The following is a 72,089-nucleotide window of genomic DNA, read 5'->3' as shown; positions in this document are numbered from 1 at the left end:
TAATATATTTAACAACCAATACAGATTATGAGAAGAGTGATTTATTAAATAAAGGGTTTTTATTACAAATAGTTTCTGAAATTGACTTATCCCATCAAAATGGTTCCTAAATTTAAATCGATCAATGTAGTCCTTAAAGCAAATCATTGTGGTCTTTTTGTTAGAATTCCATTAAAAATTCTATTAAGTGCTGATGTGGTATATAAATAGGTTCCACAAATCTACTACATATTACCATGTGAATTAATATTTGAATAATAATAAAAAAAACCTTTTATTTTTACAAAAAAAAAAAAAAAAGAAAGAAAAAGAAAAAAAAAAAAAAGACTGTTCACCATCTTATTTCCTCTCCCACCAAGCAACCACTACAGGCCCACACCACCATGTTGATTGCACCTTTGGGTCTAGCAATACAGGAGAGGTTTCAGTTTGATTATCAGTGCCGGAGAGCATGAGGACCGCAAGAACAAGGGTGCGACCGATTGGACTAGCTAGAGCCGACTATGCCGATATGGTTGCGGGACGAGAGATGTATGTTGGGGAGGGCATGTGATTGGGCTTGGAGTGATCAGACAGGTGAGGGTGGAGGTAGTGGTGGTTTCATTGGATGGCGGGGAAAGGTTGGGAGAGGAGGAGGAGGAGGAAGAGGAAGAGGAAGAGGAAGACATTGGTGGTGAGAGGGTGGTGGGTTTGGTGGTCAATGCTAGGTGGATGTGGGGTATATGCATATGGCAATTGCAGTGTGGGTTTTTACAAGGCTTGGATTAATGACTGTGTCACTGTAGGAGTCGGGGTTGGGTTTTTGGGAAGGGGAAGAAGATGATGAACAATCATCATCTTCTTTTTATTTTTAATTTTTTAATTATAAAAAAAATCTTATTTAAATATTTTCTAATTTACATGGCAATATTTAATTAGATTTGTGGAATTCAATTATATGTCACATCAGTACATAACAGAATTTTTGACACAACTGTGACAGAAGGATCACATTGATTTGTCACACACATTGTCAAGAATTACATTAATCGATTTTCAATTTTAGAAATCATCTTGATGTGATAAGTCAATTTCAAGAATTATTTATGATAAAAACCCTTAAATAAATGAAACATAGGTGGCACCAAAGAAACTCATACGTGTAAGAGAAAAAACAATAAGAATTAAATTGCACATGATTTGTAATGAATGTCCCCTGAATTATCTCCATTGATTATTACGATTCTTATTACTTGAGTACTACTGTCACATCCCGGTCCGGGGGGATCATTTCTCGGGTCCGCTCCACCACCGTAGCACGATATTGTCCGCTTTGGGCCCCGATCACGCCCTCACGGTTTTGTTTCTGGGAACTCACACGAGAACTTCCCGATGGGTCACCCATCCTGGGAATGCTCTCACGCGCTACTCGCTTAACTTCGGAGTTCCGATGGAACCCGAAACCAGTGAGCTCCCAAAAGGCCTCGTGCTAGATAGGGATGGGAATATACATTTAAGGATCACTTCCCTGGGCGATGTGGGATGTTACAACTACTTCCTGCATGCTCAAATTAATTAGGCCACCTCCTTATGTTATGTTAATTAGGAGACCTCTTAATTATGATTTGTTAAGAGGCAACCTGTTGCTCCCTCCCAAATTAATTTTCTCAGTTAGAAGGGACATTAACCATGGGATTGGGTAATTGAGCTTATATAATTCCAAAGGTGCCAGGAAAGTAAGCTTCTCTTGTTGCAAGCAACATGCATCCTTCATTTCATCAACTAAAATTATTTCGTGGCGTTTTAGTCAAAATGATCCATGAAATGTGCATAACTCCTTATTTTGGTCATTGAGATTTGAAATCAATAGATGTGGTTCCTGAGTTTATCCACCGTCAATCATTTTGGTCATTTTGTGAAAAAAAATTATGAAATAAGGACCATAATGACAAATATACCCTTAATTTAATAAACAATGGGCCAAAATTATTTGGCAAAAATAAGGGTATTTTTGTTATTTTATCCTTGTATAATGGAGAATTTTCATGAAATGACCAAAATGATTGATGGTGGACAACTCAAGGACCACTTCTAGCAATTTCAAATCTCAGGGACCAAAGTGAGTAGTTATGTTAATCTCAGAGACCATTTTAGTTAAAAAGCTTTCTTAAAACTATTTATGTTTTTAATATATAACAAGTTTGATGAGAAGATACAGGACACTTATCCGTTTGTATTTTAGTAAGAGTCGAGTTGGATTTTCAAGTGGTTACATTTTGTCGATCGCACACTCACGTCCCGTAATTATTTTGTAATATTCGTTCTACATTAAATAATTCATATTTAATAAGACAATTTATGTTTTAATAAAACAGCTTAAGCTTGTATCGAGTTTAGCTTTTGCTTGGCTTGTCGAAACTTGGTTTATGAAAGAAACGAGCCAAGCTTATATTTGGCTCAATAAGAAAGAAGATAACTTAAACATAGGATATATTTGACTCGTAAAGTTTGTACGCATCTTGTATTTTTCACAAGATTGTTGAATGAAAATTAAATGATTTAATACGGAACAAATTTCATTCACTTATATGTGCCCTAAACTTTTAATTTTCTTCTTATTGTTAAAGCTCTAAACTCATAATTTATTAATTGTTGAATTTTCATTTGATTAATTTAAAATAAATAGACATATTTAAAATATTGACTATGTCTTCCTCTTATTTCAACCATAATTTTCCTAATAAGATTAATAATAGTAATAGAATAACCAAATCAAGATCAACCTAATTAATAAGACTAATTTAAAGTTTTAAATTGTATCCTGATTTAGAACAAAACTTGTGGCACTTCGAGTCGGTGCCCAAATTTTTCTAATACAATACCGTACTTAGTCCCCAAAAGTCGTTAGCCGGTGCGACCGAGTGAGTTGGTGCCTTCCGTAACCCTGTGTTCCGTATGCTTACGCAGTCGCTTTCTGTGATTCCCGCGTTCTCAGCGTTTTGAGGGGCCAATGCTATTTAATTTGCAACCGACTTTCTTCTTTTCCTCTATTGTTTTTCAGCTAATTGCAATGACTTTAAGAAGTATGTCTTGAAGCTCGTTCTTTACGACTGCCTTTGAATCTTTGGAAGAAAAGGACAAAAGTAGGAGTAGACTAGTGTCATCTTTTTTTTTCCTCAAAAACAGGTTAGGTGGTAATTTTTTCACGGCAGTCCACCATATTGGGAGTGGAAAAGACTTACTAGGGCGTTTTAGCCTTCCGCTAGCCATTATTATATGATTCACTAGTGCTAGGAATTGAACTCAAGACGTGTCATGTGAAATACAGACTTGGAATTCGTTTCTAACCACTGAACAATCCCATGATGGTTTAGTGTCATCTTTTGACACAGACAATTGTGTCATTTACCAGTGTGCTTAAACAAATTTGGTTCCCAAATTCCATTAACTACTATAAATGTATCCATTTATCTTATAAAGTGATATTTTAAACTATTATTATTCACGTACGGGTAAGGAGATTGAAATTTGAATTTCAACTAGGCGAGCATATTGTCTCAACCAACAGGTATAACTTATATTTATGAGTGTAATTGTATACAACATAAACAATACTCTCTAATCTGAAGGTCAAAACTTTGCAAATTTTAAATTGGAATAGCAAATAGAAATACAAGTTAGTGCTCACTGCTCACCTTTCAAATTAGGAAGATTATATTTATACATCCCAAATTACTTCTCCCACACCTTTTTTTTTTTTAATATTTTTCTATCAAGGGTTAGTGGTGTGTAGAAAATATTGAAAAATTAAAAAGGTGTGGAATAAGTAATTTGGGGTGTATGAATATAATCTCTTCAAATTAATGCATTTAATTGAGAAATGTTATTAGTGGCACTTTCGAAAACCCCAAATCATATTTGTACCACCTCTCTAATAGAGATGAGGCCCACATGTGTTGAAGATATTTTTTAATATGACCGGCACACAAGGTGGTACACCACGTGTCACTATACAAATGGTGGGATTTGTGTGTTAAAAAGTTAATAACTTAAAAAATAAAATTTCTCACCACTTATATAAAAACACATGGTGTACCACCTGTGTACCCGTCATAATGAAAATTTTCTCCATGTGTTGGTAGGCTCTATTTTTATTAGAGAGATGGTAGAAATGTGGTATGAAAAATATGGTAAGTGTAGCATTACCCAAACAAAAATGCATAAAGTAGAGCCAACGTTTTTCCAAAGTTCGAAAGTTTTTAATATGCCTGTAACACTGTTATATGATAATAGCAATCCACTAGTCTTATAACACATTGTTTTTATTGTAACTATTTTCTTAAATATTAAAAAAAAAAAGATTAAATGGAGGCAAAAAATGACTTTCATATAACAAGTAAGGTACCCTTATTATAGCATTTGAGGTAATAACACAAAGTTACGATGTACAAGTGTAAATCTGTATCACTTATATTATAACATGTAAAATAATACCACAATGTCACGTTATCATCTATAAAAGAAAAACAAGAGGAAATAAAATAATTCATAAGATAAAGAAAAGGGAGGGGTCCGATGTGACAATTATGTCCATGCAATAACGAATGGAGAAGTGAGAAAATATCCCAAGACTTTACGGTATGGCCTGTTGTCCATGGAAGGGACAGAAAGAGGAGGCAACGGGATATTGTATTGGTGGTTTGCAGTGGCCTGTGGGTGGTGGCTCTCTGGCTGGTGAAGGGAGTTCTGGGTCAAATTTCAAATAAACAAAGTCTCACATAAAGCCTTCAATTTACATCAATCTCAATGTGACCCCATCTCACGTGTACGGTCAAGACCATCCGTCGGTTTTCCCCATGATTTGCGGATTCTAATTAAGTAATACTAATCAAAGCTGTCGAAACTTTTAACCGCTGAAAAATTCTTGTTTGCGTAACGAGAGATGCTAATAATACTCTCAAAGTCAGACTCTTCGTAGATTTTTCATCACATCATAGTTTCAGCATAAGATTTTATGATGTCGTTTTAGAAATTATGTAAAAACGTGAGATGGTAGAAAATCATAGAGAATTCAATTTTTATAAAACTCTCTTTAGCATTTTCCTCGTGTAATAGGATAAGGCACCAATTAATTAATTTTCTTTGCCTCCTAATTGTTTTTTGGGGTTTTTGAACTTTAATCCTCCAAGAAGATTAAAATTTAATAAAAACATAGTGTTAAATTTGTGACATCTCACATCGTCCAGAAGAGTGATCCTTATATGTATATTCTCATCCCTACTTAGCACGAGGCTTTTTGGAAGCTCACTGGCTTCGGATTCCATGGGAACTTCGAAATTAAGCGAGTAGTGCACGAGAGCACTCCTATGATGGGTGACCCGTTGGGAAGTTCTCTTGTGAGTTTCCAGAAACAAAACCGTGAGGGTGTGGTCGGGGCCCAAAGCAGACAATATCGTGCTACGGTGATGGAGCGGGCTCGGGAAGTGATCCACCCCGGGCCGGATGTGACAAAATTGGATATTGATTTTAGTTCTTTAATGTGTACTTAAAATTTAATACACATTTTAATTCATTAATTTTATTTAACTTCCTCTAATTAGTGTACCTAAACGTCTGTATCATAATTATTTTACTAATTCAATGTACCGAAATTCCGTACCTAAATATATTGTAGTAAATTAGTGTACCGAAATGTCCGTACCTAAATACATTGTAGTAAATTAGTGTACCTAAACGTCTGTATCATAATATATTTTACTAATTTAGTGTCAATAAATTAGTGGCACATAAGAAAATATGCAAAAATATAAGTGTACCGAAAATTATGTACCTAACTATATGATACTAAACTAGTGTACCGAAATGTCGATACCTAAATATATTATACTAAACTAGTGTACCTAAATGTCCGTACCTATACATATTATACTAACCTAGTGTACCGAAATATTCGTACCCAAATATATTGTAATAAATTAGTGGCACATAAGAAAATTTGCAAAAACATAAGTGTACCGTAAAATCTCTACAAAAGTATTTTCTTATATGAGATACTCACCATAATGAGAAATAAAATTTAATTTATGAACACCATAAAATTATAAATAAAAAAGAGAGACATTGAATACATATGCTGGCATTTAATAGAGTCTAAGGACTAAAATCAAATTTTAATCTTGTATAAGACATTTTTCAAAACATCATCTTATTTAGGGATTAAAATCTAATTTTCTATTGTTTTTATATCTCAACTAGCCAAAGTTTAGGCATTGGTTTTGGCTTCAACGATCCAAGCAAAGGAATTTAATTGGCGGAATCCGTCGTCAATTGAATTTGCACTTGCACCAAAGAGACAAATCCAATTAGGTTGCCGGAGTTTGAAGAAACAAGTTGCCGGATTCAATCACCAAAGAGTATATTTCCTAGGTATATATGAGAGGCCTCATAAATACAGAGTATGTGGTGACTCTCATGTACAAAACTCATAAATGATAAATGGAGCTCGTAACTAGGGTTAAAAGTTTTAACGCGGACTTAACTATACACAATGGTAATGGTTTTAGAGATGGTATTCATGTGTGTGTGAATTATGTAAGTATGTCTCACATTGCATCAATGACTAACAGTTACTCGATAATGGTTTCCTTTTGTTTGTTTACAATACCTTCCATGTGAAATAGGAAGTTTACATGCGAAGAGATGTTTTGAATTTGAAGCTTTCTAAAAAGTATGTGTCTTTTATTTTTATTTTTTAGTAATTTGTGGTTCCTTTTACTATAAGGAATTGGTTTTGAATCCTAGGAAATCAAATAGTATTTCCTTTTGTGAATTAAGTTTTTAATTCCTTGTAGAAAAAGGTTTAGATGCTTATTCTATAAAGGAGAAATGTTAAGGAGACTCTCTACGAACTATCTACCGTCTCACAATTTAACGTTAATTTTCGTACCAACATTATAAAATATTATACTAAAAACATAAGGTGACTAAAAATTCATGAGGAGTTCCAAAGTCCCTTTAGCATTTCTCTCTATAAAGTATGTAAACCAAATTACAATGTTGTTTTATCGCTAGATGGTGATTAAGAGGAAGACTAAAATATTTCTATGAGTCTTCCTGACCTCCAAACGGTGAATTATCATGGCCAAGCTACCCTCTAATCCTTTTTAAAGTTTAAAAGTTAAAATTAAAATGTTGTTTTGTTTTGTAAGCACAAGATAGAAACATCACTAAAAGTGAAAGATCCTCAAGTAACCTGCTAAGCCGGTTTGCCGGCAAAAAATGACCCTATATCTACTTTTTCCCACTTTCATAATCTCCCCAAAGTAATCAAACGCCTCCCTCTCTCTCTCTCTCTCTCTCTCTCTCTCTCTCTCTAAATCCATAATACAAGTTCACACCAACACCCACTCAATTCTATAGAACCAGAGTAAGAATTTTCAGTGAAGCTTTTTCTTCTCTCTTGCTTTTTTTCCCTTTCTTTTAAATTTTGAAAAATACAGACACAGAGTGGCAGAAGCCGACGAAATCAAAAGCGCGTTACAACGTACACCCTCATCATCCTCCATTTATATTCCTCTTTGTTCTTTTTCCAACTTCCCCGATCTCACTCCCCCCGATTGCTTGCGACGAATGACGCCATCACCCACTGCTGATTATTTGTTCACCATCTCTACTGTTGGGATCGTCGCAAAATCTCTTTGCGCATCAGATCCTTTTGAGAAGGTCTTACAGCTCGCCACCATTGTTGGTTTCTGAGAAGAAGAAGAAGCAGCAAAACTTTCGATACTTGACGCTACTCGGCTCCAGATCGAATAAGCTCTACTGGTTTTTTCCCCCTTTCTGTGATCTGCTACTTTCTCGGTAGCCAAACGCTGGGAAAGTTGCTGCTGCCATTTCTGTAGTGTTTGAAGTTCTCAGAGATTTGATGCCTTCTGGAAGCATGTTCAGAGAGAGGAAGATGGGGAAATCATCAGGTGCGGCGCCAGGCAGCAGAGACTGGACTCAGATCTATGCAATCTACGGTCTCGAGCAGTGGCAGACCATTCTTTTCCTCCTCTTCAACGCTGTCCTATTTACCATTATGTCCCTCCTCTACCTCACTTACTTCCACCCCATCACCCTCTTCTTCCACCGCCTCCTCCCCATCGACTCCGCCCGCTTCGCCGCCGGCTTCACCGGCTCCGTCACCGCCCTCTCCGCCCTCTGCCTCTTCTTCGCCTCCGGACACTTCCTATACTCCTCACTCCCCCTCCACTATGACGTCGTGCAGCGCATGGTCGGCTCCGTCAACGACTGGTCAACCGTGAAGCACGCCCTTGACCTCGGATGCGGCCGCGGCATACTTTTGAACGCGGTGGCGACCCAGATGAAGAAGGAGGGGAGTTCGGGTCGGGTCGTGGGACTGGACCGGTCCAAGATGACGAGCCTCTCGTCGACGCTGCGAACGGCGAAGATTGAAGGTGTGGGGGAGTACGTGACTTGCCGTGAGGGCGACCCCAGTAGATTGCCGTTCGGGGACGGGTACTTCGACGTCGTGGTCTCCGCCGTGTTCGTCCACACCGTCGGCAAGGAGTACGGCCATAGGACAGTGGAGGCGTCGGCAGAGCGGATGAGGGTGATCGGCGAGATGGTGAGGGTTCTGAAGCCCGGTGGGGTCGCTGTCGTGTGGGACATACTGCACGTGCCGGAGTACGTGCGGCGGCTGCAGGAGCTGAAGATGGAGGACATTCGGGTGTCGGAGCGGGTGACGGCGTTTATGGCGAGCAGCCAGATCGTGTCTTTTCGCAAGCCCAGTCAGCACGTTATCGGGCCCGGGGAGGTCCGACTTGACTGGAGATGCTGAATACCCGACCCGACCCGGATGGACCCGGCCCACATACACACGAAGAAAATAGTCAGCCGAAATAGTATAAATACATAACCACTCTGAAGACTTTGGAGTAATGATAAATAATTAATTTATTAAATGAAGAAATTAATGGCTTTGTTTATGTGTTTGTATGGAGTCTTGTGTTCTGGAGAGGCGAAGCTGACCCAGATCAGATGGGGAGAGAGATGATTATACATGTAATAATCTTAGTTAAATTATCTAATGATATTTTGTTGATCTTATATATTTTAGAGGTGACTTTATGGGATTTGAAGTATTTTTAATTTGTTTGTAATGATTTTGGTGGATAATTTTATGTAATATTTAACGAAATTAGGATCATACTGGATCTATATGAGCAATTCCCTCTTTGTTTGCATGTGTGCGCATTCTGTAATACCAATTTTTTTATTCAACTTAATTTTAACAGAAAGATTTAATATGATTTACTAATCAACAGAGCAATTTTTATAGAAATGTAAAGGTTTATTCAATTCCCTCTTCAATTCCCTCTTTGAATGATTATAAATCCTTTAATCCAGAATATTTAATATGATTTACAAATGGAAAGAGATTAGTAAGAGACTAGGCAAGGAGTAGATCTTTCGCAGTTTGCGATCATGAGGCTACGATGCTCTTTCTCGCTCGCTTATAATTCAGTGAGATTCGTGCAATTAGACCTCATCGACTGTGAACGAGTTGCCACAAGGGGTGTGCGCTATTCACTGTTTTTTATTTCGTACACTTCCTTTTCTTTGCTGTCGTCGGATCGATTAAATTAAAGAAGATTAAATGTAAGAAATTAACAAAAGATGTGAGAAGTAAAAAAAAAAAAGTGTGAGGATAACACACCCCTTGCCATAACATAAGACAGCCTCATCGAAGGCTCTTGTTTGGTAGGAACTCACTTAAAATGGGAAGCCCATGCAATGTAATCCTAAGCCAGTTGTTCATTTTTATGTTGAGCAGAGTGTTATATGAGGCGCAATTTACTCTCTGCTTGAACTTTTTCATGTAACAATAAGTGACCAGGTTGTGAGACTATTAGTTACAATCACATCTTGTTTTCTCCTCTCCCCTTTCTCATGGCAATGTGGCGTGGCATCGTTGACATCCGAGTATTATAGCAACAAGACAAGGGTTTTGATTTGTTAATTGTCATGTCCAATTAGCTTATGGTAGGGTTTCCCTTTATTTTGTAGCAAGTAAACATGGATTTGATCCTCGCCGGATCTCTTCCCTAGGGATCCTAGGAATTAATGCATGTGGACCGTTTATCAAAAATCGTGCGGCCCCAATTAAATGCTTTTTATATTTTTAAAAGTAACGTAGCTTCGTTTTACATGAAAAATATAAAAAATGATAAAATTGTGACCGCACGATTTTTTATCAACGATCCACGTGCGTTGATCCCTAGAAGGGATCCGGCGAGGATCCAAAACCAGTAAACATCTATTAGATTTGATGGGTAGTGGGGTTTTAGGGGGCTGCTATCGGTAGGAAAAAATAAATAAAAAAATTATTCAACTTCATTAATCCAACTAATTAGTGGTGCTTGATTTTTGGATAACCATTTGACTGTGATACATCTGATTTAATTGCCTTTTAAGTTAAAATGATCACTGAGATTGGCGCAAATCCTTACTTTAGTCCCTGAGATTTTAAATCAACTGATGTGGCTCCTCAGTCAAGGGAAGGGGTTGATATGACAAACATACTTTCCATCCAACGAAGATTTCTTATAGAAATACCAAAATAATTGACGGTGAACAATCTCAAAAATCACTTTTATCGATTTTAAATTTCAGGCACCAAAATGAGGAGTTATGCCAATCTCATATACCATTTTGAATATATATATATATATATATAAAGTTATTTAATCTTATGCCTTAAAATATTTCCTAAGTTTTCAAATCAGCTTTAAAAGAGATGGTGATATTTTTGTGGAGGGGTGTGTGAGGTCGATAGTAAGTGATGCATGGTAGGGTTTTGGTGCTGGTGCGAAGTCGCAGTCGTACATCCTCTAATCGTGAAAGCATGCAAATGTTGTTGAGCTGGGGAATTGAATTTGGTTTGAAAATTAAAAACCCTAATCAATTTCTGCACGTCCATACATTTCTCTGAAATTATTTGTAATCCCGTACGAGTCTGTCATATTTTCTTCGTTCAATAAAATCTCGTGATGACTATGAAGATAATTAAAAATAGCAACGACCTTCCTCCAACTTCAACTTTGGTGATAATGTTGCTTCACATTTAATTTATAAATTGATGTCTTACCACATTATGCTGAATAAGATGAGACAAGCAATAGTACGTGTTTGAAAATTTCACTTTCAAAGAACTTAGAATTAGTGTTGTACTTTGATGTATTCGATTCTCCTTTGCTCTCATATTGCTTGTATCTAAACAAAATAAGAATTATCCATACCTCAAGGTTTGAAGTGATTTAAAAAAAAGAAAACTAATAAAAAGAGTTTGAAAGTTTTGAGTTTTAACAATAAGGATAAAATAAAGGGTAAAGTGAATAGTACCAGGATTGACCTTTTAGTGTAAAAATATGGTTTTTCGTTAAAGTAAACAGTATCGAGAGCTTTTCGTTAAAATTTCCTTTAAAAAATGGATCACGTAGTTTCAGGTTTCTAATATTACCCTATTATGTTTTGACATTGTATCAATTTTTATGCTTTCGGGCTGTGTAATGTCTTCGTTTATGGGCCATCATGATATGAAAAACAATCATCTGAATCTTCGACTTCTCCTAAGACAATGCTTTGTGTCCCGAAATGACAACCACTCGCATTGTTTGGCTTAAACTATACGAAGTGTTGCTTATACGTCAAAGTGGAAACAAGTCTTCTATATTAACATATATATTTAAACTCGGGTGGATAGGTAAGAGTTCCACTAGCATCCCTAATTGTTGTACAATTTTTTTCTAATTTAAGTGACCTTCTGATCTAATTCAAATAATGAGGCAAATTTAAACTTTTTTTTTTGAGAAAGAGACATATGACCTTAACCAACTTGACTATGTTCGTATCTACCGCAGTAATATCGTACAATTCCAGTTTGGATGTACTTTATAGTTTGTATCATACTTGTGGTTCATTGTTTAAGTGTACCAAATCCTGAATACGATATGATTATTGTTGCCCGTCAAATTTCAGTTTGATTCTTCTTGGTTTTAAATTCCTTTTCTGTATTGAAATGCTCAATGTTCCGATCATATCGCTGAATGCATATGTATTTTTATTATTTTCAATGTTTTATTCTTTAATTTCTGGTTATTACATATTTACAAGAGTTCAACATACACTGACTGACTTCATATATACTACCTTCTTCACTCATTGAAAAGCTAGAAAATTGAACACAACTGCAAAAGCGAACGTTATTAACCAGCTGAGTTGCAAACTTTCCAATTTTACATGTTACGAATAATGGCAAATTCTAAAACATGTTAATTGCGCCATGTGTCCGTCGTGGGGCTTGTGTCATCCCTACAATGCATATAATGCAGCATGTGGTAATGTTCAATTATTTTTGGGCACCCATTTCGTTTTAATCCATCATCTCCAGTAGCATACATCATCTTTTTTTGTTCGTTTGGGACCATGACTTCAATGCCCCCATCCATCCACCCTTTCTGCAATGGCATGAGTCGAGCTCCTTTGGACTAGTGCATGGCCAATTATTGATTTGTTTAAATACTTGACAAGATGTGCATGCTTGGTGGGGAATCGTAGAATGTATGATTAACGGTCGTGATTCGATTCATGGTGAAGATTGTTATGAATTTTTTTTATGGAAACTTTAACGAAAAATTTCCGATACTTTTCACTTTAATGAAAAATCACATTTTTACACTAAAAAATCAATCCTGGTACTATTTACTTTACCTTTTATTTTGTCCTTATCGTTAAAACTCAAAGTTTTCAAATTATTTTCATTAGTTTTTTTTTTTTCTTTTTTTTTTTTTTCAAATGTTGAGAAATATCGAGTCAAATAGTTCATTTTCGAGTTAACATCTCAACGTCTTGTTCGATTACTTTCACTCTAATTTCTCTTTGTATTAATGAAAGTGTACAAAATGTCAATTAAATATCTCGTTAAATTGCCTTGGGACTTTTCTAGGATGATACCTTTTCTTCTTCACTCTTTTTGTAGGTTTGCAACAGAGTTCAAATCTTCTCCATCTAAAACTCTTTGTGGCATCTTTGTACTTTATCTACTTGAGTGATATGTGTCATTTGACTTACTTTTCTTTACTTTTTTGGTTTTTTTACTCAAGAAATAAGTTGAAGAGTTAACACTGTTCAATGAGATTTAAATGATTGGCCAAATGTCAAGAAATATAGGTCACAAAGAAGCCACAAAAAGTTTTGGGTGCATAAAATTTGAACTCATTTACAACGGGCTTAAGCTCAAGTGGGGTTAAGAACAATTATTTCTGCCCTTGAGACTCTTAATTTCATTTATGTCTTCCATTGTCACTTGTATAAAAAATAAAAAATAAAAAATAAAAATACTCAACACTTAAAACATAAAGATTGGATAGTTGAGTTGATAGTATCTATTAAAGGCTACGTGGGGAGTTGCTTAATATATATTCACAAGAAATAACAAATTTCAAAGGTTCCCTTTAGTAAAAAACCGAATAATTTATAGATTCCTTTCTGTTAAAAACCGAGTGATAATTAAATAAGATGTAATTCTGTTAAGAATATTGGTGTTCGTCAAGTTGATAAAGTAGATAACTACTTATGTTGTTGTCCAGTCACAATCCTATAGCAAATGACAGACAAACTGGGAACTGAGAGTAAACTAATTGAGTTAGTTGGGCACGGTTCTTGAATTAGATTACAACAACTTTTTGGGGTCTGTGAGGTCTATGAAAAAAATGTTTGATATGATTTAAAACATTTTTTTTTGGTTGGGGAAGAATGGAGACGGAACTCCGTGTCATTGTCATCGATACCTTTAGAGGCACAAGGAGAATTTTAAGTGAGCATTTGTATATTTTTCTCCTAAAACGGAATAGTTTTATACTCGGAGAAAATAGGGTCTCAAGTTTGTAAAAAGTTACCGATTAACTTTTCAATATTATAAGATGCTTTAAGTTTGAATACTCCTCTCTCGTTGGTAAATAAATTAATAAAATATTTACAAACTACAACACAAATCAAAACTAAATAATGGAGGAGTTAGGTTGTGTGATATATCGTATTTTCAGGCCCTCCAAAATATATTTTTGTGTGTGGTACCTTATTTGTAACACCAGTTTGGAAGTGTTTTGCAAGGTCATTGCAGATGATGCTCCCTCACATACGTTTTAAGTATGCTTTGACGGTTTCTACCAAGCGCAAAGACTAACATGTGGGTTGATAGTATATCAAGGTCGTTCGCTTTAAGGCCGTTTGACGAAGAGATGTGCCTTGGGGGTCTAATGATTGTGAACTTCTTGGGCGCTTTACAAAATAAAGGTTGGCAAGCCCATTAAGGAATCATTAACGCCTACATGGTCTATTAAGGGTAGGACGATAATATTGAGCTGATAATGCATGTGAACTGCTTTAATAGGTCATGATGTTTTATGTCCCAACACATATTTCGTATCTCTCTCCATGTTCCATAGTAGTAGTGACATTATATTTCTTAATTGTAATAGATCCTCTCCCTATATTAAAATGCATTTAAGTGATTAGTTCCTTGAGGCCAAAATTGTTGGATTTGGCATTAAATCAACATGCCTAAACTAAAATGAAATTGGATATCTTAGACGCAAGATATTTGGATTTGTGTTTCCTAGTTGGTTTGAGATTTGGTTTTAGTATAGGATTTGGTTCCCTGTATTCTAGGGACTTTGTGTAAACCTATGACATCTATTAGTATAAATAGATGGATGTGGGATAGAGTTTTGTGTGTGAGAGTTTTTGAGAGGCATAAGTTTGTATACTTGAGAACACTTTGTGTTTGTGAGTTTTTTTGTATTTGTTGGTAATCAATAAAGCTTCCGTTGTTAAAGAGGTACTCCTATATTCGAGGAACTCTGAAATCGTTGTGTTTTATTTATTGCTTGATTGGTTTTTGGTTTAGTTTGCAACAAGTGGTATCAAGAGCTTAGGTTCTTATGTGGGTTGTGACTATCAAGCAATAACGAAGATTGGTGATTCCACCAGTAGTGATGATGTTGAAGAAAAGTCTAGCACTAGTGGAACCAAGACGACGGTTAAGAGTGCAGAGAATCGACTGCATTTTAAAAGCAAGTAGTACAGGTTCTAGTATAAAAAGGGCATGAAGATGATTGACCATCTAGAAGAGTTTAACAAGCTTCTAGCTAAACTGGCAAATCTTGAAGAGATAATCAAAGATGAAAACAATGCCTTGATCCTGATGAACTCATTGCATGAATCCTATGAACCTTTCATGACTACTTGGATTTATAACAGGGAGACAATTAAGTATGATGAAATCTCAAGGGCTTTTATGAATCATAAGGTGAGACACCTTGACAAACAAGAAAGGAATAACTCTGAAGCTTTGATGGTGATGGGGAGATTGAAAGAAAAGAAAGGTTCGTACAAGAAAAATAGTAGGTCTCGTACTAGAGGAGTCTCAAAGAATAGGAAGTTCTTGGACAAAGATGAGTGTGTTTTTTGTCATGAAAAAGGACACTAGAAGAAGGATTGCCTTAAAATCAAAGAAAATACTAGAAAGAAGAAGGATGGCTCAGAAGTAAATATGGTTGAATTCGAGGATGAGGAATTTGTCTATGCCCTAACTGTATTGAGTTCTATGGATTATATGAAAGAGTGGGTGCTTGACACAGGTAGTACTCATCACATGACTTCTCAAAGGCATTGGTTTCCAAGCTTCAAAGTTATGATTGGAATTATGTATATGGGAGATGATAACTCAAGGAATTGGAAGCATCAGGATCAAGCATCATGATGGTGTGATTCAAGAATTGCATGGTGTAAGGTACGTCCCAAATCTGAAGAAAAATTGATCTCACTAAGCACTCTTGAGTCACAAGGCTACAAGTTTACTCTGATAACAATGTGCTCAAAGTTGCTAAAGGAGCACTTGTCATAATGAAAGGGCTTCGAAATGGCTTACTTTATATGCTACAAGGAAACATTTTGGAAAATGGAGTGGCTATGGTAGCTGATAAAGTGCAAAGTGATAACAATGACTTATCTACATTATGGCACATGAGGTTAGGATATGTAGGAGAAAAAGCATTGCAAGGAATGATTAAGCAAAGGTGTTTAAATGAGCAAAAACTGGGAAGATAGAGTTCTGTGAGCATTGTGTTCTTGACAAACAAACAAAGGTGAAATTTGGCTCAGCTATTAATCAAACGAAAGAGATTTTGGACTATGTTCACTACGATGTTTGAGGGCCTGTAAAGAATGCTTCTTCAGGTGGAAAAAGATGGTTTGTATCTTTTATTAATGACTACTCTCACAGATCATGGATATATATGATGAAATGAAAGAAAGAGATTCTTGACATCTTTATGGAATGGAAGAACATGGTGGATACCAAGATTGGAAAGAAGATTAATATACTGAGAAATGACAATAGAGAGGAATATACATCTGATCCTTTCTTCAAAGTGTGCAAAAACGAAGGGATTACTTGGAACTTCAGTGTTAGACATACTCTACAGAAGAATGAGATTACATAGAGACTAAATAGGACCTTGCTCGAGAAAGTTTGTTGCATGTTATCTCAAGCTAAGTTGCCAAAGAGATTTTGGGCATAAGCTTTGAGCTATGCATGTCATGTGCTTAATCGACTATCATCAACAACATTGAAGGGTAGAACACCCATTGAAGTGTGGTTTGGAAAACCAGGCCAGGACAACGATAAGCTACAAGTGTTTGGATGCAATACCTACTTTCATATGAAGGAAAACAAACTGGATCCACGAGCCAAGAAAGTTGTCTTTATGGGATTCAATAGTGGTGTGAAACGCTTCAGACTTTGGAGTCCCAAGTTGAACAAGATTATAGTAAGTAGAGATGTGACATTCGATGAAAGTCACATGAAATTGAAGGAAAATGTTCAGATGGTGGAGCTTGGGGAACAAGTAATTGTGAATTCACAACCAAGTAAGGAAGTTGTAGAAGAAGAAAGACAAGGTGATCAACTTGAACATGAAGAGAGTGATCACGAAGAAGAAACACCATCAGAAAAACTAAAGATACAAGATGGTTGCATAGCCAAAGGGAAGGGAAAAAGAGACATATCCCTACATGCGAGATATAAAGATTGCATGGCCTGCATAGTACATGCATTGCCAGTAATTAAGGCTGAAATTCCCACTAATTTTGAAGAAGCAGTAAATAGTGAAGAAGAGAGTAAATGGCATGATGCAATAGATGATGAAATGCTCTCCCTTCACAAGAATCAGACTTGGGAATTAGTGAAGCTGCCTAGAGGAAGGAAAGCAATTGGCTGCGAATGGGTTTATGTAAAGAAGGATGGAGTGGATGACAAGAGTTTGATAAGATTTAAAGCTAGGCTAGTGGCTAAAGGATATGCTCAAAAGGAGGGAACATATTACAATGAGATTTTTTCTCCTATGGTTAAGCACTCCTCCATTCGAATATTGTTTGCTCTAGTTGCACAATGCACAATTCAACCTTGAATTGGTACAACTAGACGTGAAGACTATATTCCTTCATGGTAATTTGGATGAAAGATTTATATAAGACAACCCGAGCGGTATCAAGTGAAAGGCAAAGAAAGATTGGTTTGTAAGCTTAGAAAATCTCTTTATGTTTTGAAGCAATCACCTAGACAGTGGTATTTAAGATTTGACAAGTTTATGAAAGGTCAAGACTATACAAGAAGTCACTATGATCACTGTGTTTATCACAAGAAGTTGAAAGATGGTTCATTCGTGTACTTGTTAATCTATGTGGACGACATGCTCATAACCTCAAGCAATAATTCAGAGATAGAAAGGTTGAAGGAGAAAATGAGAAGGGAGTTCAAAATGAAAGATCTCGGTGATGCCAAGAAAATATTGGGAGTGGAAATCACAAGGGATAGACAAAAGGGTTTGGTGTATTTGTCTTAGAAGCAATATCTTGAGAAGTTGTTACAAAAGTTTGGAGTAACAAAAGACACTAAGCTTGTACGAACTCCATTAGGTGCTCACTTCAAGTTGAGTAGTCAACAATGTCCCAAAACTGATGAAGAAAAGATAAAGATGGAATGGTATTCCATATGCTAATTTGGTTGGAGGATTAATGTATGCTATGGTGTGTACTCGTCCTGATATAGCACACACAGTTAGAATTGTTAGTAGGTTCATGCATAATTCTGGAAGAGAACATTGAAATGTTGCTAAGTGGATACTAGGGTATTTACATGGAATGAGGGACAAAGGTATTTGTTTTGAAAGATGTGATGAAGGAATTGATAAGTTCTCAGTTGGATATGTGGACTTAGACTTTGCTAGAGACTTGAACAAGAGAAGATTAACGACTGAGTATATGCTTACTATGGCAAAGGAGATCAATATTACAACCAACGATGGCACTATCAACCACAGAAGCAGAATACATGGCGATCGTTGAAGCTATCAAAGAAGCAATGTGGACTCTGGGGTTGTTAGGAGACTTAGGTGATAGCCAAAGTGCCATTTATTTGGCCAGATATCAGGTACATCATGCTAGGACTAAGCACATTGATGTACAATATCATTTTGTGAGAGAAATGGTAGCTGGAGGTAAGATTCGTCTAAAAAAACATTGCTATAGAAGATAATCCAGCTGATATGTTGACAAAGGTGGTTAATACAACTAAGTTCGAGCACTGCTTAGATTTGGTGTAGTTAAAGCAAGTTTGATCTTGCGATATGGTGGAGCAATGGAAGTTGTTTGACGACTCGTTATGGATTTCATGCCAAGGTGGAGATTGTTGGATTTGGGATTAAATCAACATGCCTAAACTAAAAAGGATTAGGATATCTTTGACGCTAAGATATTTGGATTTGTGTTTCCTAGTTGGTTTGGGATTTGGTTTTAATATAGGATTTGGATTCCTATAACGTAGGGACTTTGTATAAACCTATGACATCTATTAGTATAAATAGATGGATGTGGGATAGAGTTTTGTGTGTGATAGTTTTTGAGAGGTATAAATTTGTATACTTGAGAACACTTTGTGTTTGTGAGTTCTCTTGTATTTGTTAGTAATCAATAAAGCTTCCGTTGTTAGAGAGGTACTCCTATATTGGAGGAACTCAGAAATAGTTGTGTTTTGTTATTTGCTTGATTGGTTTTTGGTTTAGTTTACAACAAAAATTGTGATCAATCTCTTAAGTTGTGGCATGCCATTTGCCAAGCCAACAGTTCGTCTTTGCTATAAAGAGAAATGCTCTTTTTTCTATTGGGACTTTTATTAAAAAAAAGAAAAGAAAAAGAAACCTTAAATATTTCTCCAATTAATTATATTGTTATATTTGGTTTAATTTCTTTTATATATCTTAAATGGCTCTTCCTGATAGCGATTTTTGGCTCTACCACTACCAGGCCTTGTAGTAAGCTCACATTGATCCGTTGTGCACCAATTTTCGTAACAAACTCATAATTCATTCATATATGTGCCTCGTATTCATATTAGTTTTAAACTCAATACAATCAAATACAACATAACACGATACGAACGAAGTTATTAAAAAATATCAAACCAAACGCGACTGAAGGCCCCGTAGACTTACCATTGGGTCAATCTTGTTAGGGGTTCTGAATCAAAGAAAATGAAGCATGCATCACCCAACACTACCCAAGCACTTGCAAATGCTCAAACTTGCATTGGCCACTAAGTTTATCCCTTTTTGCGGTGGTTTAGCAAGCAAAGAGCACTGAACAATTATTAAAATTGTTCACCAATACAGTTGGGTTAAAGATGTTTCGGTAATCATGTGCTTTACTCCGATTGATGTGTGTGTGTGTGAGCTTTCAATTTCAATTTCACTAATTTGGCACCACTACATTTTATATTTAGTACAATCTGGTGTAAAAGTTAGCGTTTTAGGAAAGAAAAAAAAAATCGTTAAGTGATGACGCGATACATGTAGAAATGTTATATTCAAGTAGATTGAAATGAGTGGAAAAAGTGGGAGAAGGTTTTTCTATAATTTAAGTTTTCCATTTTTTTTTCAAAATCTTACTTTTAAATAAATAGCAATAATTATATTTTTATTATAAAGTTATGAACGCCGCGTGTGCCACGTCATAAGGTACAAGACTTCTTGACAAAAACAATAACTTTAAGGGAAATTTTATTTAAATTCATGCAACATTTTTCTACACCCAGCTTACTCTCTGCATCCATATTATTTTTAGCTAAACTATCAATATCTTTTTAAACCCAAATTTACTACCTAAATTACTCTCACAAACCCAATTCAATATATAAATTTATCTTTACACCCATTTTCAAAAGATAAAAATCAAAATCAAAGCATACATTTTCTTCTTTGACGTTCTCTCCTTCCATCATGTTTGTCGTATTTCCTTTCAAATTCTTCATGATTTAATAGAAATATAAATCGAAATCAAAAGAACTGGTGAGAATTAAGAAACTTCTTGTGCATTTGTACCAGGTGCCGTCAATTTGTGTAAGAGACCAAACATCTCTTCTCTGTTAGGTATTAAGAGTGCAGTACCATTTGGAGGGGGTGTGTACTCATTAGTTTAAGTTCTCTCATTCTCTTTCATATTTGGCGTGTTTACTTATAATATATGGATGCAGAGCTACGTGGCCTTAAATAATTTTGAAGGAGTAAATAAAGTCCTGGAGGAAGTGGAAACACAAGATGTAGAAAAATGCAGTTGGTCAACATATAGTAACCTGGCTGTCATCTATGTAAACGCGGAGCTTTTTGACAAGGCAGTGCAAACCCTCGAAAAGTCAAGAAATGATGAAACCCTGAAGCAACGCGAGCCGTACCATTTTTTTATTAGCATCCATGCGTGCACTTCTAATCTAGGTGAGGTCAAAGGGTGTGGAAAATGTTCAAGTAATCTTTCCCCGCTACAAACAATATAAGCTATCTTGTAATGCTTCAGACCCTTTGTAAGCTAAACCATATTTGAGGGATTGAAAGAATTGTTTGAGGAATGGGAGTCCATCTGCTTAAGACTTACATAGCTGCAGGAAAAATCATATTGAGATGCGCCAATGATGGCACATCGAATTTTTTCTTTGAGTTCATAAAATAAAAACTCATCAATTCATATTTTAGTTGGAGGATTGAAAATTTCAAAATCAATATCCATTTGTCAAAAAGAACTTATTCTCTATGAGAGCATCTTACGATTTTAGTAAGAATAGAACGCAAGAGAAAGATTGCGTGATAGTAATAGTTTGATTATTGGAAGTGGGTTTATTGATACATTTTAATCTTATTCTTAAATTTATCTTGTACTTTACGGTAATTATGCAATAAGATAAAAAAGACACTTCACGTTTAAAATTTAAGTTGGGTATAGAAAAAAGTTATATGGGTTCAAATAAAATTTCACAATCCTTATTAGTTTTATCTGTTCAATTTGACCTGCTATTGCAAGAAACTTATAATTCAAGTAAAGTGTTTATTCATATGCTCTTGGTCATATCTTAAATTATGTCTTCCCTGATCTTGTTGTTATTTATAGATGTACTGATGCATCTTTGTATTACTCATCTTTATTTATGTTTCCTTCTTCATACGAGTGATTGCGAATCACGACTCTAGTAGCAGTAGTAAAATAAAATAGTGAGTTACCATAACCCAACTTTCTTTGGTCGAGAGGTGTTGAACTGTGGTGATTGTAGCGATTAAATAAAAACGGATGCACGTAGTACTCAAATTGGTCCCATGGTCTAGTGGTTAGGACATTGGACTCTGAATCCAGTAACCCGAGTTCAAATCTCGGTGGGACCTTTTTTTTTTTTTTTTTTTTTTATGGTTTTTTCTTTTCCTGGGAAACAGAAACGTTTTATATTTCAAGCACTAGAAAACTTGGAACCATTTATGGGGCTCGATCCCCCTCTGAAAAATTACCATTTCGTTCCAAGAATTCACGTCAAATTGGTTGAATCTTTAAGAAATTTGATGGTTATGGAAAACTTCATTTAATAGTTTGAGTCCATATGTTCCAAACTAAAATAAAGTAGGGGGCAAATTGAAGACTGGGATGTTTGCATGGATCCACACCTTGTAAAAAATAAAGCACCCTAAGATTATGCACTACCAAATTTGATGGTTATGGGATGTTTGCGTTATACTGGTCGTGGCCTGAGCAGTGCACGATACCAACATTTGTGGAAAAACTGAAACTTAAAAGAAATTAAAAAAATTAGTAATACTAATGTGACGACCCGTCCCAATTTTAATTATAATTTTCTCCCTAAGTAGGTAAAATGACGATTATGCCCTTGTTGGCTATGTGATGTAGATGTACATATGTAGTTTTAAATTATTTTTCTCACTATCGTAATTAAATCGTACTCGACGTCACAAGTGCATTGACGCGAGTTGGATCCGAATTGGAGTCGTAACGAGAAAGTTACGATTATTAAAGTGCGTAAACGGGTAACTACGAACCAATTATATGGGCTCCTATTTCCTTTAGCCCAATTACATAATTTGTTTTTCTTCTTCTTTGGGCCAATTAAAAATAGCTCTCTCTCTCTCTCTCTTCTTCTCCAATCAAACTTTTGGAAATCACCATCATACTCACCTCGACTTCACAATCACCATCATACCCTTAGTTTTATGTTTTGGTGAACGTTGACTCGTTGACTCACGAGCTCCGACATGGTGGAACTTCGGACGATGTGATCACAGACGATTTGCAAGGTTTTGAGACTCGAGATGACCTCTACACAACTTCCATAGGACCCTAGACTAGGTTTGGGACGGAGTGGACATCGGAATAAACAAGTTCACGAAGTTGCAGATTTGGCCGGAATCTTCGAGGGATTTTCCGACCATTTTCCGTTGGATTTTGATCTTCTAATAGGTACGAACGTGTTCTACTTCTCAAGAGCTTTAAATCCATATAATTCATGGATTTTAATTAAGAAATGAAGTAGATATAAGCATTTGAAAATTTTCCAGAAACCGGCAAACCAGACTGCGGCTAGCGGTGGCAGACGACGGAGTGACCAAAGAAGAAGGGGAATATTCCGTTAAAGTTAACGGAATATTTTAACGGCATCAAGTACCGTTAGTTATATTTAACGGAATATTCCACCAAATTGACGGAATATTCCTAATGGCGTCAGTCACACGGACGGCACGTGCCTCCGCATGGCCGACGCGTCCGACGTCCAAATTTTTTCTAAAAATATGGGTGTGTTCATATCGTCGAGTAGATCACGTTGATATATTCAAACCTTACATTTGAGAAAAATATGAGAAGTTATTCCTAGGTTTTGTATATGTGCTTTATTATTAATGTAAAATTAGTTATTTCGCATATAGGTGAGACGTAACCCGAGGACGAGCGTGGACAAGCGAGATTAGGGGGCTACAATCCTACTACTTATCAGTGAGTGTGCATTTGTTATATATATACACTTTACAGTTCCCAGAAACGTTTTTATATAGTTTTATGCTTTGCTTGCCATGTCATAAATAAGTTATATTTTAAATATTGTATTGTGTGATGTTGCGGAGGCTTAGGTAAGCTTCAGGTGAGCTTTATGTGAATGAATTGGTTGTATTGTATTGGCATGCATTTATTTAGAGCTCATCATAGCTGCACCTCAGTGTTAGTGCTCCCGCCCCAAGCCAAGGCAAAGTCTTTTACGTGATTATTCACCTCCCACACCACACACTCACCTTGGATCCAAGTCTGGTGCCAACCATTAGGTGACTCTGACTCGTAGGTGACCTGCGATATATCGCATAACCTTCACATGATCGTAGCACTTGAGCGTACATATTTACACCACAACCTTGTCGTACAGTCACATTAGGTGACTCCGACTCGTGTGCTAGCCTAGCTTGATGAGTTATATGTCCAGTCGTATAGGTCACGTTAGGTGACTCCGACTGGTATACTATTTTATATTGATTTCACACCTGGCTTACATCTCTTAGTATTGAAACGTTATGACATGGTGTACTTCAGTTTTCGTTGGCCTTGTGCATTGGTTTTTCATATCTACTTAGTAGTATTTTCTAGAAACTATACGGGTTTTACGGAGAGGGGTTATTATGTTCAGAAAAGATAAAAATGATTTCAAACACTTTGCTTTTGCCCACTTACCCTTCTGTTTTGCGCCTCTCCAAGTCTTAGGCAGCTATAATTCTCTGTGGCTCACGAGGACAATCCGGCGGTTTTGACATTTCCATAAATAATGTAAGGAACTTTCTCTCTATTTGTATAATTAGTATTGAGTTAGCTCGACTGCACTTGCATTACCCATGCTCTGAGTACTTCTATATTTGGTTGTGATCACTTCCACACACTTATATTTTACCTCTAGTTAAATAAGGTTAGTTTTGGTTTTTATTTATTCACATTTTCTTATTATTATCACTTCTGTTGTGCACTTGGTTACGTTACCCTCACGTGACGACCAGCATGCCTCGACTCTGGTTAGGGTGTGTCAACTAAAGTTATAATATTATATCCGAACAGGCGACGATTTCTAATATTTCTAAAAGAAAATGTGACAAGAGTAGCATTTTTGCTTGGTTATTTTTAGATTGCCTAAGATTTGTGTATACTTATGCATATATATCTCGCGCCTTCAATCCCCTCATTAGGAAATAGGAAACAAAAGATATAAATCCCGTTATAGTTCTCCACTTTTATGAGTTTTGTTTTTTTTTTTTTTTTTTTTTCTGAGGAAATTGGAATAACATTAACCAGGGCAAAAGCCAAAGAGTACAGGAAAGTCATGAAAGACCAACCAACACTAACAATGAGACAGCAAGAAGGACAAAGAAATACAAGACGTCGCCGGGCTTCGGTAGAACGTCGAACCCACACTTTCTTAGCCACCAGCAACCACCTAAAGGGGGCAGGTAGCCCATCCTTGTTAAGAATTCCCACCAGCGAGGATGGGGGTCAAACGACCCACATGGAATTGCACATCCCAGGTACCAAATGCGACACCACAAAATCCACCACTGCGTTTGCTGATCTTGGAACCCAAGACCAGGTGCACCCTTGAAAGGATCTCCCCAACTCCAGATCATGGCTTAGAATAGGGAGCAATTCCCAAGGAATGCACTTCATCCCAACCACCAACAAAGATATGACTAATTTGGAATTCAATTCTACATAAATCCGATTGAAATTCCTCAAACGAGCAAGAGCACAGCCTTCCTTTATCACCAAAGCCTCAGCCATAAGCACACTAATGGCTGCCACTTCCAATCTGCACACCTTAACACACTAAGCCTGAGCATCACGAATAACCACTCCCACAAAGCCTTAAACCTCACCCTGCCTCTAGCTAGCATTAACATTCACCTTAACCCCATCACAAGGAGAATGGGACCAATGAGGGTGACGATTCTGCACATCAGTACGAAAGGGAGGGGGCAAAGTGGTGCACAAAGTCGTTGTCAAGAAACACTTAAACTCATTTTTTATAGCAGCAATAGTGATAGTAGGTGACAGCAAACGGTGATCAAAGACTGTATTGCACCTGGATTTCCAAATCTACCAGCAAGAAAATGCAACAAGGGAAAGAGCCCTCGACCTTTCCTACTTGCTCCTAAATTCAGCACTTCCAAATCGAATAAGCCAAGCAGCAAAAGTGGTAATGAAATCGCGATCAACCCGAATGCCAAGGGGACCCCCAAACCAAACAGATTCTACCCAAGGGCAGAGTAAGAGAAGGTGCTCCACAGACTCCTCATGCTCCCAACATAATAAGCAAGAGGGAGAGGGTGTGCAACAGATTTGAAAAAGATTTCGATGAGTTGCAACAGCCTCTCTCACTCATCGCCAAAAGGAAATTCCTCACCTTGGGAGTCACCACAACATCCCAAATAATCTTCCAAACTTGCGAATCCATGCACAGGTTAGCCGTCCACTGCAGACGTTACCCTCATATCCACTGATAGCCCGACTTCATAGTATAATTTCTATGCATGTCCGTTCTCTAGATAAGACAATCCAGACCCGCTGAGTCCCTAAAATGAGAACTAACAATCGTCGAGCTATTACTCTCCAAAAGGCAATTAGAGATTGAAGGCAAGTCTTATGACCATTCCTCCTGATTAATTATCGTATTAACACATTGCTCCAAGTCCACAGAACTATCATTGATAGGGATAGGATGACCAACCGATAAGTTTGGGATCCAAACATCCCTTCACAAACGGACTGACCTGCCACTAAGAACTTGCCAATGAGCACCCTTGAGAATAATGTCCTTGCAATCCAATAGGCTCAACCAAATCCAGGAGAAACGACCCCCTAGCTTAGCCTCAATGAACGAGAAGTGAGGGAAATATTGATCCTTAAGGACATTAGCCTAATGAGACTGAGGCTCCTGGATGAGCCGCCAACTCTGTTTGGTAAGTAACACGAGGTTGAAGTCTCCCAAGGTTCGAAATCCTATGCCACTTTCACTCTTTGGCAAACCCATATCTTCCGAATTCACCCAGAGGATGCCCCACACCTTATCCGAGTTAGCCCACCAGAACTTCGCTACAGCCCCATCAATATCATTGCACAGCCGAGCCGGAAGGCGGAACACATTCATTGGGTAAGTGGGCACGGTTTGAACAATAGCTTTTATCAGCATTTCCCTCTCTGCCTGCAATAAAAACTTATTCTTCCATCCCTGAATCTTAGATAACACCATATCCTTAATATAGAGCAGAGCATCTATTTTAGTTTTGCCCCATACCGTCGGTATTCCAAGGTAGGTTCTAAGGTCTTCCACCTGAGACATATTCAAGACTAAGCACAAATCTTCCTAAACTTCCCTTGGAGTATTCGTGATAAAGTACACCATCGACTTCTACAAACTAACCTCCTAACCCGAAGCAATGCAGTAGGCCTTCAAGAGGCGATCCGTGTTCTCACAATTCTCTTTCGTGGCTGAAAGAAAAATCAACGTATCAGCCATTGACACTGATCTAGATTCCCTTTTATAAATCTCAACTCAGTCGCCTGTTGGAATAGCTTGGACAACACTTCACTGATTATTAGGAACAGATAGGGGGATAGTGGATCTCCCTGACAAAGACCACAAGTGGGCCTAAATTTTTTCCCCGGGCATCCATTAATTAGAACCGAGAGCTCGACCGACGAAATGCACCTCATAACTAGATCCACCCAGGAACAGTTAAAACCCATTTTCAACATAGTTGCCTCCAGGAAATCCCACTCAATTCTATCATAGGCCTTGTTCATAGCAAGTTTAATGCCCAGCTCGCGCTTCCTCTTCGTCTTTCTAAGCTTAAGAAAATGAAAGACCTCATTGGCAATGACGATATTATCCTGTATTTGACAACCTCCAACAAACGCATTCTGACTCTGGGAGATCACCCTAGGAAGGAAAGGTCGTAGATGATTAGACAAAATTTTTTAGAGGACCTTGTACGAATAGTTGCAGAGACTAATCGATCGAAACTGATTCACAAACTCAGGGTTAAGGGACTTTGGGATCAAAACAATATGAGTGGCATTAAGTGAGCGGGAGCTCCGACCACCCTCCAAGCAATCAACCATTTAACTTCAGCACAGATAACATCCACTGTTCTAAAAATCGGCCTAGGTGACGCCTAGGCGGGTTAGCCAGTCCTAGGCGGTTTTTTTTATATTTTTTTATTAATTGTGTGCTTTTTTCTTTTTTGGTTTCATGATGGTATACTTATGGAAATGGTGTACCTAATTTGCAAATGATGGATTTACTACAAGTTCACCCAATAATGAAACAAATTGGAGCGTTTTTAAGATGATACATACAAAGAAAAGAAAAAAACTAGATACACCAAGGTTAAATAATTTAGTGTATGTCTAATCCATTACAAGGATCATGATTCATGAACAAGAAGAATTTAGTCTATCATCCAAATCCTCCTCATTATGATCATATGCTCACTGTTTTTTAAATATTGAACTTTTTAGATGTATATAATTTGTGTATTCTTCTACTTCTATTTTTGCATTTTATCATTTTTTTATTATCCATACAAGTTTAGTTTTTTTTTTCTTTTTTTTAGATGTAAATAGACACTTATTTACAAGATACATACTAAATTTACATAAAATCACCTAGGCCCCGCCTAAGCGTTAGACCCTTGCCTGCCGCCCGACTAGCGCCTAATGATTTTTAGAACCTTGATAACATCCCATGACGATTTGAAAAGCAGACCTTAGAAACCGTCTGGTCCTGGCGCCTTAGACCCACTCATCTAGAACGCCGCTTCATGGATCTCTTCATCTTCAATTGGCTTTGTAAGAACATCATTCATCTCAGAGGTGATGGACGGGCTAATGCAATCAAGGAGATTCTCCCAGTCACAGCTTCCCGAAGACCGAAATAGATTTCTAAAGTAATCCTCAAAAGACCTCCTAACACCCGCCGGGTCTTCCACCCAGTTACCACTTCCGTCCTTGATCCTCGATATTCTATTTACTGTCTTTCTCTGGACAGTAGAATGGTGAAAGAAAGCCGTGTTGGAAACCCCAACCTACAACCAACGAACCCGGGACCGTTGCGCCCAAAACGGCTCTTCCTGTTTCTCAAGTTCAAGAATCCTGGCCGTAGTTTCCTTGATCCTCTCGGCATTCGTACTCCAATTTTCTATCCTGAAAGGTTTCACGGCTCCACATCTTTAAATTCTTCTTCGAATTTCTCTTCTTCCGGTGCCCACTTATTTAGCCAATCCCCACCAATCTGATTACACCAACTATTTTCAACCACTTCCCTACACCCCGGTTCCTTAGCCCAAAAACCCTCAAATCGAAATGGTCTCTTACCCTTCGCAACCAAATAATCCGTATTAATTACCAAAGGGCAGTGATCTGAAGCCTTTTACAACTTCATGGGTGACCGTCGTATTAGGCCATCGGACCTGCCAAGGCCCATTAACCAAACCCTGGTCCAATCTCTCTTAAACTAAACTATTGTTACGAGTGCCCCTCCAAGTGAAACGAGGCCAATTGAAACCAAAATCTATCAACTCCATCTGAGTCATAAATGCATGCAGAAAATGTGGACGTCGCAAAGATCCCCTGGTGCCTCCTTCCTTTTCATGATCCCACAGAAACTCGTTGAAGTTCCCCAACCCCACACACCCCCAACAACCCCCACCCCCCCCCCCCCCCCCCCCGGGGCCACAAAACCATGGGCGCGAAGAAGGATTAAGAGTTCATTGCCCAATTCCAGAATGTGTCCTCAGCACGATACGGATTCCCGTACATCCAAGGCCAGGAACCAATCATCCGGCCCTTTGAGCCGCATCTCCGAGTGGATAATATTTTTGGTGGAAAGAATGATATTTACCTCCCAACAATCTTCCCACCACAGACTTAGACCCCCCGCCGTCCCTATTGGAGAGGCGTTGAAGCCGCACCCGTATCCTATCCTTCTTCTAACTTCATCAATTCTGGAATCTTTCATTTTCGTTTAGATACTCTCACTTTTGCACATAAAAATTTCCTAAATCAAGAAAGACTTTTCAACCTTGTCCACATAACGTTTCTGACATTTTGGAGGTCATGTGCAAATTTAAAAAAAAAAAACTCTCCTTATTTTAAAAAATAATTTTTAAACAATATATTCATACAGAATTCAACAATCAATAATATTCAAACTTAATTAAAATCAGCATCTCACTTTTGCTAATTGAATGATCACAAGAGTTTTAAATGACGGAAATCACTATTGGAGAAAATGTTTTTAATACCAATTCTTAATAAAAAAAGCAAGTTAATCATGAAAAAAACACTTTTAAGTACTTCTTGTAGGAAGAACTTTTAGAATCCAAAAATATTTTCTGTAAAAACAATTTTATATTTAAAAGCACTTCTTAAACAAGCCATAAGTGTTGTGGAAGTGTTATTTCATTGAAGACATTAGTCCATTTTGTTATAAATTGTATTACGTCTACGTATCAAAAGTATTAATTTCCCTTTTCGTATTTTATGGTGGAATTTGTCAACATACTAATGACAAACAAACACTTTGTTGAACTTTACCAAAAAATTAAAAATTAAAAAAAAAATTCTTTGTTGAATTATACATGTAATTATTATTTTTTTCCTAAACAAATATAATATTGTCAGATTTCACTAATCAAATCTTTATTCCGCCTAATCACTTCAAAACTCTCTAGATATTTTCCTATACAATTACAATATCTTGTATTACCTCCACCGATTTTTAGATTTTTACGGAGCATTGTTGAAGTTTCAATACTTTAAAAATATACTGAAGGTGTCTAAACCCTAAACATGTCATATAACTCTCCAGGACGCATTGAAGGTGTCTTGGCAAACAAATGAATCTAAGATTCTCACTCGGGTCTTGACGTACTCATGGAAGAGATGAGAGACCATGTGTCTCTCTCCTTACTGGAATTGGAGCCATGAAGGGAAGTAAAAATGAAAAAGAAATTAATTAAGCATCTCTTTTGGCACTAGTAGGAAAAAATTATTTGTGCAACAGATATTGTTTGGGCGACAAAGCAAAATTCGTCGCGTAAGTGCGTTTTGCGCAATGAAACAAAAAGCTTCATCGCACAAGAATGGTGCTTCTTTGCGCGACGCACATCTTTGTCGCACAATACTGCTTCCATGACGAAAAAATGATACTCGTCGCGCAAAGTCAATAAGAAAACTGCGGGTAATTTTTTTTTTTTTTTTTTGGCGCAAAAAAACTGCGCGATGAAGCTTTTCCCACGGAAACCTTGTGCAACACAAGCTTCATCATGCAAAGTCCATTCAATTTTTGAGTCAAAGCATTCAATGTATGTGAATCAGAGGGATCAATACTGTATTTAGTGTAGATGTTTGCACAACAAAGGTTTCATCGCGCCAAGTCCCTAACCTTTCTATAAATATGCACTTCTGCTCTCCTTATTCTTCACAATTCGTTTCTGAAAACGCAAAGAAGCCAGAATTTCTTTCAGCGAATTATTATTTCAATTTTTGTTTGTTTTTTCATATGCGATGGCAGACTCTGGTGGACCTTCATCAAAAAGAGTTCAAAGCGAAGGTTCTGAGAAAGGTAATACGTACTAAATTTTGTTGGTTGTGTAAATTAATTAAATATTTAAGTAGACTAATATAAGTGTTTTTTTTTGTTGGTAGACAAGAAAAAGAAGACAGCTACGATATGCGTTCGACACACTTATGCTAAAAGCCCCTACCGATCAGTTACACATAATTAGTAGGATATGAGAAGTCAGATATGGTGAACAAGTTTAGGGGCGACGTCAGGGTATTGGTGCCGTGATAGATGCTGAGTGAATAGGGAGTCTTGGAGAGACGTTGGCGCTCTCGATCTGCATTCCAGCCATGGCGTCAGGGTTACGCACTTACTCAATTCCGGGCTCGGACGTAGGTCTGTATGAACCTGAAGCCTTCTACCTCGCGCCAGGCTTTGACGCACCTGTCCCTATGTGCATATGTGAAAAGTTAAAACCCTAATTTTCGGAATTGGAGGGAAACGCAGCTGCCGCGAATATTGCCTGGGGTGGATCATCCTTGGTGGCTAGTTGTCCGTTTACCAGTTGGACCGCATCCATCGCTTGCCGATGTCCTCTATGGTGATTGATCCGGCCCTCTCTCCCTCATTTTTTTTACATGCAACATCGTTCATACATTCATATCAACATTTACAAACATCTCCATCGGCAGCAATATTTTATTTTTCATGCTATTTTGTTCATAATTTACGTGCTATTTTGTTTATATCTAAGTCAATGTTCTACCTTTGAATCCTTGGTCGCGTGGTGACTAAGAAAACGAGGCTCATATTTTAACACTACCTTGTCTGCTCTTTACTAGAGGTTTTTTATTTGGTATCTCAAAGTTTAATTAGTATGCAATTTATTTTTCTGTTTTGAACCTCTTAAACTGTCACAACAGATGAAAAAACAGAACGGGATTGTATAAGGAATATGATTTCCGGCGCTTTGTCCAAGGTATCTAAGGAAGTTCATGGAAGCTTTAGGGATTATGTCAATGCATTCGACCCTTCCAAAGTTGCTGGTGAACGACTCAAATCATCTATGCATACAATAGAAGTATAGGTGAACTTTGTATGGTGGGGTGGGGTTGTTTCACATGTTCTTTTAATTTTCTGAGATTTCACTACTGTGATCATGAATGTGTAAAGTGGCAGTATAGCAATAAAAAAAATGTTCTGGTTTTGTAATTGGTCTCTTCCTTCCTTGCTTGAAGTATATATTTTGAATGTTAAAGAACAGAAAGTCACAACTTACACAACATAGACAGCATTTGATCCATAAAACTCAACCTTGATTAAATTAACTGCAAATTGAGGATATCTTAAATCTGCAAGGACCTTGTAGCGCAAGTGGTTAAGAGAATTTATCCTTCCACTTGAGATTTTATGTTCGATTTCTTCTCCCCCACTATCGCTTGTATCAAACAACAAAATGTTATACTTGTTTAAAATACCTACGAGACATCTAGTTTCACAGATAATGCCCCAGAATATAGTTTAAATCGACGAAACTTTTCGAGAATCAAGAGCCAAGGAAAGATAGTTGAACAATATTTAGGCTCAATAGTTAATATAAAAGACTTCATTGTTTTTTTGGAAAAAAATAAAAAAATTCCATCCTTTTCTTCCCCTTAATTTCTTGGCTGCTACAATTTGGGAATTCTTTTTACCCAGAGAGCTTATAGCTCAAGTGATTACTGGTATTTTAATTTACGAATTCTGTATTTACCTCCACACCAGAGATCCTGTGTTTGATTCCCCATCTCCAATGTCGCCTTCCTGAATGACTTCAATCGACTTTTATGCAACAAACTCGTAGCTCAAACGACAACGGGGGAAGGTCATTCACATCTACACCAGTGGTCTTGCGTTCACCTTCCCCAGTTTTCCTGTGTTCGATTCCTTCCTTCCCAATGTCGCTTTGCATAAAGGAGAAAAAGGCCAACATTCCCTTCAATATTTTCAACTACTAAATATTTTGCATCACTTATTCGAAACAGTGCAAAATATTGAGAAGGAACAAATCTGCTTAAAAATGCAAAAAAAATCTGCTCATGTGGCCCGTACAAACAGCCTTTATAATACTACCCAAAAAGTAATTATACAAAATGTGACAAGTGAAGAAAACAAAAAGACATCAGAAGGCTGAGAATAAGTTCCCAGCTCTATACAAGAATATCAAATTCCCAGTAATTTGTTTATTGTAATAAATAAAAAAATTGTATCTGAGTAGACCTTCGATGTTGCCTCAGTTCCCTTTTCAGCAGTGTGAGTCAGTAGCTTGTTGATCTTTGCATGATCCGACGGACATTCATTACTTCGCAAACAGAAATGTTCATGGAAAAACGACTGAACGAGCACCAATTTGTTGCCAAGCAGGATACAGGATTTACAGGTCCAACTATAACCTCATTTCTCTTCAAAAGTTTCAGTGGACGAAAGTCTCTCATCCAAATCTCCCAGCAGATCATGGTATTCAGTAAATGCAGGATGTGACTGAAACGCATATATCAATAGAGGACAACATTAATCTAGAGACACACAAAGGCAAGGAATGTGGATGCTGGTTTTTTGGTCGAATGTGGACACTGCTTAAAGCAATAAATACCTGCAGGGTGATGCTATATGCTTTCCACAACCGCATGTCGTGCTGGAAGAGATCGAAAAGAACCTGTGCAAATTTCACAAAAATAAATGCCTGGTCAGACAAAGTTCCATCTTACAAAAGTTGCATTACTCGCGGTCAAAAGGTCATCTTGAATGCATCTAGCCTCTTCTACAGAAATTTCAACAAAAATATGCCTCGCTCAAATGTGGAAATGTGTAAATTTGGCAGTTAACCTATGTTGCACCAATGCTTCAAATTTGGACAAGGGTTAGTATCGGATACTTACACCCCCATGATAACTTCCGATACGTAAATGGAGTATCGTTGACTTTTTTGTGTTGCTGACTATCTGATGCTTCATGGATACTCCGAGGATATGAGCAAGATACTCCTAGGATACCGTCAAGATCCTCCTAAGATATTGATCTAAGAATTTGGGGGCTTGTAGTTTTTAAATTCCGTTCTTGTTGGTTTGGTAGATTCACCAGGACATTTACAGATGGATGTAGCCCCTTAGGGCAAGGATAATCAATCCAAGAGGCGAGGACCAATCTCAAGAATCAAAAAGACTAAGCAGTGTTCTATTTTGTTAATGTTAAAAGATAAACATAAATGTCTCACTTTTTTTTTATTTAATGTATATAATGAAACATATTTTAGAAAATATATTATTCAATTGTCGTATCCTGGCCGTATCATATCCTTGTTTTTAAGAAATTCACAGTATCAGCATACGTATCTACCAGATACCCCCACCCGTATCTGTATGCGTACACCATAGCAGTTAATTGTAAGATTATGCAGCTCTTCTCACCAGAACAATCCAGAATCTGTTAGCTTAAAGTTAGGTGAAAACATGACCTAAATAAAAGATGATCCTGACGTCAGCACCACTTATCACTGGCCATGAGCTAAAGGCTATACTCCATCTTGTCTATAAAAGTGTTTCCTAAATGCCAATGGAATTATAGACTTCAAACTCTAACACAAGGATTACACCCTTTGAATCAAACACTTCAGGGCTCTTAGCGCCTATCGACTGGGCAACGACTTTAAACGCTTTAAAATTGCACAAGTATATAAATGCTATGAGAAAGCTATTATGATGAATTTCATTCATGATTCATACTAAAGGAACTCAAGCATCGGGACAAAAGTATGATGTCAAACTTTCCCAGATTTACACAAGCTAAGCTCTTGGCCAAGTTGAACCTAACAAGTTTAGAACTAGCTATTTTGGTTCCTTCTTATCATTCAGAAATCAGAGTGACTAAAATGAGCAAAACAAATTACAATGATGCTGGCATGCTCATCATATGGCATAGACTTGTAAGAAATGAAACGAATTATACCTCAGATCGCCTTAAAAGGGTGGCCAGGACAACAATCCACTCTTTGAACTTGACAGAGCACATATGTGCCAAAAGGAATTCTGCATCAAACCGGCTCTGAAGTGTACCCATTTGGAGCTGGAAAAAGATAACCGTGTTCAGTCAGTGAGGCAAAACACAACTTCCGTAACATGTAACAATGTGGCTTAAATTTTTAACAAAAATAAAAGAAAAAAAAGAACACTCAAATAAAGGGATTTTAAGATGCTGATGCCTTTTGTCCTATTAATTCCAGCCCTGAAGCAAAATTCTCCAGCCGAGCACTTCCATTTCTCTCTCTTTGAAGATATTCCTGGCATAAATTGATAGAACAACATAGAATCACTTGATTATAAAAGCAAGATCATCTTAATAAGGAATGGTAACTGCAAGCTTATCTTACCACTAAATCAAACTGAGTGCCTTTCACAAATGCAACTAGCTTTGAGAGCTCTTTGCCTGACATCAAAAAGTTAGCATGGCTTTCTAAGATACTCTTCACGGAAGCAACATGTGCATTCTGCTCCTTAAATGAGGTGCTGCTCAATAGGAAGCCTGGTTAGTCTCCATTAAAAGCTAGGTCTGAGAGATGCAAAACAGTACATAATTGTGCACCAACCTCTTATCCAAGGACTGCTTTCTGAAATTAGTACGGAAACCGAAATAGCCCAAAATTTTGGGAGATAGTCCATCTGAATCTGTTGATGGCTGTTCATATTCCCTTCCCGATCTCAGCAAGAACCTCACCTAAGAGTCAAACAAAGTTAGTATTATCCCCTTTACAGCTATCATCACCTGAACTAAAAGTACAGGAACTTGTCCAGACAGATACCAGCTCCCCAGCGAGTTCATATAACGATTCATCGAGTGTTGCCTGCATATGTTTGACAACCCTTGTAAGGAACATCTATCATTGAAAAGAAAAGAACATAAAAGAAACACATGGAGATACGCACTCAACAGCAAGAGAAATCCTTGTAAAACAAATAGCTACTACCAGACATCTACCTGTAGTAAACGCAAAGCACAATATTGACTGACTGCAGGACCTTCAAGCTTCGCAATGACCTGGGCAGTTCAAACAATTGGATTATTACACATAAGCATCACGGGTTAGCCATCTTTTACTACATTTTCTCCCATACAGATTGGTTTTCACATTTAGCAAGTGTTGCAGGAAGTATAGGCACAGCCTTTCTAACCACAACACAAGTAGACAGGATTTCAAGATGTATACTTCATAAAGACCTATTCTTCATATGTAATAACAGTGCAACATGTAAGTTTCAAGATTTTCTACTCTGGAACAGAGAGGCAAATGCAGAACTGATAAAGCACTGGTTGTTTCATTTAAACCGCATTTTCACTCACAACAAAAACTGTGCAAGACTCGTAATTATACTGAGGAAAGTTCTAACTAATCTTTCTAAGGAAAAAACTTATGTCAAAAGTGAAAGGAAAAGACAAGAAACTGAAGCAGAATAATAATCTATTCAATATCTTACAAGTATATAGCAGGCAGCAGTCCTGTACCATCTACGTTGGAAGCATTCCTCAAACAACCTGAAAATTGGAAGCAGATAACATTGTTAATTTAAAATCTGACAGCAGCACTCTAAATAAAATATTAAAATGTAAAACTTTAATTACAGGTCAGTTAGCCAATTATATATCAAGTGGATCATATGACGTAGCAACCACTGAATGTTTGTCAGGCAGTAGGTCAGCAGTTGGTAATTATGATGGTATAAACCTATCCAAAGAAAGTTCAAAGATCCTTAAATCAAATTCATTTTCCAGGGTTCTGTAATTTGTGGAAGTTTTCCTTTTCTAAAGGAAAAAATTAAAAACAGCATCCATGGTCTCTAAAATAGACATCAGATAAAGGACATTTCAACTATGAAGTTGACTAATGAGATCATTTTTTTTCTTCTGTCTATTTATTACTGAAATTTCACTTTCATGCATGACAATGATGCAAGACTTCTGTATTGCATCAGTATCCTTGTTACAGAAGTTCTAGGTATATTTGTTTTATACACAGCAAATGAAAAGCAATGTTATTGCAAATCAAAAGGCAAAAGAAAAGAAAAGAACAAAACATGAGAAGAAAAGAAAAAGTACTCTGTTGATCTCCCAGCAGCAGAGAACAAATCCGCCCAATGTCGACCATCAGTTTTTCTTGCAACACTGACGACCACATCAAAATATTCTGGAAAATTTCTGAGCAAATCACAGGTCTTCTCTAAGAGAGTTGGACTCTTTGCAAATCTAGGGACAGAGTTCTGGTTCTTGTTTACATTTTGCCTGGAAATCGGCATACACAGTGATTAACATATAGACAGAATAATTACATATAAAAGCAGAATTGACTAATGACAATTTAGAGTGGAATTTGAACTTCAGAATGTGATCATGAGCGAAGAAATGATGAACGAATTGCAAAAGGAATGCAGAGTTTATCTTGATTATGATATTAGATTAGTACAGGACACCAGGGGGAACACCCAAGTACCCGAATTCACTAAAACACCTAGAACAATTCATTTCTCAATTATCAATCATCTCAGTTTACCAAGTTCAATGGGCTCACATGCTACTAAATTCCCTTCAAAATATAACTGGTTCAAGAGGAGGAAAGCACCTATATTGGCCGTTTAATCATTAATGATAAACATAACACGTAACCTGCTTTTTTCCTGGCCACCACCTAAACTAGAGTTGAGTGGGTTGTGTCGCACTATGGGACCCGACAGCCCATCACAGATCTTTCAGTTAAGCAGAAGTTATACCCACAATGAGATGGTTCTCTTGGGAAACCAAGTAAAAGGTAACTCCCAGTATTTATGATTCCAAGAAAGCTATTATAATAATGATTCTCCTTAATTAGTTAATCCGAAAGCAGAACTGATGATCAATGCAGCTATGATTTTGTTTTCCCTAATTAGGCATTCCTGGATATTTTCACATCCAAAACATAACAGATACTAATTTATTTCCCTCTTTAGACATACCCGGATATATCGGCATCAAACACAGTAAAGAGAAGCCACTCCAGACAATGAGAAAAATGAGGCTTTTCTGCTGATAACTGGGCCAACCTTAAAGCTTCCTCGCTTTTGTCCCTCTAGCAGATAGAAACAAAACAACCAGGAAGAACATATATTTCATTGGTACTGATCATGTAACAAACACACAACTCCAATTCTCCTATGGCCTTTAAACTTGATATAACTACAAGTCTCTTGGCACTGACCATGTACGGATCATGTAGATTTCATAAAGTCTACCCAATTGCCTAGTTTGTTAACACATGATCAGTATTGCAAAGCAAGCATACATCACACACCCATTACAACCTATTTGCAGATTATGATTTGCAGATGCATATATTACACAATAAAACAAATCAGATTCAAGCCACCTTTTACTACACAAGAAAATCATGGCAAAGACCATGTAGATTTCATAAAGTCTACCCAATTGCCTACTTTGTTAACACATGATCAGTATTGCAAAGCAAGCATAGATCACACACCCTTTACAACCTAATTGCAGATGCATATATTACACAATAAAACAAATCAGATTCAAGCCACCTTTTACTACACAAGAAAATCGTGGCAAAGGCTAGTAGCCTGTGAGTCCAGAACTCAAGGTAACCTCTTTAAGATGAGATCGAATATGATAAGCACCTTCCACTCGAAATCCAAGAAATAAAAAACAATTAGTACCTGAATAAGGTGCCTTAGAAGGCAATGCAGTATAGTTTGAGCTTGAGGAGTTGGCTCAAAACATGGAAATTCTGTGCTGGCAGAAAATGACATTCTCTGGGAAACGCCAACAACAACACCAGCATTTGGAAGAAGTCCCAGAGGGTATACCTCACGATCAAATTCAAGTTCCGGATCCAACTACAAAACTATGCTGAGTCATTTAACCAATCAGAGTAAAAAGACAGGCCAAAATATATCAAGTTCCAGTAAGCTTTAAAGGAAGACAAGTTATCAAATATAAAAGTCTTCAAAGTAAGGCCAAACAAACAGACATTGAAAGGCGTGTAAAGACACAATATATAGAACCTCCCAGAAAAAGAATATAAGCATACAACTTTAATGAAACATAATAATTTACACCATCTGCTCAATGAGAAACACATTGTTTCTTGAATGCATACATACCTGTAAGAAATCCTCCTGCTTAAAAGGGTCAACCCCAAGAGATGGATACCAAACCTGTAAAAATACACTTCCAACCAGAATAAATATCATAGTACAAACTACTGTGCTTATAGCACAAAATGCTAAAGCTCTACACAGTATCATATCAAAGTCGTACTATGAAACCTCAACAGTCCATTACCTGCATTCCTCGGTGGCCATAATCTAACCATGAAACTTCCTCAATAAGATTTGTTTTCTCCTCTGATTGACCACATGTAACCCAAAATAATTCAATAGAATCAGTAAGCTCCCTCTCACGTCCATCATCCAAATCAAGAAGTGAAAGCTCCCCATTAACTCTCTGTATCAAACACCTAGAAAAACATGCATTCATTCAGAGGCATGTGTCTGCTGATAGATCTCTACAGACTACATTCTGGAGAGCACATACCTCGCAGGCTCCTTTGATAAAGGATCTGAATTAGAAATGTGATTGTTTGAAATGCCCTCTCTTGGAAGCTGATCAGGTACAAAACGCATTGCTGCAGGATGGCTCTTTGCACTCATAATTGAGAGTTCTCGTACTGTAGAAAGCTGTTTGTCATTTTATCACTTAAGACGTATGAAGAATAATTTTCACTAAATTATTCTGATTTAGTGTGCAAATGAAATCACAAGTGCTCAACTATCTGTAAATAGTACCATCTTCTATAAAATTAGAATCATTATAAAAAAAAGCTAGCAAACATTCCATTACCTGTAAATTTGGAGTAGTGAAAGGTGTCAATTCACCAAATAACTTGACATGGAATATGTGTACATCAAATGGGCGATATGTGACAAGTATATACTCTTGATAGACATCCATCACCATTGGTTTAGCCAGCAATGGTTTTCGACAAAGTAGCGAGCTCTGATCAAGATGATATCTTGGATAGAAAAGCAATTCGTAACTGCAATTTTACATCAGACCATTATAAATATCCAACAGTACATAATAAAACAACTAAAAGTATGAATGGCATAATAGCGTAGGTGCCTAGGCATTTAACCACCAAATCAAACTATGACACTGCTGAAGACAAAAACTATCGGAGGGTATACTAATATGGGTAGGAATCTCACGTGTTAGAGGAATCAATGTAGTTGCAGACAACAACAATCTTCCCCATCCATAACAAACCTTTGCACTGAATCTTTTGCTCCTGAGTAATGTCTCCAAACACTCGCCACTTCTTCCATCGTATATCATATATGATCAACCCATGGAGACCAGCAACTGCCAAGTACATTCCATCCTTGCTAGCAGCTACATGTTGAACTGGCCAATTTTGGGAGATATAAGAAACCTGAACCAAAATTTAAAAGAGAAGAAAAAGAAAATTAAACACTCATCAGAAACAACTTTAAAGACATAAAATTCAATCCAACTTACAAAACCTCAGATGAGAATAACATATCAAGCATGTGATGTAAAGACATAACTGGAAGGTTAAGATGTAGCATTTTAAGTTCATCAGTATCTTCAGACTGCACAACAAGCAATCGATCATCACCATATATCACTTGACGAACATATGTCATTCCTGAGACTCCTCTGTTAAGGCAACATTTTCCAAAGGAAAATGCAAGAACCCTCTCCAAAGATCGCTCTTCAATAGCATAAAGCCTATATCCATATTCATCCCACTGCATCAGTGAGGTGCCAGTCATCAAAGGTTCATATTTACATTCATGGATTGGCTTAACCATTGGAGAAGATACTGAACTTAAACCTATTTGACGGATTGTTGACATCAAACGACAACCAGAGACAGACCAAACTGTAAGTCCTCTTAACTTCCACCCAACTGCAAAAGCAGAATTATCAGGTGTCCACGCAATGCAACTGACAGGTCCAGTGTCTTCCATTGAGTATCTGAAAATAAGAATGCCGGGTCATATATCATACATTTTTAGATCTGAAATTTACAACATAATTCAAGTTTTGAACTGTTTGGTAAATAATCACAGCCAAAATAATTGAAAATTTGAAATTATCTGGCCCTGATAAGTTGAAACTCAAATCTACCAAAATACAGTTTACTCAGATCCCACACTTATCCCCAGTCATAAAGAGAGACGGATCGAATCAGTGATGCAGATTCTGCAAGGTCATATAACTCCACAAGCCCTCTTTTGGTACCAACAGCAAGGATTTGTTGCTCTGAAGCTACTGAAGCACATACAGCATCACCAACCCCCAACCTTTTCTCAGCTTTAATAGATTCAACATGTTTTAAACCTTTCTTACTTATAGAACATGACACTAATTGTCCATCAGAATACAACACAAACAGCAACCTCAATGGAAAGCAAAGCTCTAGCTGGATAATAGCAGACTTCCGGGAGATGCAAATCGTTCCTGGAACCCCTTTAGAAGCAACACCATTATCTAAAGAATGTGGTGACGGGATAACTTCACTGCCATCACGTGGAAATGGATCAAGATCGAAAGTCCCATAGAACTGTACATGAAAGGAAAATCCCACTCAACACCTTGGTCAAAAAGAGGATAATATATCAGCTCCCTACAGAAAGACATTAGATAGACTACAGTAAGAACAGCTAATGCATATCAATATTTTCTTTTACCTCTCCTTTCCAGGAGATACTATACAGTCCTCCATTAGAAAGTCCAACTAGTATATGTTTGCTATCGCTTACAATATTGCTCCTGAAAAAAAAAAAAAAAAAAAAAAAAAGCCACATTAGAAGAAAAACAGTTATAGTTCCGACAGTAAAAATATCTTGCAAGATTGCTTAATTTGAAAAAGAAATAAACAAATGGATTCATGTGCTGTCCTAGGAACATTACATACCCAAAAATAAATGCAAAATTAAATGCAACTCTGAGAAATAAGGTCAGAACGAATATGAAACTAATGAACTGAAAAATAAATTTATTTACAATACAAGTTCAGCATGTTTGAACATGTGCCCATTAGCACAAAATCTTGTTTACTATTCATACTTTTGTTTGGGGAGTACAGAGTGAAATGTGTTAACTGTATTCAAGCATCTAGAATCCAGCCAGAGGGTATTTTCATGCAGTTAGTTAAAATGTCTATGAAATATCCGACTCATTTCATTTGATCAACACCTAAATCCTTTAAAATTTGGTGAATAAACTATATGGACTCAAAATTTTATATGTTATCCAAAGGCAACAACACTTCCATATTAAAACTCCAGTTTTCTAAATATATTCAGGAGAATACTTACACTGCCAAGTCATTTTCTGCAAATGGCACCTGCTCACTGAGAAGAAGAGATATAGAAGCAAGAAACAAACCAGAGGGTTGCTTCCCTCCAAGTTGTATTTTTTTCTCAGTAAACTGGACCTTGAAAAGGTGAAGAAAGAAAGACGATGTCTGCCAACAAAAACAAAAACAAACATATACAATAAGTTGAAACAACTACGTGTAGTTTTAAAGTTCAATGTGGACAAAGAAAAAATAGCACATAAAATCACATTTCTCTCACAAATCACTCTTCATGCCTCTTCTCACGACAATTATCTTTTCAGATCATAATCAATAATTCTTCACCTTAAAAGATTCATTTAAACAACAAATAACAGGACAAAAGTAAAGTGCACTTATGACAAAACATATTTCGGAAATGGGATCAACAGTTCAAAGTATACTCAAACTTCTACTGAAATTGATTGACTTTAGATAAAATTTGATGTCCACCAAATTGACATTGATCGGTTAAACTATTTTGCATTCATTTCCTCTTATATGGTTAAGTGTGGACATGCAAACTCAAGTTACTCAACAAATCCCGGTCACTGCACAATTAGTGATGACCATGAAGGAGCTACCCTTGCACGCACAAATAGACACATTGTATAACTTGTTCATGCATTTGCATACACACTTACATAAGAAAGAACGTGAATTTGGTATAAAATACCTACAAAACTAAGATTACATGCAAAATCAATGAAATACTTACAAGAACGGCGATCAATTTGGCATCAGGGCTCCAAACAGCTTGCAAATTCTCACCTTCCCTCTGCACGGAATCTGAATCCCTCATGTACTTCCCCAGTCTAACTTTATGCTGAATCCCACCAGCCCAAATACACAAAATAAAATGTCAAACACCTTACTAACAAAACCCACATCAAACAAAAGCTCAAATATATACCCACGCACATACATCATTCATATATAGTTGCATAAGTGCATGCATGTACGCGCCAAATTCACAACACCCACATCAAGAAATTACAAAATACACCAAACCCCCAAAAACCCATCTCAATTAAACAAATGCACTCTGCCCTTTTGATCACTGCACATTTATATCTCCTTGACACCAACATCAATTTCCAAAACCCACAAATACTCATCAAAGTACAAAGAAAACACAGGCAAACCCACATCACAAATTACATAAAACAAACAATTTACTGAAAACACACACATACACATAAATAAAAAAATAAAATAGAAGTATACCTGGGAAGAGCTCCAGAGCTCAAGGTGAGAGGGAGAGACGACAAGCAGCAAGCGATTGATGACCTTGAAGTATATGATCTTTTGGGAAGAAGGGCATTGACCCTGTTCGAGTGGGATGACCTGCGGCCATCCATATGCCATATACATCTTCTTCTTCCTCCTCTTTATTCTTCTTGTTCTTCTTCTATATCTCTGGATTGAATTGCCAATTCTCTGACTTTTGTGTTCGGTTTTCGTGTAATTTGCAAGCGATATAAGAATGTTAGGGACTGGATCAAAGTGGGATTAGAGTCTGTGAGCAAGATCTGAATGCATGGCTTCACCCGTCTCAGGCGGATGGATCTCGAGAGAAGAACAAGTTTAAAGCAATTAGTATTTTTTTTCCATTTTTCCTGTGTTTTTATTTCTGTGTTTTCATGTTATCAATGAATACGACCCTGATTAATATGTTGTTTTCTAGTCCCATTTTTGTGTGCTTAAAACTAGGGGTGGTTCAGTATGGGATACCGAACCAAACCTTAGTCCCGATTCCCAAACCGAAATTTCCGGGATTCCCAATTTCAAGACCGATCCCAAACCAAATTTTCAGGAATCCCAATTTTCGGGAATCCCAAAATAGTTTCGGTATTTTCGGGACAATGGGAACCCTGAAATATTTTTGGGCTTTTCGGCTTTTCGGCTATAATAACTTGGCTGTGGCTGTGCAGTGTGCAGAAAAGCAAATCTGCACTGCATATCTTGGCAGTGCAGTGATCAAAATTTAGCTGGGCTATAACTTGGCTGTGCCTGTGCAGTGTGCAGAATAGCAAATCTGCACTGCATATCTTGGCTGTGCACTGCATATCATATCTTGGCTGTGCAGTGAAGTGATCATCAAAATAAATTAACAATCTGCTGCCTATTCTACACTGCCAATCTGCCTATTCTACTACAAATGCATGCACCAAAAATAAATTAACAAATCCAAAACCAGAGTTTACTGGGTTCCTTCAGAATTTCTTGTACGACTGACATAATTTGAGTCAAAGACGCGGGATATGAACTTATAGTTTACATGTGTGCAAGTGTTACCGTGAGTGAGGATCTATGCATGTGTAAACAGTTTAAAAGCACAGATAATGTCATGCTTTGATGATCATTCCAGCAGCATTACGTTATGAGCAAAATTTCTTTTACCTTGTAAACATAACGAACTGTTCAAATCAAGGTTTCTTTTCTTGTTCTAAATAGTAAAAGAAATCATGATTTCACACCAGGAAGGATAAATCATACACAATTCATATTGGAGATGCATTCGCATAGCCTATAAGAATATAATCATAACCATAATCGGTTGAAAAGAACGAATGGGGTACCTCGCTAAAATCTATATAAATGAATTCAAGTAGACAATCAAGATAATTGATTTCTATAAAGAGAAACCATCAAAGCTCACAACTAAACACGATAAAAAAAAGGAAAACGTTTTACAAGGAACAAAGAAACAAAACTAAAAAAGCTCTGATTGCAGAAGGTATTTTAGAAAACATTTAAATCAGGCTCCCTCCCCCCCCCTTTTAACCTCCCATTCCCTCTGTAACCTCTCCGTCGATTCAAAATCCCTAATTCCAAAAGCCATAATTCAGAAACCCTAATTTCCGAAATTCCTAATTCAGAAACCCAAATTCAAAATCCCTAATCGAATTTGGAATCAAACAATTTGTATGAACTTTGGTTGAGTTTATTGCAGGAATTTCTTACCTTTTCCAGCGAGGAGGAGTGCGGACTGAGACCGAGAGCTCGATTCAGGAGATGAATTCGGGTGGTAAGGACAGTGGGTGAAGGCACGATTCAGGTGAGGAGTGAGGACTGAGAGGAATGAGGACTGGTGTGGGTAGATTCGGGATTCAGGCGACGAATGTGGGAGAAGAGACAAATCGGCGAGGAGAGTTGTATGGTTCCGTTCAGAAAATACTGAGGTGAGGTGAGGTGAGGTGAGGTTTGAATCTGAGGTGAGGTGAACGTCGAGATACCGAGAGAGAGAGAGAGAGAGTCCGACGCAGTTTGATAACTTTGATTTATATGCAACGGTTGAGATTAAATCTAAACAGAATCCAACGGCTATTAAAATTCTAAATATATACATATAAATTAAATAATTTCTTTTTTTTTTTTTGTTTGGTATTGGATACCGAAATTTTCAGGAATTTCGGTTTGGAATTTTTTCAGTTCGGTTTGGGATTTTTGAGATTTTTTTCCAGCCCTACTTAAAACGATGGATTTTTCTGCTCTTCTGTCAAATACTAAGAGTCGAAGAAATTTCTATCGGGAACACGATTTGATATATTAAGTATAATAATATAACCGATTGATAAAAAATTCAAGTTTTCATCCAATTGTATTATTACATTTTGTGGATCGAGCCATATTCATAACATACTGAAAATCTCTCTAAGAGCCCAAGTCTTTTGATTGAACATGTGTCCCTTACTCATTATTCACTCGAATTCGAATATTTTGTCTATTTCCTCAATGAATTTTTGGACTCAACAGTTGATTTGTCTCCTAAACTTTTATTTAATTGACGTTTTCATTAGTGTTATATTAAACAGCATTTATCTATTTTCAGTCATTATTTATTTTTAGAAAAAAGAATGATGGAATTTCATTAAAATAATTTTATTTTAACCTATATAATCTTTTTTACACTAAACTTACGCTATACATTTGTATTATTTTTACTTAAAATACTAATATCTCTTCAAACTCAAATTTACTATCTAAATGCCCTAAAAAAATCTAATTCAAAATGTAAATTTATCTTTTTCATAAAAAAAATGTAAATTTATCTTTACATCCATTTAGAAAGTAAATCAAAAATTAAATAATTTAGTGAAGTTTCTACTTGTTTATGGGAGTGAAGCTTTTTGGAGTTTGACTTATGTGGATCAGTTGAATAATTCGGTGAAGTTTTAACTTGTTTATGGATCTTCCATATTATTGGGGTTCACATAACTTGAACAATGTGGCTCATATTGGGAATTGGATATGTGATCCTTTTGACTAGCATCCTATACTACACTAAGAGAAACGATAGGGGCGTCAAATATAACAGGCATCAGATAACACCTTGGATTACTATTTTGTTGACTCTTTGTAGCTTTTCTCACTATGCATCCCCCAATTGAGAGTAGCTAGGTCGTTTTATGAAAAATCAAAAGGTAAATGCAAATATTCATACATAATTGAAGTCAACATTTTTTTTAAGTGAAACTACATATGCATATTCCCAAATAAACACTAACCAATATCAAGAAATTATGCAGTCCAAAATTGTTGTGGCACCTTCAAATACAAGGTTGAAGGAACTCTCCAGTTTTAATAGTCTCATCGCGCCGAATTATTGTGTTGATGGCATCATTGGTTTGATCCCAAAGGGTTTTAATGTCTATGTATTCTACCTATAAAACAACATAAACTGCAACGTGCAACACTTTAAAGAACCAAATAAGTAAAAATCTAGCATTATACACCACAACTCTGTTCTTCTACTCAGAAAATGCATAAAGTGGAAAGAAAAAATAAAACTTTTAATCCCAATGGGTTTATTGTTAAATTTTACTTTTATGGTTTATTTCATCTTGTATTTGTTGGTATTTATGCAATACAATTCACATTTTAAGTTTACATTTGGTGTAAAAATGTTATATGGGTTCAAATAAAATTTTCTTTAAGCAAATCAAAGTACTTCAGTAGCCGATATAATAAACTCAAAGACACAAAGGTTGTAACTATTGCAATCTTCAAACAACATATTTGTGCATGAAATCATGGGGTTCCTCGATTCAATATCAAGAATTGCCAACATGAAATCATGAGGTTCCTCAATTCAATATCAAGAATTGCCAACATAACAAACATAGTGAGTTCGTGGGCAAGTAACACCATTGGCTTGACAACAAACATGGTAAAGTTTATTATTTTAAGTGTTGCGGTAAATAAAATAGTGAGTCATTAGAGTAGCCTTCTACATTTAAAGTGAATAGCATCATAAAGATATCATTATTCACTAGGGTAATAGAATTACAGTAATAATAAATCGATAATATTGGGGAGACCATATTATATGGACATACCGCTAAAAGAGTCAATGCAAGAAGTCATTTATCTTTCAATGACGACTTTGCCACACAAGTATTATAATTAGAACTAATTATTTTTGAGTAATACTAGAGAGACTAACTTATTTGAATTATCTTTCTAATTAATCAATATTTGAATTGAAAATTGTTATTGACACCCACATATGTATGTACTAAAAAATAGTTGCTAGTCAATTGTGAGGCTAAAGCCCACCCCCTCTCCTTAGGGTGCGTTTGTTGCATCGGACTATCTCGGACTGAACTTGTTTCAAAGACTAAGCTAGATTGGCTTAGACTAGACTAAGCTAGTCTAACTTAGTGAAACATTTGATGCAGTGTCGGACTAAGAAATAGTATAATGAAAATTAGTGAAATATCAACCGTATTTGAACAATCACAACAAAGTAATTCCATACAACATCATAAACTAACTCACAATCAAATTCTAAATTGAAAATTACCTAAGAAAATAACTATGCACAAAATATCAACAAAAACCTAAATCAGGTTTTACTAAGATGCAGATTAACCATACTTGGTGCTTGGTGAAATGCCTCTTGACAGACCTGGTTTTCTTAGGACGTAGATCAAGGAGAATGAGCTTCTTGTTCCTGTAGACTTCTCTACGAGATGCCCAAATCACAAACGCAAACGAACAAAATTGAACAAAATTGCACAAATCAATTCATCAATCAATAACATTAGAGAGAGATGCCCACCTTGCTGAGCTCGTGGACCTTAATCCTCGCAAGTACATATAAAAATTAAGAAAAATAAATAAAAAATTAAACCAACCCAGATTCAAGTTTAGAAGAAATTAAATGAGGAAGATGATAATTTAGCAGATGGTAACGCAAACTAAACAAACAACGCAGGTTGCCAATGCAAACGACTCAGACGAACCAGTGCGAGGTTCTTAACAATCCAGTGATATTTGGGAGGCCTAGCTAAGAACTTTTAACAACTAAGAGAGTCAGGTTTACTCCCACTAAACTTAATACTTGTACCTAACAAACATGGGACAACACCACTAACTAGTCTCCAATGAGAGTTAATGAACCCAAACAAACACACCCTAGATAACCATGAAACTCGTATGACACTATAAAAATTATGAAACACTTGAAAGAAATTTTATTTATTTATTTACACCATTAGATTTAAATTCAGATAGTTAAATATTTTTTTGCCTTTTTTTTTTACCATTGGATTTGATCATATTAGATCTTAGTCTTTTGATTCAATAAATTTATAAATATAAAACTAAACAAAAATACACATATATAGTGGGTCAATCCACTAACCCAGGGAGAATCATGGCCTAAATGTACCACAGAAATGAGTTTTTGGTTAAATCATATTTGCCCCAATGGTTGGAGCAAATTGAGATAAATTTAGAACCTAAATTTTGAGTTCAACTTCAAGAATTAAAGTAGGTCTTAAAGGGTCATTCTTATTAAAAATTAAAAATAAATATTAATACTTCTGCTTAACTATAGTTTTAAATTATAAGCTCACAACTTCTTCCACGATACTTGTTAATCTGACTTCTAAGTGTTTTTAATAATAATAATAAAAAATAAAAATAAAAACAAGTTGTTACGGTCAAGTGGCTTCCTTGCCTCTAATGGGGCTCCACACTGAGTTTTTGTATTTGATTCTCCTTACTTTAAAGTCATATGTATGAAAAATAAAATGTATAATTAATGTTTCTCACCAATACATTATAGATTCATGTTATGGAAATGATGTCTGAGACATATTAAGAGCTAAAACTATTCTCTCGTTAGACAACTTGATATGTTATGTTGTATACAATGAGTATGAATGGCAGTAAAAGCCGCTTCAACCCACAAATTATGAGGTAAGCCAATAGTGTGGAGTAGGAAATGGATAAGAGTGGCAATGTGTCGCGATTTCCTTCCGGCAAGCCCATTTTGTTGGGGTAAGTGTGGGCAAGAATGGTGTTGTTTGAGTAGTTTCATCGAGCTGAATTATTGTGTTAATGGCATTATTAGTTTAATCCCAAAAGGTTTTAATGTCTATGTATTATGCCTATAAAACAACACAATTGCAAAGCACAACACTTTAAAGAACCAAATAAGTAAAAATCCAGCATTATACACCACAACTCTTGTTCTCCTACTCAAAAATGCAGAAAGTAGAAAGAAAAAAAATAAAACTATCATCCCACATGGTTTATTGAAAAAATAAATAAAACTTGTAATCCCACATGGTTTATTGATAATTTTTTTTATTGTTAATTTCATCTTGTATTTAATTGTAATTATGCAATAGGGTAAAAAAGACAATTCATATTTAAAGTTTAAGTTAAGTGTAGAAAAAGATTATATGAGTTCAAATAAAATTTTCCTTTCATTAACTAAAGAAAAGTACATCGGTAGCAGGCTAGCAGCCGACAGAAATACCAAACAAACTTAAAGACACAAGGGTTGTAACTATTGCAATCTTCAAACAACATATTTGTGCATAAATCATGGAGTTCCTCAATTCAATATCAAGAATTGCCAACACGAAGAGCGAAGCGAGTTACGGGGCAGGTAACATCATTGGCTTGGCGACAAACATGGTTAAAGTTAACTTTAGTGACCTTCGACGTTAGAACTTTGACATCCTCAACTATCATGGTTTATTATTGATAGTATGGTTGTGAGTAATCGTAGTTATTAAATTTTATTATTTTATGTATTGTAGTAAATGAAATAGTGAGTCATTCGAGTAGCCATCGAAATAGCATCATAAAGGATATAATTATTCACTAAGGTAATATAATTATAGGAATAATAAATTGATAGTCACTACTACAATATTAGCTTTAGATGGCGGATATTAGAAAAATCTATCGATTATATCCGACATAAATTCCTGGAGAATATTAAAAAAATCTTGCCGGTTATAACGGCGACAGTATTTTTGAATCTTTTTTTTTTTAAATATTTTTGACAGATTCTGGCGGTTTTTAAGTTAATGGTGGCGGTTATTATTATAGTATTCTGACGGTTATAACCGACAAAAATGAAAATTTTATTATTTTAAAATGTTATATTGATTAAAAATAAATAAATAAATAAACACATACTTTTAAATATATTTTTTTTCACTCATAACCCTAAAGTCTAATGAACCCAATTCTCACGAGCCATAAATTTTATGAGAGAATAATAACAACAAACTACAATTTAAAGCTCTATCATTTTTGTAATAAAGATTATGCTCCCTCACAGGCAAGCAACAAGATACAAAGAAATTCAAACAATTTTTTTCAATGCGTCACAAAACACATTGTCTGCACATAAACACACATGAACATCTGGTGTACTCTATCATGTCTGATTTTATTATTTTAAAATATTATAATGATTAAAAATAAATAAATAAACGCATTTTTAAAAAAAAAATTTCCACTCATGGCCCTATCAGATATAACCTACACGAACAAAGCAAAATTTTGGATGGCCGCCAAAATAATCTCTGAATGTTTTTTTTTTTTTTTTTTTTGCGATTTTTTACACATGCTATCTTGGAGTATATACAAACATATTTGACTGTTGGATCGTTGAAACTAGTATCGTAGAATGCATATCCTATCAAATTGATAGATTTAACAAACACTTAGAGTTAATGTTATGCTTCCATTAAGTATAAAATAAGATTTATCCACTAGTGTAAATATTTCAAATTGAAGATCAAATTCATTCATTGCATTCTTATAGGATCAAGGAGTGTAGCTGCAAAAAATCATCAAAATCAGGGCTAAAATAACCATTAAATTGTGATTTTTCGTTTATAATCATCGAAAACTTTTATTCCATTACCTAATCTTTGAATGTTTGTTTTTAACGATTTTTTACGTATGCGATCATGGAGTGTGTACAAACAAGTTTGACGGTTGGATCATTGAAAAACGTTTCGTAGTATGCGTATCACATCAAAACTGTAGATTAAACCAACACTTAGAGTTAATATTATACTTCCATTAAGTATAAAATAAGATTTTGTGGTATTCACTAATGTAAATATTTTAAATTGAAGATCGAATTCGTTCATTGCATTTTTCGTTTATAACCGTCAAAAACTTTTGTTTTGTTACCTAATCTTTGAACGGTTGTTTTTTGTGATTTTTTACATATGTGATCTCAAAGTGTGTACAGACAAGTTTGATGGTTAGATCATTGAAAAAAGTTTCGTAGAATGTGTATCGCATCAAAACGGTAGATTAAATAAACACTTAAGAGTTAATGTTATACTTCCATTAAGTATAAAATAAGATTTTGTGGTATCCACTAGTGTAAATATTTTAAATTGAAGATCAAATTTATTCATTGCATTCTTATAGGTTCGAGGAGTGTAACTGTAAAAATTCATTAAAATCGGAGCTAAAATAACCGTTAAATTATGATTTTTCATTTATAACCGTTAAACTTTTGTTCCGTTATGTAATATCTGAATGTTTGTTTTTTACGATTTTATGTTGTGGTATCCACTAGTGTAAATATTTTAAATTGAAGATCAAATTTATTCATTGCATTCTTATAGAGTCGAGGAGTATAGTTGTAAAAAATCATTAAAATCGGAGCTACAATAACCGTTAAATTGTGATTTTTCGTTTATAACAATTGAAAACTTTTGTTCCTTTATGTAATATTTGAATGTTTGTTTTTACGATTTTTTACGTATGCAATCTCGGAGTGTGTACAAATAAGTTTGACGGTTGGATCGTTGAAAAAAGTTTCGTAGAGTGCATATCGCATCAAAACGGTAGATTAAACAAACACTTAGATTTAATATTATACTTCTATTAAGTATAAAATAAGATTTTGTGGTATCCACTAGTGTAAATATTTTAAATTGAAGATCAAATTCATTCATTGCATTCTTATAAGGTCAAGGAGTGTAGCTGTAAAAAAATCATCAAAATCGGAGCTAAAATAAAAGTTAAATTGTGATTTTTCGTTTATAACTGTCAAAAACTTTTGTTTAGTTAAATAATTTCTGAATGTTTGTTTTTTATGATTTTTTACGTCTGCAATATCGGAGTGTGTACAAATAAGTTTGACGGTTGGATTGTTGAAAAAAGTTTCATAGAATGCATATCGTGTTAAAACGGTAGATTAAACAATGACATTTTCATTGTACAATTATCTTTTTGTTTCTTTATTGCATATTTTACATGGGTTATTATTTATTAAACCAAACAGTTATTTATTTTCGAAAAAAAAACAATTATTTATTTAATTTTTAAAAACGTATTCTATTTAAATACATATTATTTATTTATTTATTAAACCAAACAATTATTATTTTATTTTTTAAAATCATAACAAAATTTTGGGAGGGAATTTTGGGGGGAATTTTTCCGTCATTTTTTTTTTGTTGGTTATAACCAACAGAAATGAAAATTTTCTGTCGGTTTATATTTTAAAAAATGTTTTTGTCGGTTTTAACCTACAGTAATGAAAATTTTCTGTATACCCACATCCGACCCCCACTCATCTCATTCAATTTTCTAAAACCCAACTCTTAACTCTCGACACCCTCCCTCTCTCTAAGCTCTGAGAAGGAACCCCCACCATTCCTCTCAATTTTGACCAAATCAACCCTCAAAAATCTAAACCTCGAACCCTTGGGACATGGGGAATCAACCTGCAATGTTGCATGTATCATCGGTGCATCATCGTGTGCTCTGCCATTAACGCTGAGAGCTTCAGCTCTCTCGAACTCCATCTCAGGTATGAATTATTTTCCCCTCTTGGTTGTGTGGGTTCTAATCCATATGTGATGAGGATTATGTCGAAAATCTATGGGGTTTAATCTCTGTTTTGAATATGTGCATGCATGTCATGACAACGACGAATTCCGGCGAATGTCGTTAAGTTCGAAGCTAAGTGGTGACTGTCTTCTTGGGATCTAGTTCGATTTAGACTTTTAATGTATTGTTGGGCTAACGTAAGCTTGAATTCGTGGGTTTAACCGAAAGTCTTTGGAGTTGGAGGCTTTTGATGTATTGTGGTGACTCTTACTTCATTTCTTCTAATATTTTCTCTCTCTCACTCTCTTCAAAATCCCACAACAGTCTTTGGAGTTGGAGGCTTTTGCTCTGTTGGGGTTTTTTTTACCAATAACTCCGAAAGGTATTCCCTTTTCATATCTTTTCTCCCAATTTCTTTAGGATTAATTTCGATTTTCTTATGCTATTTGCAGTGGTGCTTTTTAGGGTTTAACTATTTGATTTCACAACAACGGCACAGCATGGTGGAGAACTTGCAGCTGGCGCACCAGGAGCTCTCCATTATCATAGATCTCATCAACACTGTAAGTATTTCGATTTTCATTCGATTTCGGGGAGAGATTCAATTGAATGAGCAATGTTTGCTGTGATTGAGCGATTCTAATGGAATGTGAATGTGTGCAGGTAGAAACAAACGATGATGCGATTGAGTGATTCTAATGGAATGTGAATGTCTGATCTTGCTGTGAATATGGTAAATGCAGTGAATGGAGGGAATATGGAAAATGCAAAACGTGGTTGTTAATATATCTTTTTTAATTATTAATATATTTTCTGTCGGTTTTATCCGACAAGAATGATTTTATTTATTCTTATTAATAAATTCTCTGTCGATTATATCCAACAGAAGTTCTGTCGGTTTTAGCCAACAAAAATGCTCTCATTTATTCATTATTAATATATTCTCTGTTGGTTATATCCGACATAATTTCTGTCGATTTTAGAATATTTTCTGTCGGAAAATTCATTTCCTGACGCTGGCAATTCTGTCCCTTATTATATCTGCCACTGCATCCATTTTCTGTCGGATTTTGCTTAAAATCCGACAATAATATACATTTGTTGTCAGTTTTTAGACCGCCAGTTATAGATAATTTTGTAGTAATGAGTATTGGGGAGACCATTTACATATAGACATACCGCTAAAGAAGTCAATGCAAGAAGTCATTTATCTTTCAATGACGACTTTGCCACACAAGCATTATAATTATAACTATTTATTTTTAGGTAATGCTAGAAAGACTAACTTGATATGTTATGTCGTATACGATGAGTATGAGTGACAGTAAGAGCCACTTCAACCCACAAATTATGAGGTAAGCCAATAGTGTGGAGTAGGAAACGAATAAGAGTGGTAATGTGTTGATGGTTCCTTTCGGCAAGCCTATTTTGTTAGGATGAGTGTGGGCAGGAATAGCATTGTTCGATGTCTTATTTATGACAAAAAGTAGAGAATGATTGATTGACATAGAAGTAGAGAATGAAACATGTCACAAATCATGGCAACAAAGTGTTTAAAATGATCAAAAATTTCAGATTTTCATTTCATGGGAAAAATCTAAGAAAAAGGAGAAAAAACATTTGTAAAGAGTACATAATAATGAAAAGATAATGCTAGGGAAACTAAATTTTTTAAATCAAATAATGTGGTTGTTAATGATTTGATTATTAATTAAATGTTGATTAACGTACTTATTTCCTGGTGACACATATTTGGTTTGCAAACTTAGGTTTAAAATTTTGGTTTTCCTAGCATTACCCGTAAAGAAAACCACTAAGGAAAGTAAACAGAGACATCTAAACATCAGAATGAATAATAGAAATGGAAAAAAACCACGAACATTATTATTAGAATAAAAGGGTAATTGAGTGAACTTGCTAAGGTGCACTTATGACAAAACATATTTCGAAAATAAGATCAACAGTTCAAAATATACTCAAACTTCTACTGAAATTTATTAACTTTAGGTTAAATTTGATGTCCACCAAATTGACATTGATCAGTTAAACTATTTTGCATTCATTTCCTCTTATATGGTTAAGTGTGGACATGCAAACTCAAGTTACTCAACAAATCCCGATCAATGCTCAAGTAGTGATGACCATGAAGGAGCTACCCTTGCGCGCATAAATAGACACATTGTATAACTTGTTCATGCATTTGCATACACACTTACATCAGAAAGAACGTGAATTTGGTATAAAGTACCTACAAAACTAAGATTACATGCAAAATCAATGAAATACTTACAAGAACAGCGATCAATTTGGCATCAGGGCTCCAAACAACTTGCAAATTCTCACATTCCCTCTGCGCTGAATCTGACTCCCTCATGTACTTCCCCAGTCTAACTTTATGCTGAATCCCACCAGCCCAAATACACAAAATAAAATGTCAAACACCTTACTAACAAAACCCACATCAAACAAAAGCTCAAATATATACTCGCGCACATACATCATTCATATATAGTTGCATAAGTGCATGCATGTACCAGCAAAATTCACAACACCCACATCAAGAAATAACAAAATACACCAAACCACCAAACCCCCAAAAACCCATCCCATTTAAACAAATGCACTCTGCCCATTTGATCACTGCACATTTATATCTCCTTGACACCAACATCAATTTCCAAAACCCACAAATACTGATCAAAGTACAAAGCAAACACATGCGAACCCACATCACGAATTGCATAAAACACACAATTTACTAAAAACACACATACACATAAATAAAAAATAAAATAAAAGTAAACCTGGGAAGAGCTCCATAGCTCAAGGTGAGAGGGAGAGACGACAAGTAGCAAGCGATTGATGACCTTTAAGTATATGATCTTTTGGGAAGAAGGGCATTGACTCTGTTCGAGTGGGATGACCTGCGGCCAGCCATATGCCATATGCATCTTCTTCTTCCTCCTCTTTATTCTTCTTATTATTCTTCTATATCTCTGGATTGAATGGCCAATTCTCTGACTTTTGGGTTCGGTTTTCGTGTAATTTGCAAGCGATATAAGAACGTTAGGGACTGGATCTAAGAAAAACGAGAAAAAACATTTGTAAAGAGTACATAATAATGAAAAGATAATGATAGGGAAATTAAAATTTTAAAACCAACTGATGTGGTTGTTAATGATTTGATTATTAATTAAACATTGACTAACGTACTTATTTCCTGGTGACACATATTTGACTTGCAAACTTGATTTAAAATGTTGGTTTTCCTAATATTAACTTTAAAGAAAACCACTGAGAAAAGTAGACAGAGACATCTAAACATTAGAATGAATAATAGAAATGGAAAAAAATCACGAACATTATTGTTAGAATAAAAGGGTAATTGAGTGAACTTGCTAAGGGCACAGTCCGTACAAAAGGACTTATCAACTTTGGCCATGGGAAAACTAGAACAAATACGAGGCATGACTTGATGACAGATGACGAATACGTTGGTGTCAGGTGGGGGAAGAGATGGTGGAAGACAAAGACAAGGGATAAAACCCATTTATAGGGGGCTTGAAAAAATAATACACCGGTAAGTAAATCATAGATTTGATAAAAGTGAGGGCAAAGACAAAAAAGACCAAGTCTAAGATAGTGTATATTATTTATAAAGGACCAGAAGTACATTGCCTACGTATCATTGGGTGTTATGTTGGGTAAAGTGAGCAACAAATACAAGATTTCTACAAAGATAAAGAATAAAAAAAGGTATTCTGAAGCTGAAAATTAGAGGGACGGAGAGAAAAAGAGGAATGTTCCGGGAGTTGGTAGTACGTTAGGCCTCGTTTGGTAGCTCGAACTGTACTGACTATTTCTGTCGGATAGGATAAATAGCCACCGGATAGTACTGACTAAATTAGTTGGGTGTTTGGTGTAGTATTGAACTAATGACTGTATTATTTATACTATGTTTGGTATTGAACAAGATAGGACAAGTGAAAAAAAATTTGACAAATCTTCGTTTGTTTAATGAACTTTTCTCATATTTATACCTATTGAAAACCACACAAATTTTCAAATAACAAAGAAAAATAGTAAATTCCATACATCAAATTTAAAATATTTTCCAATAACATACAAGAAGATTCACAAAATACAACTACAGTCATTACATTATATAGATTAATCCAACCACATATCCAAGTTCATAAAACATACAAATGCAAGTTGGTTTCAGTAAGAAACAGTTTGTCCAAATAGCCAAAATATATGCATGTTGCTGCTTTGCAAAGTCTTCCCTCTGCTTTGCTTTCTACTTAAACACCAACAAACACAGGGAGCATCAACAAAACAAATATTTCCTGCAATCATAAAGGCCAGATGCATTAATGTCGCAAACACTAAGTCCAAACAACCAATAAGAGAAATTTAACCAACAAAACCAAGACAACCCCACTAAAAATCTGATAAATGCAATGAATAAAATAACTAAAAAAAGCAAGGAACAAGATTTGAAAGCCTAACAAGACAAACAACAAAACGAAGACAAAGCTTCAGTTACAAACCACTGAAGTAAGTGCCATGGAAGGATAAACACACCACTGAAGTGAAACTAGCCAGCGTTTCCTTCATAGAAGCTTAAAGCTTCGGTTACAAACAGAAAAATGAACCAAGACATTGTGTTATTCTCAGTTAACATATAAAACTTATGAGAAAATACTACCACAAAAAAACACAACAATTTTGTACAAGCATCAAATACAAGATATTCCATATAACACACTTTAATCACTTCCTTTTGGCCCACATTATCTCTTCTTCTATTTAACAGCCCTTGACAATCTTGCAGCTTGCCCATCAAGTACAGAGTAACCTTTAGAGTTAACATCTGCACAAATTTTATATAATATCCCATTTGCCCATTACTAATCTTGTTCACCTGAGCATCTCAATTCAAATTTTTTTACCATTAATGTTTGACCACTCCTTTAATTACTCAATTATTTTAATCTTGGTGGTGTTCTTAGGAACTCTTTGGTACTCTTTGGAGTAGGTGGTGTTCTTAGGAACTCTTTGGAGCTTGGGATACTAGGTTTTTAATATTGGGTATGGAAAGATTCTCAACGCTGAAATTCGGGGCATCTTTTTGGGATTAAAACTTGCTTGAATAAAGGTTTTTAGTGCCTTTTATTGGAGTCTGATTTTGCAATTTTTGTCCATCTTATATCACATGGTGCCACTGATAATCATTCTAATGGTGAATTCATTCAAGCTTGTCGTGCGATGTTACTGTGTGACTGGAAATGTAATATTTGACATACCTATCGTAACATGAATTTTGTTGCTGATGAGTTGGCCAACCTGAGCCTCTCTCATCCTTTGGGTCCGGTCTATTTTAAGCAAACTTTATCTTCTTGTAAGTTGTTATTATTTTCTGATAATACGCTTCCTGATCCACGGTGGAATCAAAGAGTTCTGCAGACAAGTTCTTGTTGGGGAGATTCGGCCAGAGATGTTGCTCAACATGTCCTTTGCTCAGCTGCAGCAGAGGTACCCGCTGCCACCCAGGTATCTTGACTACATTTATTCCCAGTAAAACTATGACTGCAATGTCTATGCCGTCGAATTCAAGTTGTGTTCTGGTAGCCATTTGGTAGTTGGATCTCTTGAAGAAGAAGAGTCTTCGCTCGCACTTAGTCATCTCTAGTGTATTTCGATATTTAGCTTGTTCAATTTTCACAAATTATTGTTATATTATTTTCTCGTAGGATTTCCTAATCCTTTGGTTTTGATTGCCAAACAAGAGAATTTGTTGCTAGAATAAATATAAAAAAAACAAGTGTTTAATTTTAAACGAAAATGCACACTACGTATTATGGTTTTGCTTTTAGTAGTTGAATTAGAATAAATTTGTAGCGATTGCTTGCCTAATGAGTGTATTTTAGGAGCACGGATAGTTACAAACCATCGCCGTACTTAAATGACTGAAAGCATTTAGAAAAAAATGTTTTAAAACCAATTCTTAGTAAATATGCAAGTTAATTATGGAAAAACATTTGAGATGCTTCCCGCAAACTGTGCTTCTTGCAAGAAACACTTTAAGTACTTTTAGAACCCAAAAACATTTCTAAAAGCGTTTTTAGTCATTTAAAAAAAAAAAAATTTCTTAAACATTAGTCCATTTTGTTATACATTGTATTACGCCTACGTATAAAAACTATTAATTTTCCTTTTTTCGTATTTCACGGTGGAAATTTTCAACATACTAATGACAAACAAACAATTTGTTGATCATACATGCAAGAATTATTATTATTTTTTTTCCCTATACTATACCTCTTAGTAAACAACAATGTGCAGCTCTCACAACTACAGTATTGTCAGGTTTCATTAATCACATTTTATCTGCCCTAATCTCTCGAAAACCCTCTAGATGTTTGAACAATTGTTATTGGTGTTTGTCCCTCCATGATATTTGTTTCTCTGGTTTGAGAAATTGGTGGAGAAAGAAACAAGCTTCAACCAAATCGACTTTATCCGCTCCAACAAAACCAATTTTCATTACCATTGGCATCTCTGTAATTCTGAGTCCAATATTTTCTATCAAAACAATCAATTTTACAACAGTGAACCCAAAAAATGGACGTCCTGGGGATCTCTACGCTGAATTGTACAGGAAAAGTACATATTCCCCCTGCACAAGGCAGGATGTCATATAACGTATGACTCGATGAAAACTCGAAAAACCTACCCGTTGTAAACTAATCTCAACTAAGCTGCTTTTTAAAACATCTGATAAAAAAGAAAAGGAAAAACGAGATACTGATTTACAGATTCCTGGGATATAAAAAAAGGAAACCTAAATTTTTTTCCTATAAGCATGTCCAACCATGTAGAGTGGAAATTATGACGACCCGAGACAACTTGAATACGGGAGAGGAACTGGGTTGACAGAAATCATGCCGGAATGCAAAAGGAGGAGCTCAGAATCGGAGGCAAGACACAAACCAGATGAGGCCCAGCAGGATTGCAACTTATATTCGATTCACCAACATCTGGCAGACCAAGTTGTGGGGGACGAACATAACCCGCCACTAGAGGCACACATAATATTGAGATTTCTATCCTTGAACCTGCCATCGCAAGATTTAACAGAGAGGCAATAGCTATGAGCCAGAAGATATTTTCCTAGACAACAGAAAAATATGTGGAGTTTAAGTAGTTCACAAAACCTTGCTTTGACGAAAGAGAAACATGCCCTCTTTTCCTCCCAGCAATCATCCAATTCTCAGTATTTGCACCGACTTCATATAACACCTCATCCTGATGCACAAGCACTAAAATTATTAATACACTCAGAGTCATAGTCACCTATAGTACTCCTCAGCTTTTAACGACAGTTGAAACACTTGAAGATACAGAGACTTCAGTTCATGCAGTCACGACAAAGTACAGGGTGCAACACATGTTTTTATTTTCCTTTCAAGTGAAACAACTCAACTACATACACCATACCACCTCAGGTTTCAAGTGAAACAACTCAACAAGTACACTGCAATTACCTACAATTCTAGTAGACTTAAAAAACGGTTGAAAACTGACATTAGTGTTCGTTGACTTCGTTCAGAAATAAAAGTGAAAACCAGAAAAGTCGTAAATTATCAGCATTTTAAGATTTGATAATCGCAATATAAATTGTCCAGTGTGATCGGTCTGTGACTTACATTTTTAGGAGAAACTTCATTTTCCTCAAAATCCTTCAATCTTTCAACCCTCCATTTCATAGTAACTAGCTGGCCAACCCTAAGACCACCAGAAGAGAGAGGAAGAAAACCAACAGCCAGGACTGGATCAAGCACAGGCCTTTGCAAAGCAAGAGTGCTTCTGAAAATTAAGTCCCGTCTAGCACCCTCAGACCCAGAGGATTCTGCAAACACAGGTGGGTGCGCTCCACTGGTTCTATCACCAGAAATTCCATATCTAATATTTAATATACTCTCTGACTGAAAAGCCTTAGCTTCATCTGCAGGAAAAACAAAATCGTATCATCAGTTCTGTCAAATGTACGAAAATGTGAAGTATGAAAAGATTCACAATTATATCCACATTTGCAAAATGAAATTGCAGCATGGCAGTGACTTGTTAGCGCTTGATTTACCCATAATCTTTACACAATTCCATCAGAATAAGTCCCAATCTTAACCTATTGCTGGAGATAAACAAGTGAATTTCCTTTACCATAATCAGATAGTATGGAAGCTTAGAAACATGCAAGCAAGCAAGCATTTATAACATAAATGAACAATGTGTACCTTCAACATTAGTCTTCCCTAAGCATATACTGAATAGCATTCCTGCTCTAGAATTTGGAGAAACAACTAGTGGAAAGTAGGCCGAAGTCGGTCTCCCATCACCTTGTCCAGTATTAACAAATCCATCTTGAAGATCAAGCCAAGCATCAAAGATGGTCACCGTGGCTTTCACTTCAGAGTGTAGACTGACCTGGAAGTAATCAATTAATGCAGAAGTATAAACCACCAACCTCCAAGGACTCCGCAGATATATTATACAAATAAACTTTCCTATTTAAAGGACTTATAAGTACTTATTTTGGTAATTGAAAAGCAATCTTAGTGTAACATGATAGAATGCACTCTTAAATCATATCCAGCCAATGCACAAAAGCATTACTCATGCTAAGCTAATGGGTTACAATAACTTTTTGTGGAAACAGAAACAATTTCCATGTTTCAACATATAGGATGTCACACACTTCACGTCTTATTATCTAATCACCTAGCCAGGGATGCATAAGTTAAAGTTACATACAGAAGTGTGGTTTTGAAAACCATATCACACATACCTGGAGAAGCAAAGTACCATCATTGCATTTATCTGCAACTCGTGTGCTCACATGGAAAGGATCTGTAAAATGCACTGCTAGGGTCCTGCACAAATTAATAATCAATAAAAGACATCTACAATTTTGAAAGATAAGAACAAAAAGTAGAACAAAATAAAAGAAAAATACCTCTCAAATATCTGATTGTGAGATGCACCAAATTCAAGTTTGAGTGCTATCATCCTCATTCCATCCACAATGCTCTGTCTCTGGGGAGCCACTGCATAATGCATTATGTACAGGTAAGCAGTTGGGACTCAATAGAGTATTTAAACCTAGAACATACACATTCACAACCTGAAGATGATCCTACTGCAAGGTTTTCACTGATAGCACGAACTGGAATCCATAAAATAGACGTCAAATTGTTTGCCCAATTTGGAAACTCTACTCTATCATCACACAGAGGCAACTGCTCAAAATGTTTATCGATAGCCAAAGAACCATCCTTTAGAGTACCATTACAGTCGGCCACACCAACTGAACTCTTTGATGCATCAACATAGCTCTCCATCTCAATGAAATGTGAATCTTCAATTTTAAGACCAGGTCCAGTATCAACATACAAGATAGCACCTTTGAGAGAGTAGTTAATGGGTCTTACAATAATGCCCACCCACTGAGGTTCATTTATCAGCAGAGCAGCGGAAACAGCTGCAACAAGATCAACCAGAGGTCTTGGTTTGAATACCTGAGAAAGAAAGGTTCATTTAGACGGTACGATACCCTACGTAAATCTTAACTGAAAAACTTCGTCGCAAAGTTATGTACTGCTTTTATTTACAAGTAAATTTAAAATAACAAGGATAAACTAGTATTTTGGGATATAACGGGTAGCAACAAGCTACATCTTCAATAGTTGCACCTTCAAGATAGGTCTAGGAGGCTTTTCATAACTCATGAAATCCTTGCTGTCTTCAGGGCCACCCTTGGAAAAGCTATGAGATCTGAATCTTAATTGCCCAATTTTCCCAGTGAGAACCCCCAAAACATATGAACCTGGTTTCTGGGGGGGTAAATCCAGGGTAACAGTATTCCGACCAGGCTTTAATACAATTGCAGTAGAGCTCATTAATACCTGGACAATCAGAAGTAATAATCTGTCATATCATAAACAATGTTCATACAACATTAGACCTGAAACGGTGAGATGAAAATGCATTGCAAGTCCAAGAAAGCTTACCTTAGCAACCTCATCAGTATTAAATATTGCATTCAATGTGAGACTAAATGAATCAAGAGTTATATCATCAGGAAAGCCACTCCAAAATGTTACTGATAGAGTACCAGGATCTCCATCACATAATTCTAATGGAGGCCCAGGATTGCCAGAAAAAGTAATTAAAGATGACACATCTAGGGGCACTGGTTGCTCCATTTTTCCATGTGCAAGACGAACAACCTCTGACTGAAAAGCCTGGCGTTCCCTAGTCAAAAACAAGCCTTTATCCAATGAAAGCAACCTCACGCAAGATGATAGATAGCCAGCTTGATCATTGAGTATTTTCTGACACTCTGCTAAATTGGGGAGGACTTCTGCCAATAAATCCTGCCATTCTTCACCAGCGTAAAGTGCACAAACCTTTTCATATGACTTTGCTGCCAGATCATAGTTTCCGTGCTTAAAACAGACAGATGCTATTTCTCCATCAAGAACAACTCCATGTCTTTTCCACCAGGATCGATGATAATTGTCAGCAGCCCCTTTAGTTAGTTCAAGATATTTTTGCTGTCAAAACAAGAATTTGTGTACAAGACAAAAGATCAACAAAATATTATACAGCATGCATAAAGGAACTAATAATTTGAACAATCCTCCATGAATGGTAAACTAAAAATTAGCAACTGTTCATACCTCAAACTCTTCCGTAGACGACAAAGACTTCCACAGATCAGGATTAGAAACTGTGTTGTGCAGAGCATATTCAGCAGCAACATAAATTTCAGCAAGCCTCATGGGGCGATCAATTGAGCTCTCAGAAATTCCTGGTGAAGAGTTAGTACGTGCCATAACACTTGCTTGCACTTTTTGTAACGACGGCATCTTAAATGATGCATCTGAACCTGAACTGCCATCATACATCGTGACTCCATTATCACTCAAACATGCCATTTTTGAGAACATAAAAATAATAAATGAAAGGAGAATATTTAGCAAGACTATTAAAAAACAAATTACTCTTAGAAACCGATAGCACTACATTTGCTACAATTCTTGAATTTCCATTACCCGTCAATAAAATTTTGGCGGCCATCAAACATTTCAACCACATTCCCAGCAGAAAGGGAAGCTCTCCTCCGATTAGCCTCACGTAACAGTAGAGAAGGTTCAAGAGGCAATGGTTTTCTCTGAATACCAAAGTGCTTGAACGGTGGAGTTGACTGTAGAATTACCTGCAAAAGATAAATGACTAACTTTTTTTGTCAAAAAAAGAAAGACAAAAAGAAACGAAAAGTTAAGGGGCAGAAAATGCTTTTGCATTGCATGAAACTCAACAAAAGCCAACTGAACAGTAAAGAAAAACTAATGGCAACCGTAGAAGATAATCATCATTCATCAATAATCAAAGGTCTAATTTCCTATACACCACCTTTGTTTACCCCATGTAACAAACACGGCACTAATACTGTTGTAGTAGTTTGATAAAGGTGCTAACTGCTAAATCATGAAAGCCACTTAACTATTTAGTTAAACTCCCAATTATAAAGATATATTATGAAATTTGAGGGATTATAAGATCTACTATGAAATTTTCATAAAATGGGTGAAATATTAATTTTCATCATTTGAAATTAATTCTGATGTTTTTTTGTTATATTAACACCGCAATCTACAGTAAAAATCCAAGGGATAAGAATGTCACAAATCTGTAACAGGGAGTGGTTGCATAATGCCTTTTAGCATGGCCAAAACTTCATACCACATGACAGGTCAAATAAGAAGATAAAAAGCATGAACAATAAACAATAAATCCCAATATTAGACTTTAGAAGTTTATGCTGATTTGTATTTTATACTAATGTAGGCTGGACAGACATAAATTGATGCAGTCTCAATTAAAGAAATTTACACCTAGATATTTTACCCGGAACTATATTAACATATTAGCTAATGTTAGCTAGTCCTATTAAAAAACAAAAACTTTAACTAATCCAATGCTACATTTACTGTATTAAGAACTTACCTTTTCTTTGGCCAGCACCTCAGATGAAGCATCAGGTGGAACTGAGGGCCAAACTGCAGGCTTGGGCCAGGGAAGCATGCTGAGTGAAGCACTGTTCAATGAGTTAAACGGAAAGAAGGACAATTAGTTTAGAAAAAAACATCTGCAACTTTTAGGTGCAGTAAAACTAATTCCAATGATTACATGTCCAAGCTTGTTTCTAGAATGCTAAAAGATGTTCTCATCTTTAAAGTTTCAATTGGTACCTGTTTCCAGGACTCCTTTCTATATTCGTCCCATATCCAATTAAATATGCAAGCCTCATGAACTGTATAAACATACAATACAGCATTTGATTATTAAAGTGCATGCATGTTAAAAACAAAGTTTCTAGTCAATCTTGATTCTCAGTTGAACAATGGATTCAATTTCACTTATATCAATGCACTCCAACAAAGGCGTATCAAGGGATTAAAGAACAAAACAAACGATATTTTTGAGTTCCTCTATTGCAAATGAAACACAAGGAACTTTTACCTTAACCCTGCATAATGAATAAAGGTCGCCTTGAAGGCGGTAGAATTCTTTTTCTATATCAGGTGCTGCAAGTCCATCCTTATAATGTGAAGCAGTTTCATTGACTAAGGACATGCAAGCCGTTATCACCCACACTTCACGCATACAAAAGGGAAGAATACTCTGAGAACAACTCCAAAACAGAAAACAGGAAAGGTAGGAGAATGAAAAGAAAATAGAAAAGTCAGATATGATCATTCATACTGAACTTCAAGATATGTATGACATTACGTTAAAAACACTTTTAAACAAAATGAATACCAGATACCTCATGTACAGCCAGAGACTTTGAGAAGCTTATAATGAATGAGTATCCCCTTGATGCAACTTCAAACGGGCGATTCAGCTTGAATAAAAGCTACATTTAACCATCTATTAGAGATGAATTTCAAATTTTGTTTCAGCAAAATAGTAAGTCAATTTCTGCGTAAACTAGATTCTGAAGGCACCACCATTGTTTTACTGAATGGTCAGATTATTTTTTGATTTGAAGTAATGGTCAATGAAACTTCTTATATGTCCATGGTAAACTTGTATTCATCACTTGCACCATGTGGTTAACGTAATTGTACACTTAAGTTCCAACTCTTCAACTTTATCAATATAACAGGCACAAGTTTCAGTAGGGAGTATTTGACATCTTATGTTAGAGAGAGAGAGAGAGAGAGAGAGAGAGAGAAAGAGCACTATAGTATGAAAATGTTGAATGACCTTATCAAAGAACTTATCAACATATATGTGAAGAGTTAATCATAGAAATGCATTTTCAATGAGACAGAATGGAACAACAATTTACTCTAGTATGCTAAATGAAATTTTCCCAAGTAAACTAAAGGATCCAGCATCCAAACAAGCAGAAAATTTGAAAGTTTGAAACTAATGACATCACTGCATAATGTTAATTCGTTTTTTACTGATTTAAGGTCACAGGCTTGAATCAACTGTCTGTCTCACATACCTTTGCTTGGCAGGCAAACAGATACTGTCTAAATTCAAATTCTCTAAATGAGTCATCTTGAACAATTTGTGTCAATGATTTCTTTCCAGAATTGAGCAATGCTGCCTGATCATCACCATGGTCAACTCCTCCAAAGTCCTTCCGTTTTCCAGTCATTTCAACTGCATCAGATGAAAATGATATTGGTCTCCAGAACAAAAAAGAAAGAGAAAAGGTCCATTATTGATCAAAATCTTATCATTTAAAAGCACTACGCTTATAATGGAATCACGATTTTCCAATTTTCAGTTTCCTTCAAAGTGGAGCAAGAACGTACAAGCACACATTCAAGATCTCCCACTCACCGCTGAGTAGACAATCATTTTCACCAATCATTGGATCAAAATCAAAATGCTGACACTTATTCAAGAAGAAAAAGTCTTTACTGAGATTTGTATATTAGGCGATGGATTTTAAGAAAATGAATTAGAGCATGGTATGGATTTTAAGACAATGAATTATGAGCTTGGCTCCCAGAGAATATGGATCAAAATTGCGTGCATGTTTGTCTTCGTGTTTATGACGTAGATTCTTGTTTCCCTTGAGGAGATATGAACAACTACAGGATTGCAATAAGCAATTAACAGAATCATTTCAACCAAACTTCACAGCACAATACTTAAGACATGAAGTAAAGATTGAAAAAACAAACTGGTTTAGTGTAAAAAGATACACTCATTAAGTATTTTTTTTATACCGGAAACAAACATTTGATGAACATCCTGTAGTCATAGAATGAAAACAATGAATGGATCACAATATAAAATGACACGTACAGCAGTCAATGGTTGCTCATATCTACAACACAAGGTACCCAATTCATAAAGACCGCTATACCTTCATAAAGTAAGTTTCAAAATACAGTTAGTGTTTCACAAAGTAACACTAACTATAAGTGTTAAGAACTTAAAAAAATGTAGAAAAATAAAAGTTGAAAAGATCCCCCATGCATGTACTTGAAGGCGGCATTTGTATTTCCATGTCAAAATAGTATTTTCATTAAAAACATATGTAGAAATCATAACAGGTATCTCAACACTAAAAGTGATAATAACATATATGCGTAATGCACCTGTTTCCAAATAACAAATTTCTAGTTCATCATATTCCCGTAAAGAATCTTCATGAAGATGAGCCATCTCAAACATAAAAGCCAAGCTTTCCTGAAAAGAGAAGCAATTATGGTAAGATGCCAGAAGATGATTAGTAACTTGAATTATATGGATCTGAAAAGACAAAGGTTTGCGGTACTTGTGCCTCATATAATTGCCTAAAGTAGGATTTTAAATGTACTTTTATAATACCAGATAAGTATTTAGTACACTTTTCAATACAATTGATTTATGCATGAAATCCACATTCGAATCAACAATCCTTTAAATCCTCTTTGCCCAAAGCAGCTTAATAAAATTCTTCTAGTAAAAATTGATAAAAAATGGAACTACCTTCAGAATAAAAAAATTGCAGAAGTTCCAAACTGGCATGAAGCGTTGTTCACTGAGCTTGCGTATCTCGTCCTCATAAAATTGTACACGCCTATCTAATGTATTTCTGATGCACTCCATTGTCTTGGATTCCAAGTCTTCCCAAAAATTTGCGTCAGGAGAATATAGATCGAACTTGCAGCACCTGAGCAAAGCATATTATGATAAAGTAACATGACGTTAGGTAAACTGAATTTTAAACAAATATATCAAAATATTATTGAACTTTATATTATAACCTGTACAATTATATTTGATAGTCTACTCATGTTTTATGGTAGACATGATACCATATGCAACTTACTGAAAAGAAATGAAAGACAATTTTATACGTATAGGTAACTTTAAAACCCAACCCAATTATGATTATGCTGGTGAGCTGATCAGTCTACAATACTTGATGAAAACAAGATGCTTGCCAAGTTCATCTTAACAACCTTCAAGGAAACAGATGAAATCGACATCAACAGTCTTTACCCATCTCTGCCTTTGGCTAAAAAGTGTAAGTATATGTTGTTATCAATTTAATATCAACATTGTCAAATTTGTATTGTTATAGACGAAGTATCTCAATATCACATGTTGACTTAATTAACAACAAAGCAGATGATGTAAAGCTTAAGTATGGTAAAAAAACACCAATTAATCTTCATATTAGAATTTTGCTCTCTGGAACACCTAAATAGAAAGAGGGAGGGGGGACTAGGAAGGTGATCATTTTAGTATAAAATAATCACAATACTAATTTCTCAATACTACTCAATCGACCACTTGAAAAGAAAAAAAAAATATTTGATTACAAAAGCAATAAACTCACCTTTCTCTCTTCTTGGAACTGAAATCAACTTCAAGTTTGGCATATACTTTATTTGCCAATTTGGTGGCTTGGTCATTATTCGGGTGAGCCTTGGATACAAAAACAATAAACCATTCCCGTTCATCATTTTGGACAATTAACTTTAGGCGTGGTTTAAGGATGGTCTTGAACTCATCAAGATCCTAATGAATGAAAACAAAAGACTGTTAGTATCAGATGAGCAGCATACAATCAAACTGCACATGGTTTAGTCTTATGATTACCATAATACTACCAGCACATGAAAATAATAATATTGATAGAAAGATGTGGAACTAAACAACTGAATGACACTAAGTTTTATTGCTACAATTTCTTATCAGAACCTAACAAAATGCTCAAAGAGAAAGCTAGTTACTTTTCCAGTTTGCATAAGTTAGTAAGCAAAGTACCCTTTACAACCATCTAGTAGGAAAGCTATATACAAATCTGACTTCTGACAATTAATATCATAATGTAATAGAAGTATAGTTGGCATTCTTCATATATATAAAAAAAATTTAGAAAGAGACAATTTTATTTAGTTTTCTTTTTACTGATAACTCGAGGTATCAAGATCCCCAATACAACTAATCCCAAAGGCATGTCTAGATCCTACAACCAGAATGGCTGGTACAAACAATTGGAGGGTTTCCCCAGAGGGGTGTATGAATTGAACAAGAGACCTTTGTTTACTAGGCTTCTTATCTTGGCTCTTCCTAAGACTGGACTAAAACATGGATACAGATATAATACATTGGTTATGAAATAATAACATCAAGATAAGTGAGGTGAAGGAAATTGTGTCTTACCTCACAGGTGACGAGGACTGCAGTTGCATATGGTTCTCGAAACCAAAATAATGATTGCTCTTGTGGGAACCGGCTACGAAGCCTCGAATCTGTGGTTAGTATGAATTCAGCAGGGAAATTCTCTACAAACACAGGATTACGGGTCTTGTTATTTAAGCAAGCTCTTTTGAATGGCAAGTGCTCCTCAAACCCATTCTTGACAGTAGGCCACAAATCGCTCACATCTTCAACTGCAAATGAGCTCATGGTTAAACTGTTAGATGTGAACACGAAGCAAGGCCAATGACATAAACTACTACTGCAGAAACACACATTAGCCATCTGTTTCACTACTTGTGAACTCAATACAGACTAAGAGCATGACTGGAATATTAGCAGATATTGTCGAGGGATCGGTAGACTAGCCATTTGGCTGTCCATGGGTTCCCACATTAAGCATAATCATATACTTTTGTAAGATAAGCATAACCATATATGGCTGATAACATGACAATGTATGATTACAAATAACTAAATATAAATTGTCATTAAACAAATGACTAATGCCGCATGAGTTGTTCAGTAAATTACACAAATCCAATAAATGATTTCTTGTTCTGGAAATACCGAAACAACAAATTTCGCACATTGTGCAAAAATTCATTCCCATTTCCGGACATTCAATTGAAGAACTACTTGTTCCCAAAAACACTCCGAAACTGACACACTAAAGGCATCATTTTACAAACACTAGGACGACAAAATTTGCATTTGCTGCATCACTTTAATAGCCAATTAGCTATCCCTATACTTTAACAAATACGAACATGTACTACCAAATAGCACAAATTAACACCTTTAATTACGTACAGAGGTCCCCAAATCTCAATCAAGAAGATCAGTAAATTCAAATGCGTAATTGATTAACAAAAAGGTGAAACAAGAATGATTAATTTGAAATTACAGAAGAAAAATGGAACCGGAAAATTGAATAGGAATGTCGAATTGGGAGATTTACCTGCAATCACGAGATGATCAAGGGAATTCTTGATCGTCTGGAACTGAGCAAGATAGTTCGCCATGTTCGACCTCGATCTATAGCAGACGAATACAATTGTTCATGATCGATAAAGAGAGAGAAAGAGATCTATACGTCCATGTAGAGAGAGAGAGAGCTCTGAGTGAGGTGGTGGTTGTGTGGGTTTGCTCTCTCACTGTGTAACTGGGGAACTAGATCGAAATTCGGTAATGCAAGCCAGTACTTCCGTTTTTTGCGAGAAATTTTTTATTGTGACGGAATACGATGTCGTGGTAAATTACACGTAACTACCTTAATTATTGAATTATTAACAGTTTTATAGCTCGTGTTTAAAATGTTTTAATCTCATATCTTATTATTAAATTTGTTGCAATGTTTAGCTTTTATCAGCTATCAGTCAATTAATCTGTTACATGGTGATGTGGTTTAAGACGGAACCATTTTTTATTAAAAAATTATTAAAATCAAAATTTACCCTAAAAAACAAAAAAAATACCCAAATCACCATCTTCCCCGACCCCTTGCCTGCACTCCAGATCCCGCACTCATCCTCCACCTCCTCCTCCGCAACCACCCTCGCACCCATCATTTTCCCTCTCTTCAAATCCCATCGCCGACTGGGGCTTTCGCCCCACTGCCATTTCTTCAATTTCTTGTTCTTCACCATTTTTCTAAGAAAAACCACCAAACAAAATTGCAAAGGGAGAGTTCCCGAAAGCCAAAACGAA

General features: G+C 35.9%; 3 protein-coding genes and 1 non-coding gene across 7 annotated transcripts; 2 read left to right on the top strand and 2 right to left on the bottom strand.

The window, feature by feature from the left end:
• Positions 1 to 7,839: 7,839 nt before the first annotated feature.
• Positions 7,840 to 9,094, top strand: LOC103966984. The gene has a single exon (XM_009380229.3). It carries the CDS (start codon positions 7,904 to 7,906, stop codon positions 8,819 to 8,821), a length of 918 nt encoding a protein of 305 aa, XP_009378504.2. The 5' UTR covers positions 7,840 to 7,903; the 3' UTR covers positions 8,822 to 9,094.
• Positions 9,095 to 21,734: 12,640 nt separating this feature from the next.
• Positions 21,735 to 21,806, top strand: TRNAQ-CUG. The gene has a single exon. It is a non-coding gene; the product is annotated as a tRNA-Gln (tRNA).
• Positions 21,807 to 33,104: 11,298 nt separating this feature from the next.
• LOC103966983 (guanine nucleotide exchange factor subunit RIC1) lies at positions 33,105 to 45,724 on the bottom strand. Of its 4 annotated transcripts, none has more exons than XM_048564052.1 (24): positions 45,435 to 45,724; positions 43,695 to 43,963; positions 43,186 to 43,293; positions 42,448 to 42,596; positions 41,818 to 41,899; positions 41,287 to 41,690; positions 40,669 to 41,101; positions 40,309 to 40,532; positions 39,941 to 40,136; positions 39,635 to 39,777; positions 39,383 to 39,557; positions 39,202 to 39,255; positions 38,755 to 38,934; positions 38,035 to 38,147; positions 37,145 to 37,327; positions 36,526 to 36,583; positions 36,029 to 36,088; positions 35,853 to 35,894; positions 35,640 to 35,767; positions 35,424 to 35,559; positions 35,256 to 35,333; positions 35,003 to 35,119; positions 33,651 to 33,713; positions 33,105 to 33,538 (listed from the first exon to the last, which is right to left on the bottom strand). In XM_048564052.1, exons 2-24 carry the CDS (start codon positions 43,839 to 43,841, stop codon positions 33,452 to 33,454), a joined length of 3,360 nt encoding a protein of 1,119 aa, XP_048420009.1. In that variant the 5' UTR covers positions 43,842 to 43,963; positions 45,435 to 45,724; the 3' UTR covers positions 33,105 to 33,451. The 4 variants fall into 4 exon arrangements, with proteins under 4 accessions (XP_048420009.1, XP_048420010.1, XP_048420012.1 ...); XM_048564053.1 differs by having other exon boundaries at positions 43,695 to 44,036; positions 45,435 to 45,574; XM_048564055.1 differs by having other exon boundaries at positions 43,695 to 43,907; positions 45,435 to 45,574.
• Positions 45,725 to 60,146: 14,422 nt separating this feature from the next.
• LOC103966981 (trafficking protein particle complex II-specific subunit 130 homolog) lies at positions 60,147 to 71,694 on the bottom strand. The gene is made up of 21 exons (XM_048564142.1): positions 71,341 to 71,694; positions 70,344 to 70,573; positions 69,514 to 69,695; positions 68,658 to 68,841; positions 68,285 to 68,375; positions 67,174 to 67,334; positions 66,484 to 66,573; positions 66,177 to 66,338; positions 65,906 to 65,967; positions 65,661 to 65,751; positions 64,706 to 64,869; positions 64,331 to 64,544; positions 63,659 to 64,204; positions 63,341 to 63,553; positions 62,773 to 63,166; positions 62,605 to 62,695; positions 62,437 to 62,521; positions 61,886 to 62,075; positions 61,298 to 61,596; positions 60,806 to 60,896; positions 60,147 to 60,706 (listed from the first exon to the last, which is right to left on the bottom strand). Exons 1-21 carry the CDS (start codon positions 71,402 to 71,404, stop codon positions 60,531 to 60,533), a joined length of 3,780 nt encoding a protein of 1,259 aa, XP_048420099.1. The 5' UTR covers positions 71,405 to 71,694; the 3' UTR covers positions 60,147 to 60,530.
• Between the last annotated feature and the right edge of the window lie 395 nt (positions 71,695 to 72,089).

The sequence above is a fragment of a genome, unplaced genomic scaffold, assembly GCF_019419815.1.
Source record: "Pyrus x bretschneideri cultivar Hongxiangsu unplaced genomic scaffold, Pyrus_bretschneideri_v1 Contig38, whole genome shotgun sequence".
Taxonomy (NCBI): Eukaryota; Viridiplantae; Streptophyta; class Magnoliopsida; order Rosales; family Rosaceae; genus Pyrus; species Pyrus x bretschneideri.
This window is presented reverse-complemented; position numbering and strand designations above follow the sequence as displayed.

Coding starts and splice junctions, on each gene's coding strand:
- LOC103966983 (XM_048564052.1), bottom strand. CDS start 43,841: ATGTATATGGCATATGGATGGCCGCAGGTCATCCCACTCGAACAGGGT. Junction 35,895..36,028: donor GTGCTTTGCGTTTACTACAG/GTAGATGTCTGG, acceptor AAACATATGCAG/GCAACACTCGATGAATCGTT. Junction 33,714..35,002: donor CCCTTTTAAGGCGATCTGAG/GTATAATTCGTT, acceptor AAATTTGCACAG/GTTCTTTTCGATCTCTTCCA.
- LOC103966984 (XM_009380229.3), top strand. CDS start 7,904: ATGCCTTCTGGAAGCATGTTCAGAGAGAGGAAGATGGGGAAATCATCA.
- LOC103966981 (XM_048564142.1), bottom strand. CDS start 71,404: ATGGCGAACTATCTTGCTCAGTTCCAGACGATCAAGAATTCCCTTGAT. Junction 65,968..66,176: donor ATTCATTATGCAGGGTTAAG/GTAAAAGTTCCT, acceptor ATGTTTATACAG/TTCATGAGGCTTGCATATTT. Junction 60,707..60,805: donor TTCTCTTTCGTCAAAGCAAG/GTTTTGTGAACT, acceptor TTGCGATGGCAG/GTTCAAGGATAGAAATCTCA.